Genomic DNA, 51555 nt, shown 5'->3' with positions numbered 1-51555 from the left:
TACGCAGGAGGTCGTGGGTTCGATCACTATCATCATCACAGTGGCTAGGAGATGTTGACTACCTCGCCTGGTACGCAGGAGGTCGTGGGTTCTATCTCTTAACTCCACGGTGGCTGGGAGATGTTGACTACCTCGCCTGGTACGCAGGAGGTCGTGGGTTCTATCTCTTAACTCCACGGTGGCTGGGAGATGTTGACTACCTCGCCTGGTACGCAGGAGGTCGTGGGTTCGATCACTATCATCACGGTGACTAGATGTTGACTACCTCGCCCGGTACGCAAGACGTCGTGGGTTAGTTCACTATCATCATCACCACGGTGACTAGGAGATGTTGACTACCTCGCCCGGTACGCAGGAGGTCGTGGATTCGATCACTATCATCATCACCACAGTGGCTAGGAGATGTTGACTACCTCGCCTGGTACACAGGAGGTCGTGGGTTAGTTCACTATCATCATCACCACAGTGGCTAGGAGATGTTGACTACCTCGCCTGGTACGCAGGAGGTCGTGGATTTGATCCCAACCCTGACCACGCCTGCTGCTGCTGCTGTATATCCGGAGTCTGCGTCTCTCTCCCCGCTTAAGATTTCTCTACCGGTCATCCGGTTTCCCCGCCCCCGCACATTTAAAATCGACCTCGCACGATTCAAGCGCTTGGAAGCTGCTATAAACTCCACACAGGATGACAACGGTGAAGACATCATCGGGCACTGATCAAGCCGATATCATTCCGTGTGACGATTGCCCAGTCACCGCTTGCCTGCACGATACAGGAACGGCTTGCATAGCAGCAGCACAGCGGGTACAATAACAACAAAATAGTTTTACACCATTGCAACCTCATTTGCCAGTAAAAAATATGATGTTTGGTTCTAAAACCCTTCTATCTGGCAACAAAACTGACACCTTTTTTTACAAGGAGTCATGTTTGCATAGACCACAATACCTGCAGTCGTAATGCAAACAAAAAACATAACTCTGATAATGTATGTGCACTGTCCTTGAAGTTGATTGGTCCACACCCGAGACAGCTTTCCTTAGAGCCTAGTCTCACATGGTGTTGGGCCAGACAATTATCAAAATAGTTTGAGTTTAGCAGCAGACCCTGCTGCCACTACCGCCAACATCACCGCCAACATCACCGCCAACATCACCATCACCACCGCTACCAACATCACCAGCTCCACACGTGTGTGCGTGCGTCACTAACGCGACAAAACATCAACCCGTACCCTCACGACATCGCTTGCTACCATCATCATATCCCCAACATCATCATCATCATCCCCAACATCATCATCATCGTCGTGAACATCATCATCGTCATCGCCGTTAACATCATCATCGTCGTGAACATCACCATCACCACAAACTGTACCGCCATCACGATAAACATCACCGACGCTGCCATCACTACCCCAACATCACCGCTGACATCACCACCGCATCATCACCACTGACATCACCACCACATCATCACCGCTGACATCACCACCACATCATCACCGCTGACATCACCACCACATCATCACCGCTGACATCACCACCACATCATCACCGCTGACATCACCACCACATCATCACCGCTGACATCACCACCACATCATCACCGCTGACATCACCACCACATCATCACCGCTGACATCACCACCACATCATCACCGCTGACATCACCACCGACATCGTCACCGTAACATCACCGTAGCATCGATATCGCGCCCGCATCAATGATTCTCGCGCCATCACTACCATCAACATCATCGCCACCATCACTACCATCACCATCATCATCGTCACCGCCATCACTACCATCATCATCATCACAACAACGCTCTAGCGCCCGCGTCACCGTCTCTTCTGCCATCACCACCATCGCTACCAACATCACCGCCGCCACCATCGCTATCAACATCATCATCACCACCGCCATCACCATCACCGCCGCCATCACTATCAACATCATCACCGCCACCATCGCTACCACATCATCATCACCGCCATCACCATCGCTACCAACATCACCGCCGCCACCATCACTACCAACATCATCATCACCCCCACCGCCATTGCTACCAACATCACCGCCGCCATCTCTACCAACATCATCACCGCCCCCGCCATCACCAAAACACCGCCATCGCTACCAACATCATCATCACCGCCGCCGCCATCACTACCAACATCACCGCCGCCGCCATCACCACCAACATCACCGCCGCCGCCATCACCATCGCTACCAAGATCATCATCATCACCGCCATCGCTACCAACATCATCATCACCGGCATCACCATCGCTACCAACATCATCATCGCCATCACCATCGCTACCAACATCATCATCATCGCCATCACCATCGCTACCAACATCATCATCATCGCCATCGCTACCAACATCATCATCATCGCCATCGGCATCACCATAACACCGCCATCGTTACCAACATCATCATCACTACCACCACCATCACCATCGCCGCCACCATCACCGCCGCCACCATCACTACCAACATCATCATCACCAACGCCGCCATCACCATAACACCGCCATCGCTACCAACATCACCGTCGCCATCTCTACCATCACCGCCGCCATCACCATAACACCGCCATCGCTACCAACATCACCGTCGCCATCTCTACCATCATCACCGCCGCCATCACCATAACACCGCCATCGCTACCAACATCATCAACATCACCACCGGCCATCACCATAATACCGCCATTGCTACCAACATCACCGCCTCCGCCATCTCTACCATCATCACACCGCCACGACCACCACCATAAGATCGTTCGAGTTCCCACATCACCGATTCTCCCGCCATCGCGACCAACATCATCACCACCCCCACTAACATCACATCACAACCACCATCAACATCGCGACCAACATCATCACCACCCCCACTAACATCACATCACAACCACCATCAACATCGCGACCAACATCATCACCACCCCCACTAACATCACATCACAACCACGATCAACATCGCGACCAACATCACCACCACCCCCACTAACATCACATCACAACCACCATCAACATCGCTACCAACATCACCACCACCCCCACTAACATCACATCACCACCACCATCGCTACCAACATCACCACCACCCCCACTAACATCACATCACAACCACCATCAACAGCGCTACCAACATCACCACCACCCCCACTAACATCACATCACAACCACCATCAACATCGCTACCAACATCACCACCAACCCTCACTAACATCACATCACAACCACCATCGCTACCAACATCACCACCAACCCCCACTAACATCACATCACAACCACCATCGCTACCAACATCACCACCAACCCCCACTAACATCACATCACAACCACCATCGCTGCCAACATCACCGCCACCATCACTAGCAACATCAACACCGGCACCGACACTATCAACCCGATAAATGTGTGGGAGCCAGAGGACATCCCTGTCGCACCCCAAGGTGTACACAGGGAATGGCTCCGACTTCCGGCCACGTAGTTTGACCCGGGCCCGCTCACCATCATGAAGGTCCTTAATGATCGTGAGCAGAGGGTCAGGGACTCCGAAAGCACGAAGAACAACCCAGAGCCCAGTCCTACAGATGGTATCATAGGCCTTGACCAGGTCAATACAGCAGAGATGTAGGTCTTGTTGGAATTCCCTACACCTCTGCTGTAGCAGACGGACAGAAAATATGGCATCTGTGCAGGACCGCCCTTTCCTGAAACCGCATTGGGGCTCCGCAAGCCTCTCCTCAGCGTGCCTGGCAAGGCGATGTTGAATAATCCTTGCCAGGACCTTTCCCGGCACACTGAGGAGTGAGATGCCCCTGTGGTTGTTACAGTCTGTGCGGTCCCCCTTCTTAAAGAGGGGGATCGTCACAGGAACAGGGCTTCAGGATCAGAGTCCTGGGGACCAGGGCCTCGCTGGGGAGGGGTGAGGGGTGGTGGTTCCAGAGGGTACGGGTACCCGTTGGCGAACCTGGTGCGGCCGGGTACGGGTAGGCCGCGAGTCACTGGTGAGTCACCGTGTGTCACTCATTTCCCAACGTCTTGTCTCTTCTCACAATTCAAGTTGCTAGAATCAACCCACCCGCGCCTGCAACGTGGCTTCATCCCAGAAGTCGCAATCGGATACCCGTACCCGTACCCTGCCCGATACCCGGCCGGGTACGGGTAGCCGGGTATCGGGTAGGGTACGGGTACCCGTTTGCGACCCTGGTGCGGCCGGGTACGGGTAAGGAATCAAAACCCGTTTGCAACCTCTGCCACCCACCCACCACCACCCCCACAACTATCCCCGCGTCGTTTCCTTTCCCAGAGTCCTTTTAGCTTCTTCCCAAGACGACGTCTTGTTCTTCTTATTATTCTTGGCCACGAGTTAAACAAACGCGAAGTTTGCAGCGACAAAAAAAACCTATCGGCCCACGGAGGCTTTTGCTACCGACATCATCATCATCACCGACATCACCGACATCATCATCATCATCACCGACATCACCATCACCGACATCATCACCATCACCATCATCATCACGCAGGATTTTTTTTTTGGGGGGGGGGGGGGAGGGTTAGATCGCGTAAATATAAATTGGCTTCCTTACCAATGCGCTAGTTGGCAACGCCTTACAAATTGTCTAATTGACAAACCTCACTAATTGGCTTGCGTCAATTAGTAAGGTTTGTCGCGTGAACAGAACGTGACGCTAAACCTCACTAGTTGGCTGTGTCGGTCTGTGGCGGGTTTAACTACACTATGCACTATACACTACACTACTATATGCTAGACACTACACTATGCTACACTATACGCTACTACACTATACACTACTATACACTACACTATACACTACTATACACTACACTATACACTACACTATACACTACACTATACACTACTATACACTACTATACACTACACTATACACTACACTACTATACACTACTACACTCCGCTACACTACTATACACTCCACTATACACACTACACTCCACTATACACACTACACTATACTATACACACTACACTATACACACTACACTATACTATACACACTACACTACACTATACACACTACACTACTATACACTACACTATACACTACACTATACTATACACACTACACTACTATACACTACACTACACTACTATACACTACACTATACTATACACACTACACTACTATACACTACACTATACACACTACACTACTATACACTACACTATACACTACACTACACACTACTATATACACTACACTATACACTACTGCTGTACTAGTAACGAATTGCCACGTTCTGTTCACGGGACACTGAACCTCACCAATTGGCTGTGTCGGGTGGTGGCGGGTTTAACAACACTATACACTACTATACACTACGCTATACACTACGCTACTATACACACTACACTACTATACACACTACACTACTATACACTACGCTATACACTACACTACTATACACACTACACTACTATACACTACACTATACACTACTGCTGTACTAGTAACGAATTGGCACGCTCTGTTCACGCGACACTGAACCTCACCAATTGGCTGTCGGGCGGTAGCGACTTTCACGACACGTCTGCGTATTTACGCGATCTGACCCCAAAAAATGACCCGCATTACAGCGCTTTGCCTTCCGACCCAAATCACTAATCAAGAATGCGGCGACATCGATGAGGAGGGGTGGGGTGGGGTGGATGGGCCGAATGGAAAATACAAAGCGGAAGCCATGGCAAACGTGGAACTCATTATTACACACACACACAGGGACTCTCCCCGTCCATGCGAACTCAGAGATCCCAACAAACCTGGTCCATAACATCTGTTGGTTTTTTAGGGCTAGTGGCATCTACATCTACAGAACCAGTGGCATCTACATCTGCAGAACGTGAAGAACCAGTGGCATCTACATCTGCAGAACCAGTGGCATCTACATCTGCAGAACGTGAAGAACCAGTGGCATCTACATCTGCAGAACCAGTGGCATCTACATCTGCAGAACGTGAAGAACCAGTGGCATCTACATCTGCAGAACCAGTGGCATCTACATCTACAGAACGTGAAGAACCAGTGGCATCTACATCTGCAGAACGTGAAGAACCAGTGGCATCTACATCTGCAGAACGTGAAGAACCAGTGGCATCTACATCTGCAGAACCAGTGGCATCTACATCTGCAGAACGTGAAGAACCAGTGGCATCTACATCTGCAGAACCAGTGGCATCTACATCTGCAGAACGTGAAGAACCAGTGGCATCTACGTCTGCAGAACGTGAAGAACCAGTGGCATCTACATCTGCAGAACCAGTGGCATCTACATCTGCAGAATGTGAAGAACCAGTGGCATCTACATCTACACGGAGGCATCGTCAACAAAGGTCGCGGCACTTAACCGCGCAGACGATTTTGTTCAATTTGTTCAAGCGTCTTGAGCCTGAGTCTCAAGATGATCAAAGTCTTGAGACCGAGTCTCAGGATGATCAACACCTTGAGACCGAGACTCAGGATGATCAACATCACCATCATCATTGTCATCATCACCATCGTCACCATCGTCACCATCATCATCATCACCATCAACGCCCCTCCGTATCGCCCTCTCACTGCAGGTGAAGAGGCGTCACAAGATCCACGGCCACCGTCACCTCACCGCCCCCGTCACCGCCCCCCCCCGCCCCCCAATTACCCCATAACCCTCTCCCGGGTCTCAAGACCCCCCCACTCCACCCCCCCCCCACCCGCCCCCCCACGAACATGGCAGAGGGAGAGGGGGGGGGGAGGGAGCGGAAAGTCCACATTGCCGTGACAGGGCCAGGTCCAGCAAAAGGACGACCGTGGGGAGTTTTGCGTTGACCGCGGGACGGCGGCGAGTTGATGGTGGTGACCGTGACGATGGTGACCGTGACGATGGTGACCGTGACGATGGTGACCGTGACGATGGTGACGACGATGAAGGTGATGATGACGACGATGAAGGTGATGATGACGACAGTGACGGTGACGGTAACGATGACGACGGTAACGATGACGACGGTAACGATGACGACGGTGAGGATGACGATGACGACGGTGAGGATGGTGAGGATGGTGAGGATGGTGAGGATGGTGGTAACGATGACGAGGATGACGGTGACGATGAAGGCGACAATGAAGGCGATGGCGAAGATGGTGGTGGTGCCACTATTGATGGTGGTGATGATGACGCTGCTATTGATGATGACGATGATGGTAACAATGACGATGATGACGATGATAATGGTAACAATGACGATGATGATGGTAACAATGACGATGATGATGGTAACAATGACGATGGTGATGGTAACAATGACGATGATGATGGTAACAATGACGATGGTGATGACGGTGGTGGTGCCGTTAATTGATGGTGCTGCCAGTGACGTTACCGATGGGCGCGATGTTTCTGACGACGACCATCACCCCCCCCCCCCCCTTCATCATCAACATCACAACAACCACCACCGCCGCCAACTCCTAGGCCAACGCAAATCTACTTGGCCCCGTCACGGAAACGTGGACAAACCACCACAGCATCAACGACAACGCCCGCCCGCACGCACGCTCCGCTCCGCACTTACCACCGTGCATACCGTAGGGCAGTCTCTCTCCACTGCTGCGTCAAACGGGGAGGAAGGGGGGGTAAGAGGGCAGGGTGAGGAGCACGTTCAAGGTTTATGCATCGCGCCGATTCAACACCACGGCGGCTGCCTAAGCCACCCACCAACCGACCACCCTCCCACACCTCGAACTAAACCACTAAGCCCTCACTGAAATCTCCAGGTTGAAAGATCTCCCAGACTCACACAGAGACATCCACAGACTCAGAGACACCCACAGACTCACACAGAGACACCCACAGGCTCACACAGAGACACCCACAGGCTCACACAGAGACACCCACAGGCTCACACAGAGACACCCACAGGCTCAGAGACACCCACAGGCTCACACAGAGACACCCACAGACTCACACAGAGACACCCACAGACTCACACAGAGACACCCACAGACTCACACAGAGACACCCACAGACTCACACAGAGACACCCACAGACTCACACAGAGACACCCACAGACTCACACAGAGACACCCACAGACTCACACAGAGACACCCACAGACTCACACAGAGACACCCACAGACTCACACAGAGACACCCACAGACTCACACAGAGACACCCACAGACTCACACAGAGACGCACAGACTCACACACAGACACCCACAGACTCACACAGAGACACCCACAGACTCACACAGAGACACCCACAGACTCACACAGAGACACCCACAGACTCACACAGACACCCACAGACTCAGAGACACCCACAGACTCACACAGAGACACCCACAGACTCACACAGAGACACCCACAGACTCACACAGAGACACCCACAGACTCAGAGACACCCACAGACTCACACAGAGACACCCACAGACTCACACAGAGACGCACAGAGACACCCACAGACTCACACAGAGACACCCACAGACTCACACAGAGACACACCCACAGACTCACACAGAGACACCCACAGACTCACACAGAGACACCCACAGACTCACACAGAGACACCCACAGACTCACACAGAGACACACCCACAGACTCACACAGAGACACCCGACAACTCAGAGACACCCACAGACTCACACAGACACCCACAGACTCACACAGAGACACCCAGACTCACCCAGACTCACCCAGAGACACCCACAGAGACACCCACAGACTCACCCAGACTCACGCAGACACCCACAGACTCACACAGAGACACCCACAGACTCACAGAGAGACATAGGCTCACATGGACAACAGAGACACCCACAGACTCACACAGACACCCATATAGACCACCCACAGACTCACACAGAGGAAGCCAGACTCACAGACACCCATATAGACCCACACACTCAGAGACACCCACAGACTCACACAGACACCCATATAGACCACCCACAGACTCACACAGAGGAAGCCAGACTCACACAGACACCCATATAGACCCACACACTCAGAGACACCCACAGACTCGCAGAGACACCCAGACTCGCACAGACTCACACTGAGGAAGCCAGACTCACACAGACACCCATATAGACCCACAGACTCACACTGAGGAAGCCAGACTCACACAGACACCCATACAGACCCACACAGACCCAGATAGGCTCACAAAGACACCCAGACTCACACAGAGACACGCAGACTCAGACACCCATAGAGACCCACAGACTCACAGAGAAACCCACAGACTCAGACACCCACAGACTCACACAGACACCCATATAGACACACACAGACCCACAGAGAGGCTCACAAAGACACCCAGACTCACACAGACACCCATATAGACCCACAGACTCGCACAGAGACACCCACAGACTCACACAGACACCCATATAGACCCACAGACTCACACAGACACCCATATAAAACCACATAGACCCAGAGAGGCTCACAAAGACACCCAGACTTACACACACCCATATAGACCCACAGACTCGCACAGAGACACCCAGACTCACACAGACACCCATATAGACCCACAGACTTGCACAGAGACAGACACCCAGACTCACGCAGACACCCATATAGAACCACACAGACCCACAGAGAGGCTCACAAAGACACCCAGACTCACACAGACACCCATATAGACCCACATACTCGCACAGAGACACCCACAGACTCACACAGACACCCATATAGACCCACAGACACCCATATAGACCCACAGACTCGCACAGAGACACCCACAGACTCACACAGACACCCATAAAGACCCACATACTCAGAGACACCCACAGACTCACACAGAGACATCCAGACTTGCAGACACCCATATAGACCCACACATTCACAGACACCCAGACTCACACAGACACCCATATAGACCCACAGACTCGCACAGAGACAGACACCCACAGACTCACACAGACACCCATATAGACCCACAGACACCCATATAGACCTACAGACTCACACAGACACCCACAGACTCACACAAACACCCATATAGACCCACAGACTCGCACAAAGACACCCACAGACTCACACAGACACCCATATAGACCCACAGACTCGCACAGAGACAGACACCCACAGACTCACACAGACACCCATATAGACCCACAGACTCGCACAGAGACACCCACAGACTCACACAGACACCCATATAGACCCACAGACTCGCACAGAGACAGACAGCCACAGACTCACACAGACACCCATATAGACCCACAGACACCCATATAGACCCACAGACTCACACAGACACCCATAAAGACCCACATACTCAGAGACACCCACAGACTCACACAGACACCCATATAGACCCACAGACTCGCACAGAGACAGACATCCAGACTCACACAGACACCCATATAGACCCACAGACTCGCACAGAGACACCCACAGACTCACACAGACACCCATATAGACCCACAGACTCAGAGACACCCACAGACTCACACAGAGACACCCAGACTTGCAGACACCCATATAGACCCACACATTCACAGACACCCAGACTCACACAGACACCCATATAGACCCACAGACACCCATATAGACCCACAGACTCACACAGAGACACCCACAGACTCACACAAACACCCATATAGACCCACAGACTCGCACAGAGACAGACACCCAGACTCACACAGACACCCATATAGACCCACAGACTCGCACAGAGACACCCACAGACTCACACAGACACCCATAAAGACCCACAGACTCACACAAAGACACAGACACACACACACCACTCGCACACTCGCACATCTGAACCCCGGCTAATGTGGGAGCCGCAAGCCCCCACCACAATAACCCTGCCCTAGCCTGCCCCCCCCCCCCTCAACGCTACGATGCCATTAAAGTTTTAAAGTTTCCGTCACAATTGTGAATGTAATTGTGCCACTAGAGACACAGGCAGAGAGACAGAGAGACAGAGAGACAGAGAGACAGAGAGGCACACAGAGATATCAATCCTTTCGGAGGCCTGTTTGGAAAAAGATCAACATTGGTGGGGTTACAACACACAAGAGACAAACCACACATTGCCCTCTGAATGCCCTTCGATGGCAATGCCCCCCCCCCCTCCCACTCCTCATGCCCTTTGATTTGTTAAGCCATTTCAATGCCCTTCATAGCTACATTCAATGCCATCAAATCAATGCCCTCTAGGGTTTATGTACCATTTAGAATGCCCTTTGCATCAATATCCGTTCGCAATGCCCTTTGTAGATCAATTTTAATCAATGCCCTCTTGGGTTTCTGTACCATTTAAAACATCATTTGCATCAATACCCATTGACCATGCCCTTTGGTTTGATTACATTTCAATGCCCTTTGTAGATGAATTTTAATCAATGCCCTTTTGGGTTTCTGTACCATTTAGAACGCGGTTTGTATCAATATCTATTGACCATGCCCTTCGGTTTGATATCATTTCAATGCCTTTTGTACATCAATGTGAATCAATGCCCTCTAGGATTTGTACCATTTAGAATGCCCTTTGCATCATCATCGATGTCCATGCCCTTTGGTTTCATACCATTTCAATGCCCCTTTGTAGCAACATTTTAAACAATGCTCAGAGGGCGCTGTACAATTTAGAATGCCCTTTTGCATAAATATCCGTTCACAATGACCTTTGGTTTGATTTCATATCAATGACCTTTGCAGATCAATTTTAATCAATGCCCTCTTGGGTTTCTGTAACATTTAGAACGTCATTTGCATCAACATCCATTGACCATGCCCTTTGGTTTCATACCATTTCAATGCCCCTTTGTAGCTACATTTTAATCAATGCCCTCTAGGATTTCTACAATTTAGAATGCCCTTCGCATCAATATTCGTTCACCATGCCCTTTGGTTTCATACCATTTCAATGCCCTTTGTAGATACATTTTAATCAATGCCCTCCGAGGGCGCTGTACAATTTAGAATGCCCTTTGCATCAATATCCATTCACAATGCCCTTTGGTTTGATTACATTTCAATGCCCTTTGTAGATGAATTTTAATCAATGTCCTCTTGGGTTTCTGTACCATTTAGGATGCCCTTTGCATCAATACCCATTGACCATGCCCTTTGGTTTCATACCATTTCAATGCCCTTTGTAGCTACATTTCAAACAATACCCTCCGAGGGCGCTGTACAATTTAGAATGCCCTTTGCATCAATATCCGTTCACAATGCCCTTTGCAGATCAATTTTAATCAATGCCCTCTTGGGTTTCTGTACCGTTTAGAACGCGGTTTGCATCAATATCCATTGACCATGCCCTTTGGTTTCATACCATTTCAATGCCCCTTTGTGGCTACATTTTAATCAATGCCCTCCAGGATTCGTACCATTTAGAATGCCCTTTGCATTATCATCGATGTCCATGCTACCTTGTGGTTTGATACCATTTCAATGCCCCTTTGTAGCAACATTACAAACAATGCCCTCTGGGGGTTTCTGTACCATTTTGAATGCCCTTCGCATCAATATCCATTGACCATGCCCCTTTATTTGTATTCATTTCAATCCCCCTCCCTTCGTAGCTCCAACAATTTCAGAATGCCCTCCTCCACCCACCCTTTGGGCTCAATGTCATTCAGCAATGCCCCTTGCGATAAGAATGCCCAACTCATGCCCTTTCGAAAGGCCAAACGTCCTCAACATGGCCAACATTCTTGGCGTCAATGCCCTTCCAACCGATGCGGATTTGGTTCAATCCGAATGCCCTTTGTCTCAACACCACAATGCCCTTTTCATTCGTCCCAAACACACACAGACCCTCAAACACCCCCTCGTCAACCCAATGCCCCCTCCCCCCTTCACACTAACAAATATTTCCAGCAATGCCCTTTGCAGATACAATTCTCTCGGATTTCAATCCGAATGCCCTTTGTCTCCCAACACCAAAATGCCCTTTTCATTCGTCCAGAGCCCAGAGACACAAACCCATACCACCACCCTCCCCCCCTCAACCCAATGCCCTCTCTCTTTACACTAAAAACAATTCCAGCAATGCCCTTTGGAGATTCTCAGATTGTTCAATCCAAATGCCCTCTGCCATAACACAATGCCCTTTCCGTTCATCGCGCGCACGCCACAGAGCGAGACATAGACCCTCACCACCCCCTCCTCAACCCAATGCCCTCTCTTTCCACTAGGAAAAAAACATTTCCAGCAATGCCCTTTGTCTCAACACCACAATGCCCTTCTCATTCATCCAGAACCCAGAGAGAGACAGAAACCCATACCACCACCCCCTCCTCAACCCAATGCCCCCTCCATCCCTCCTCACACTAGAACAAATTCCAGCAATGCCCTTTGGAGATTAAGATTGTTCAATCCGAATGCCCTCTTCCATAACACAACAATGCCCTTTCCGTTCGTCACACGCACGCCACAGAGCGAGACATAGACCCTCAACCACCCCCTCCTCAACCCAATGCCCTCTCCTCACACTAAAAACCATCTCCAGCAATGCCCTTTGAAGATTCTCAGATTGAGTTCAATCCGAATGCCCTCTGCCATAACACCACAATGCCCTTTCCGTTCGTCACACGCACGCCACAGAGCGAGACATAGACCCTCACCACCCCCTCCTCAACCCAATGCCCTCTCTCCTTTCACTAGAAAAAACTATTCCATCAATGCCCTTTGGAGATTCTCAGATTGAGTTCAAACCGAATGCCCTCTGCCATAACACAACAATGCCCTTTTCGTTTGTCACGAGCACACATACATAGACCCTCACCACCCCCTCCTCGACCCAATGCCCCCTTCTCCTCCTCACACTAGAAAAAAACGATTCCAGCAATGCGCTCTGGAGATAAAATTATCTCGGATTGAGTTCAACCCGAATGCCCTTTGTCTCAACATCACAATGCCCTTCTCCATTCGTCACGAGCACACAGACCCCCACACCACCACCCCTCCTCTTCAACCCAATGCCCCCACTTCCTGCCTTCACTAGACATGTTTCTCTCATGCAATGCCCTTCAAATTATTTCTCTCTGGCATTTCGTTCAATCCGAATGCCCTTTGTCTCAAACACCCCCTCGTCAACCCAATGCCCCCTCCCCCCTTCACACTAAAAACTATTTCCAGCAATGCCCTTTGCAGATACAATTCTCTCGGATTTATTTCAATCCGAATGCCCTTTGTCTCAACACCAAAATGCCCTTTTCATTCGTCCAGAGCGAGACAGAAACCCACACCACCACCACCCCCTCCTCAACCCAATGCCCTTTCTTTACACTAAAAACCATCTCCAGCAATGCCCTCTCTCATCTCTCATCCCCCTCGGATTGTTCAATCCCAATGCCCTTTTCCTCAACACCAACAATGCCCCCCCCCTCCCTTTGGACTCCGCATTCAACGCATGCCCCTCCACCGCTGGAACATTTGACGCACGTAGCCCTCTGCGTATTATTCACGCGGCAAATGCCCTTCGCCCGGAGCCGGCGCTCTTCACCGAATGCCCTTCGTAGAGTACGCAACCCAAGGATGATGCAGTCGGTCCCCCCCCCCTCAACCCAACCTTCAGAATTGCCCTCGCAGCGAAAACCATCATAGACGCAATGCCCTTTGGGCAGCTCCAGTTTAACCTCCTGCCCATGCCCTCGGTATCAAGGACACCTAAGAGCAATGCCCTGTGGTTAAATGCCCTTCGTGAGGTACGCGGTGACGCGGGGCATTTACTGACCAATGCCCTTCACACCAATATTCGCAATGCCCTTTGGCAGTACAAGTTTAACCTTCTGTAAATGCTCTCGGTATCAAGGATACCTTCAAACAATGCCCTGTGGGCAAATGCCCTTCAGGAGGTAGGTTGCGACGCGGGGCATTCACTGCCCTTCACACAAATGCTCGCAATGCCCTTTTTGACAGCTTCCGCATGGACCACACCCACCGCCCACCACCCATCGCGGAATGCCCTTTGAGAACGCAAGACGGGTCAATGCCCCCCGTGAGAAAGTCGCGATGTCAGGCAAAACATTCCCTTCAAATGCCCTTTGCGCCACGGTTTTATTTTCTTGCAAATGCCCTCCCCGCCCACCTCTAGACACCAAAACATTCCCTTCAAATGCCCTTTGCGCCACGGTTTTGTTTTCTTGAAAATGCCCTCCCCGCCCTCCCACCTCTAGACACCAAAACATTCCCTTCAAATGCCCTTTGCGCCACGGTTTTATTTTCTTGCAAATGCCCTCCCCGCCCACCTCTAGACACCAAAACATTCCCTTCAAATGCCCTTTGCGCCACGGTTTTGTTTTCTTGAAAATGCCCTCCCCGCCCTCCCACCTCTAGACACCAAAACATTCCCTTCAAATGCCCTTTGCCCGCGTTTTTATATTCTCAACAATGCCCTCCTCATGATACCAAAACATTCCCGTCAAATGCCCTTTGCGCCACGGTTTTGTTTTCTTGAAAATGCCCTCCCCGCCCTCCCACCTCTAGACACCAAAACATTCACGTCAAATGCCCTTTGCGCCACGGCTTTGTCTTGACAATGCCCTTCTCAGCCCACCCTCCCACCTCTTGGCACCAAAACATTCCCTTCAAATGCCCTTTGGGCCACGGTTTTGTTTTCTTGAAAATGCCCTCCCCGCACCCCCCACCCTCCCACCTCTAGACACCAAAACATTCCCTTTAAATGCCCTTTGGGCCACGGTTTTGTTTTCTTCAAAATGCCCTCCCCTCACCCCCCACCCTCCCACCTCTAGACACCAAAACATTCCCTTTAAATGCCCTTTGGGCCACGGTTTTGTTTTCTTGAAAATGCCCTTATCACCCCCCACCCTCCCACCTCTTGGCACCAAAACATTCCCGTCAAATGCCCTTTGGGCCACGGTTTTGTTTTCTTCAAAATGCCCTCCCCTCACCCCCCACCCTCCCACCTCTTGGCACCAAAACATTCCCGTCAAATGCCCTTTGGGCCACGGTTTTGTTTTCTTCAAAATGCCCTCCCCTCACCCCCCACCCTCCCACCTCTTGGCACCAAAACATTCCCGTCAAATGCCCTTTGTGCCACGGTTTTGTTTTCTTGAAAATGCCCTTCTCACCCCCCGCCCACCCACCTCTCGACACCAAAACATTCCCTTCAAATGCCCTTTGGGCCACGGATTTGTTTTCTTTAAAATGCCCTTCTCACCCCCCGCCCACCCACCTCAACACCAAAACATTCACGTCAAATGCCCTTTGGGCCAAGGTTTTGTTTTCTTCAAAATGCCCTTCTCACCCCCCGCCCACCCACCTCAACACCAAAACATTCCCTTCAAATGCCCTTTGGGCCACGGATTTGTTTTCTTTAAAATGCCCTTCTCACCCCCCCGCCCACCCACCTCAACACCAAAACATTCACGTCAAATGCCCTTTGGGCCAAGGTTTTGTTTTCTTCAAAATGCCCTTCTCACCCCCCGCCCACCCACCTCAACACCAAAACATTCCCTTCAAATGCCCTTTGGGCCACGGATTTGTTTTCTTTAAAATGCCCTTCTCACCCCCCGCCCACCCACCTCAACACCAAAACATTCACGTCAAATGCCCTTTGGGCCAAGGTTTTGTTTTCTTCAAAATGCCCTTCTCACCCCCCGCCCACCCACCTCAACACCAAAACATTCCCTTCAAATGCCCTTTGGGCCACGGATTTGTTTTCTTTAAAATGCCCTTCTCACCCCCCGCCCACCCACCTCAACACCAAAACATTCACGTCAAATGCCCTTTGGGCCAAGGTTTTGTTTTCTTCAAAATGCCCTTCTCACCCCCTACCCTCCCACCTCTTGGCACCAAAACATTCCCTGCAAATGCCCTTTGCGCCACGGTTTTGTTTTCTTTAAAATGCCCTTCTCACCCCCCGCCCTCCCACCTCTAGACACCAAAACATTCACGTCAAATGCCCTTTGCGCCACGGTTTTTTCTTCTCGACAATGCCCTTCTCGCCCCACCCTCCCACCTCTAGACACCAAAACATTCCCTGCAAATGCCCTTTGCGCGACGGTTTTGTTTTCTTCAAAATGCCCTCCCCCTACCCTCCCACCTCTAGACACCAAAACATTCACGTCAAATGCCCTTTGGGCCGCGGTTTTGTCTTCTCGAAAATGCCCTCCCCTCACCCCCCGCCCTCCAACCTCTAGACACCAAAACATTCCCTTCAAATGCCCTTTGCGCCACGGCTTTGTCTTCTCAAAAATTCCCTCCCCTCACCCCCCGCCCTCCCACCTCTAGACACCAAAACATTCACGTCAAATGCCCTTTGCGCGCGTTTTTATATTCTTGACAATGCCCTCCTCACCCTCCCACCTCTAGACACCAAAACATTCCCGTCAAATGCCCTTTGCGCCACGGTTTTGTTTTCTTCAAAATGCCCTCCCCCTACCCTCCCACCTCTTGGCACCAAAACATTCCCGTCAAATGCCCTTTGCGCCACGGTTTTGTTTTCTTCAAAATGCCCTCCCCCTACCCTCCCACCTCTAGACACCAAAACATTCACGTCAAATGCCCTTTGCGCCACGGTTTTGTTTTCTTCAAAATGCCCTCCCCCTACCCTCCCACCTCTTGGCACCAAAACATTCTCGTCAAATGCCCTTTGTGCCACGGTTTTGTTTTCTTTAAAATGCCCTTCTCACCCCCCGCCCTCCCACCTCTAGACACCAAAACATTCACGTCAAATGCCCTTTGCGCCACGGTTTTTTCTTCTCGACAATGCCCTTCTCACCCCACCCTCCCACCTCTAGACACCAAAACATTCACGTCAAATGCCCTTTGGGTCCAACATGTTTTTCGAGTGCCCTTTGCTGGGAGTCGTAACCCCTAACCTCGACGTCAAATTCCCTCGCACCAACCCACCCCCCCCACCCCCCTCATGAACTAAATGCCCTTCATTGGAGTGATAAACTCTACGCGAAATGCCCTTCGCGGTTAGCTCTGCCAACTGGATTGGGTCCCCCGAGACAGCGAAAGCCCACACAACGCGTCAACTCAACGCTTGCCACGCGCGCGCTGTGTCCGTCACGTGTACATGCGTGTACATGCGTGTGCACGTACGTGGGTGTGTGCGTCTGTATGAACACGTGTGTGTACGAGCACACGTGTGTGCGTGCGTGTCAGCGTGGAGAGCGGTGGTGCAGTGGTTAGCGCTACGAACCCGGCGACCCCGAGTTCGATTCCCGCTCACGGCCAACACCGGTGACGATTATCTAAACCGGTCCTGGGCCTCCCCTAGGTCGACTCAAATGAGTAGCTGTCCTGTGACCCCCTGCTGCACCTAGCCTGGCACGGCAGTACAACCCATGGCACCTGCAGGGTCTGTCCCGTGACCTCCTCATGCACCTAGTCTGGCACAGCAGTCAATCCATGGAACCTGCAGGGTCTGTCACGTGACCTCCTCATGCACCTAGCCTGGCACAGCAGTACAACCCATGACACCTGCAGGGTCTGTCCCGTGACCTCCTCATGCACCTAGCCTGGCACGGCAGTACAACCCATGACACCTGCAGGGTCTGTCCTGTGACCTCCTCATGCACCTAGCCTGGCACAGCAGTACAATCCACGTGTGTGTGTATGTGTGTGTACACGTAGTGTACATGTGTGTGTGTGTGTACACGTGTGTACACGTAGTGTACATGTGTGTGTGTATGTGTGTGTGTATGTGTGTGTACACGTAATGTACATGTGTGTGTACACGTGTGTACACGTAGTGTACATGTGTGTGTGTGTATGTGTGTGTGTATGTGTGTGTACACGTAGTGTACGTGTGTATGTGTGTGTGTGTACACGTAGTGTGTGTGTATGTGTGTGTGTATGTGTGTGTACGTGTGTGTGTGTACACGTGTGTACACGTAGTGTACGTGTGTATGGCTACACGTACACGTGTGTGCGTGTGTGTGTACGTCTACACACGCGTGTACGTCTGTGCATGTGCGTCTGTACGCGTGCGCACATACGTGTAAGTGCGCAGATACGTGCACGAACATATGTGCGAGTGTACGTCCACATGCGTGTGTGCGTCCACACACGTGTTATGTCCCCACACGTGTGTACGTTGTACGAGCGCGTGTGCGTGCGTGTGTGCGTGCGTGTGCGTGCGCGCGTGCGTGTGCGCGTACTCACCCCATGCCCCCGCGTCCACCCCCACGACCCATGCCCCCTCCTCCCCTGCCGCCCCGGGGGTCAAACATTGACCCTCCGCCCCTCCCCCCGCGGGGGTCAAACCCCCCGCGCCCCCCCCGGAATGGGGGGCAGCCCCCACCCGCGCCCCCCCCCCCAGAGCCCGGACCCTCCTGGCTGTAGCGGTCAAAGCCGCCTCCACCTGGCAGGAGACAGAGACAGCCCCAGGGTGAGTGGCCTTGGCCGGGGGAGATGTTGACTACCTCGCCTGGTCCGCAGGAGGTCGTGGGTTCGATCCCGGACCCTGTGAGATGTTGACTACCTCGCCTGGTACGCAGGAGGTCGTGGGTTCGATCCCGGACCCTGTGAGATGTTGACTACCTCGCCTGGTCCGCAGGAGGTCGTGGGTTCGATCCCGGACCCTGTGAGATGTCGACTACCTCGCCTGGTACGCAGGAGGTCGTGGGTTCGATCCCGGACCCTGTGAGATGTTGACTACCTCGCCTGGTACGCAAGAGGTCGTGGGTTCGATCCCGGACCCTGTGAGATGTTGACTACCTCGCCTGGTACGCAGGAGGTCGTGGGTTCGATCCCGGACCCTGTGAGATGTTGACTACCTCGCCTGGTACGCAGGAGGTCGTGGGTTCGATCCCGGACCCTGTGAGATGTTGACTACCTCGCCTGGTACGCAGGAGGTCGTGGGTTCGATCCCGGACCCTGTGAGATGTTGACTACCTCGCCTGGTACGCAGGAGGTCGTGGGTTCGATCCCGGACCCTGACGATGCCTGCTGCTGCTGCTAATTTGAAGTCTGCGTCTCTCTCATCATCATCATCACCACGGTGGCTAGGAGATGTTAACTACCTCGCCTGGTACGCAGGAGGTCGTGGGTTCGATCCCGGACCCTGACGATGCCTGCTGCTGCTGCTAATTTGAAGTCTGCGTCTCTCTCATCATCATCATCACCACGGTGGCTAGGAGATGTTAACTACCTCGCCTGGTCCGCAGGAGGTCGTGGGTTCGATCCTGGACTTTGACTACGCCTGGCTGCTTTATATGTGGAGTCTGTGTCTCTCTCTCCACGTGGTGAGATGTTAATTCGCTCTCCCGGTCTCTCTCATCACCACGGTGGCTAGGAGATGTTGACTACCTCGCGTGGTATACAGGAGGTCGTGGATTCTATCACAACCCTGACAATGCCTGCTGGTGATGGCTGTGAGCGGGAATCAAACTCGCGCGCCGCGCGCGCACACACGTACAAAGGAAGCGCGTGCATACCACTCACCACTCACCATACACACACACACCACACACACATGCCACTCACCACACGCCACACACACTCACCACACACGCCACACACACACACACTCACCACACACACACCACTCACCACACGCCACACACACACCACTCACCACACGCCACACACACACACACTCACCACACACGCCACTCACCACACACACACAACACATCACACACACACCACTCACACACACCACTCACACACCACTCACCACACACACACACACCACTCACCATACACAAACACACCACTCACCATACACAAACACACCACTCACCACACACACACACCACTCACCACACACACACACCACACTCCACTCGCACACACCACACACACAACTCACCACACACACAACTCACCACACACACAACTCACCACACACACAACTCACCACTCACACAACTCACCACACACACCACACACAACTCACCACTCACACACCACTCACCACACACACACACCACACCACACACACCCTCACCACACACACATCTCACCACACTCACCACAATCAACACAACTCACCACACACACACACCACTCACCACACTCACCACAATCAACACAACTCACCACACACACACACCACACACACACACCACTCACCACACACACACACCACTCACCACACACACACACCACTCACCACACACACACCACTCACCACACACACAGCACACCACTCACCACACACACAGCACACACCTCACCACACACACACAACACACCACACCACTCACCACACACTCACACCACACCACACCACACACGCCACTCACCACACACAACACAACACACACCACTCACCACACACACAACACACCACACACACAACACACCACACACAACTCACCACACTCACCACACACACACCACTCACCACACCCTCACTACACACACATCTCACAACACTCACCACACACAACTCACCACACTCACCACACACACACACACACACCACTCACCACACCCTCACTACACACACACACACATCTCACAACACTCACCACACACAACTCACCACACTCACCACACACACACCACTCACCACACCCTCACTACACACACACACCCTCACCACACACTCACCACACACAACTCACCACACTCACCACACACACCACTCACCACACCCTCACTACACACACACACACACATCTCACAACACTCACCACACACAACTCACCACACTCACCACACACACACACACCACTCACCACACACACACCACTCACCACACCCTCACTACACACACATCTCACAACACTCACCACACACAACTCACCACACTCACCACACACACACACAACACACACACCACTCACCACACCCTCACTACACACACACATCTCACAACACTCACCACACACAACTCACCACACTCACCACACACACACACACACACCCCCTCACCACACCCTCACCACACACACTCACCACACCCTCACCACTCACCATAGTGCGGCGGCTGCGAGTACGGCGTCTGTCCCCCGCCACCGTAGGAGCCCCCCCCCCTGCCCCCCACCGTAGCCCCCACCCTGCGACCCCCCCTGGTAGCCCCCCCCTCCCCCCCCGCCACCACCCCCCCCCTCCGTGCTGCTGCTGCTGCTGGTGGTGACCCCCGGACGGGGGCGGGTGCCCGTAGCCCCCGCCCCCTCCGCCCCCCGAAGAGGGAGGGGGGGGCCCCCCGGGGGGTCCCTGCGAGGAGGGAGGGGGGGCTCCCGTGGAGGAGCCCCCCGCCCCGCCCCCCGCGGCCCCTCCCCCCGAGGGGGGGGCGGAGGAGGGGGGGGGCGGAGGAGGAGGAGCCGAGGCCGGAGCTGCTCGAGCCGCCGTACACAGAGTAGGAGGCCTGCAGGCCTGGGGGGCACGGGGGGGGGGGGGGGGTCAGAACGACGTGTCAGTGGGGGGGGTGGGTGGGGTGGGTGGGGGGGGGTGGTGTGGGGTGGGTGGGTGGGTTCACTGTGGCCGTGTGGGTGGGAGTGGGTGGGGTGGTTTGGGGTGGGTGGGGTGGGTGGGTTCACGATGGCCGTGTGGGTGGGGGTGGGTGGGGTGGTTTGGGGTGGTTTGGGGTGGGGGGTGGGTGGGTTCACAATGGCCGTGTGGGTGGGGGTGGGTGGGTTCACGATGGCCGTGTGGGTGGGGTGGGGTGGGTGGGTTCACGATGGCCGTGTGGGTGGGGGTGGGTGGGGTGGTTTGGGGTGGTTTGGGGTGGGTGGGGTGGGAGGTGGGTGGGTTCACAATGGCCGTGTGGGTGGGGGTGGGTGGGTTCACGATGGCCGTGTGGGTGGGGTGGGGTGGGTGGGTTCACGATGGCCGTGTGGGTGGGGGTGGGTGGGTTCACGATGGCCGTGTGGGTGGGGTGGGTGGGGTGGGTGAGGTGGGTGGGTTCACGGTGGCCGTGTGGGTGGGGTGGGTGGGTTCACGATGGCCGTGTGGGTGGGGTGGGGTGGGTGGGTTCACGATGGCCGTGTGGGTGGGGTGGGTGGGGTGGGTGGGGTGGGCGGGTTCACGATGGCCGTGTGGGTGAGGTGGGTGGGTTCACAATGGCCATGTGGGTGGGGTGTGAGTAGGGTGGGGGTGGGTGGGGGTGGGTGGGGTGGGGGTGGGTGGGGGTGTGAGTGGGGTGGGGGTGGGTGGGGGTGGGGGTGTGAGTGGGGTGGGGGTGGGGGTGGGGTGGGGGTGGGGTGGGGGTGGGGGTGGGGTGGGGGTGGGTGCTCTCACCAGAGGTCAGTGCGTGGTGACCCGAGCCCTCGTAGGCCGAAGTCCCGGACGCAGCGGCGCCCGACCCGGACACCGACCCCGAGGTCACCTGGGAGGCCCCGCCCCCCATCCCCGTAGCGACGCCCACATAGCTACGCGCACACACAACAGGCAAAGGTCCCCCGCGTAGCCTCCTAAGTTGCGGGGCAAGTGCTGTCTCCCTCCCCCCCACTGCTAGCGAAGGGGCACCGGTTCAATCCGTCGCCCGGCAAATCTCTCCGCCGATTAACCGCCCGTGCCAGGCTAGGTGCACGCGCTCACCTGGGGGGCACGGTGGGTGGGGGGGGCGGTCGCCCCGGGTGGGAGGGGCCACTTGGCTGTAGCCCCCGTAGGCCCCGGGCTGCCCGTACGTCATTGCCCCGTAGGCAGACACCTGCTGCTGCTGTTGCTGCTGCTGCTGCTGCGGCTGCTGTTGCTGCTGTCCGTACGCATCCTGGACCCTAAGGCGGCAGTGGAGAGCGACGTTTTTGCAGGTGGTTTTTTTTGGGGTCAGATCGCGTGATAATTCACGCAGATCGCGTGATAATTCACGTGATAATTCACGAGATCTCACCCCACTCACTCATCCACTCGCTCACTCACTGCCTCGCCCAATAAGAAGCCGCTCACTCGGCCCGACTACACCCTCGTGATTTGGTCACCTCCCTACTCATCGACTGGCTTAGCCACGCACACACTCACACACGCACCCACCCACCCACACACACTCACACACTCACCCACCCACGCACACACGCACTCACGCACTCACACACGCACACACGCACCCACTCACCCACCCACACACCCCACGCACACACTCACGCACCCACGCACACACTCACGCACACACGCACTCACCCACGCACACACTCACCCACCCCCTCAACAAATCCACCCACCCACTCCCACAACAAACCCACCCACCCCCCTCACCCACCCACCCGCCCGCTCCCTCACCCACCCGCCCGCTCCCTCACCCACCCGCCCGCTCCCTCACCCACCCGCCCGCTCCCTCACCCACCCGCCCGCTCCCTCACCCACCCGCCCGCTCCCTCACCCACCCGCCCGCTCCCTCACCCACCCGCCCGCTCCCTCACCCACCCGCCCGCTCCCTCACCCACCCGCCCGCTCCCTCACCCACCCGCCCGCCCGCTCCCTCACACCACCCGCCCGCCCGCTCCCTCACCCACCCGCCCGCCCGCTCCCTCACCCCACCCGCCCGCCCGCTCCCTCACCCACCCGCCCGCCCGCTCCCTCACCCACCCGCCCGCCCCGCTCCCTCACCCACCCGCCCGCCCGCTCCCTCACCCACCCGCCCGCCCCGCTCCCTCACCCACCCGCCCGCCCGCTCCCTCACCCACCCCACCCGCCCGCTCCCTCACCCACCCGCCCGCCCGCTCCCTCACCCACCCACCCGCCCGCTCCCTCACCCACCCACCCGCCCGCTCCCTCACCCACCCGCCCGCTCCCTCACCCACCCGCCCGCCCGCTCCCTCACCCACCCACCCGCCCGCTCCCTCACCCACCCACCCGCCCGCTCCCTCACCCACCCGCCCGCCCGCTCCCTCACCCACCCGCCCGCTCCCTCACCCACCCACCCGCCCGCTCCCTCACCCACCCACCCGCCCGCTCCCTCACCCACCCACCCGCCCGCTCCCTCACCCACCCACTCCCCCACCCACCTACCCACCCACCCCCTCACCCACCCCCCACTCACCGTGGCACGGACGACGACGCAGCCGGGGGGACGCTACCGGCGCTGGGTGGTGGTTGTCCGTAGGCCGGGTAGCCGCGGGCCCCGTACCCCGCCTGAGTGCCGTACTGTGACGCTTGCCCGGCAGCTGCGGCCGCCGCGGCCGCCGCGTCGTAGGCCGAGGCTCCGTAGGCCCCAGCGGCGGTGGCCTGGGAGTAGACCTGCGTGGAGGCCGGAGCGGCAGCCTGCCCGTAGCCTGGCGGGGAAAACGAGACGGCGTCGCTCCCAATCGTCCTTCTCACGAGAGCGGCGACGGGCGGGACAATCGGCGGTGCATGCGAGCGGATCGGCGGTTGCCGGTGAGTGTATCGGCGGTGTTGGTGAGTGTATCAGCGGTGTTGGTGAGCGCACAGCGGTGTTGGTGAGTGTATCAGCGGTGTTGGTGAGAGTATCAGCGGTGTTGGTGAGAGTATCAGCGGTGTTGGTGAGTGTATCAGCGGTGTTGGTGAGTGTATCAGCGGTGCTGGTGAGAGTATCAGCGGTGCTGGTGAGAGTATCAGCGGTGCTGGTGAGAGTATCAGCGGTGTTGGTGAGAGTATCAGCGGTGCTGGTGAGTGTATCAGCGGTGCTGGTGAGTGTATCAGCGGTGTTGGTGAGTGTATCAGCGGTGCTGGTGAGTGTATCAGCGGTGTTGGTGAGTGTATCAGCGGTGCTGGTGAGTGTATCAGCGGTGCTGGTGAGTGTATCAGCGGTGTTGGTGAGAGTATCAGCGGTGTTGGTGAGTGTATCAGCGGTGTTGGTGAGAGTATCAGCGGTGTTGGTGAGTGTATCAGCGGTGTTGGTGAGAGTATCAGCGGTGTTGGTGAGTGTAACAGCGGTGTTGGTGAGTGTATCAGCGGTGTTGGTGAGTGTATCAGCGGTGTTGGTGAGTGTATCAGCGGTGTTGGTGAGAGTATCAGCGGTGTTGGTGAGTGTATCAGCGGTGTTGGTGGGTGTATCAGCGGTGTTGGTGAGTGTATCAGCGGTGTTGGTGAGTGTATCAGCGGTGTTGGTGAGAGTATCAGCGGTGTTGGTGAGTGTATCAGCGGTGTTGGTGAGAGTATCAGCGGTGTTGGTGAGAGTATCAGCGGTGCTGGTGAGTGTATCAGCGGTGTTGGTGAGTGTATCAGCGGTGTTGGTGAGAGTATCAGCGGTGTTGGTGAGTGTATCAGCGGTGTTGGTGGGTGTATCAGCGGTGTTGGTGAGTGTATCAGCGGTGCTGGTGAGTGTATCAGCGGTGTTGGTGAGAGTATCAGCGGTGTTGGTGAGTGTATCAGCGGTGTTGGTGAGAGTATCAGCGGTGCTGGTGAGTGTATCAGCGGTGCTGGTGAGTGTATCAGCGGTGTTGGTGAGTGTATCAGCGGTGTTGGTGAGAGTATCAGCGGTGCTGGTGAGTGTATCAGCGGTGTTGGTGAGTGTATCAGCGGTGCTGGTGAGAGTATCAGCGGTGCTGGTGAGTGTATCAGCGGTGCTGGTGAGTGTAACAGCGGTGTTGGTGAGTGTATCAGCGGTGTTGGTGAGAGTATCAGCGGTGTTGGTGAGTGTAACAGCGGTGCTGGTGAGTGTATCAGCGGTGTTGGTGAGTGTAACAGCGGTGTTGGTGAGTGTAACAGCGGTGCTGGTGAGTGTAACAGCGGTGTTGGTGAGTGTAACAGCGGTGCTGGTGAGTGTATCAGCGGTGTTGGTGAGTGTATCAGCGGTGTTGGTGAGTGTAACAGCGGTGCTGGTGAGTGTAACAGCGGTGTTGGTGAGTGTAACAGCGGTGTTGGTGAGTGTAACAGCGGTGCTGGTGAGTGTATCAGCGGTGTTGGTGAGTGTATCAGCGGTGCTGGTGAGAGTATCAGCGGTGTTGGTGAGTGTATCAGCGGTGTTGGTGAGTGTATCAGCGGTGTTGGTGAGTGCACAGCGGTGCTGGTGAGTGTATCAGCGGTGTTGGTGAGTGTAACAGCGGTGTTGGTGAGAGTATCAGCGGTGTTGGTGAGAGTATCAGCGGTGTTGGTGAGAGTATCAGCGGTGTTGGTGAGTGTAACAGCGGTGTTGGTGAGAGTATCAGCGGTGTTGGTGAGTGTATCAGCGGTGTTGGTGAGAGTATCAGCGGTGTTGGTGAGTGTAACAGCGGTGCTGGTGAGTGTATCAGCGGTGTTGGTGAGAGTATCAGCGGTGTTGGTGAGTGTAACAGCGGTGTTGGTGAGAGTATCAGCGGTGTTGGTGAGTGTATCAGCGGTGTTGGTGAGTGTAACAGCGGTGTTGGTGAGTGTATCAGCGGTGTTGGTGAGTGTAACAGCGGTGCTGGTGAGTGTATCAGCGGTGTTGGTGAGAGTATCAGCGGTGTTGGTGAGTGTAACAGCGGTGTTGGTGAGAGTATCAGCGGTGTTGGTGAGTGTATCAGCGGTGTTGGTGAGTGTAACAGCGGTGTTGGTGAGTGTATCAGCGGTGTTGGTGAGTGTATCAGCGGTGTTGGTGAGTGTATCAGCGGTGTTGGTGAGTGTATCAGCGGTGTTGGTGAGTGTATCAGCGGTGTTGGTGAGTGTATCAGCGGTGTTGGTGAGTGTATCAGCGGTGTTGGTGAGTGTATCAGCGGTGTTGGTGAGTGTATCAGCGGTGTTGGTGAGTGTATCAGCGGTGTTGGTGAGTGTAACAGCGGTGTTGGTGAGTGTATCAGCGGTGTTGGTGAGTGTATCAGCGGTGTTGGTGAGTGTATCAGCGGTGTTGGTGAGTGTATCAGCGGTGTTGGTGAGTGTATCAGCGGTGTTGGTGAGTGTAACAGCGGTGTTGGTGAGTGTATCAGCGGTGTTGGTGAGTGTATCAGCGGTGTTGGTGAGTGTATCAGCGGTGTTGGTGAGTGTATCAGCGGTGTTGGTGAGTGTATCAGCGGTGTTGGTGAGTGTATCAGCGGTGTTGGTGAGTGTATCAGCGGTGTTGGTGAGTGTATCAGCGGTGTTGGTGAGTGTATCAGCGGTGTTGGTGAGAGTATCAGCGGTGTTGGTGAGTGTATCAGCGGTGTTGGTGAGTGTATCAGCGGTGTTGGTGAGAGTATCAGCGGTGTTGGTGAGAGTATCAGCGGTGTTGGTGAGTGTATCAGCGGTGTTGGTGAGAGTATCAGCGGTGTTGGTGAGTGTATCAGCGGTGTTGGTGAGTGTAACAGCGGTGTTGGTGAGAGTATCAGCGGTGCTGGTGAGTGTATCAGCGGTGTTGGTGAGAGTATCAGCGGTGCTGGTGAGTGTATCAGCGGTGTTGGTGAGAGTATCAGCGGTGCTGGTGAGTGTATCAGCGGTGTTGGTGAGAGTATCAGCGGTGCTGGTGAGTGTATCAGCGGTGTTGGTGAGAGTATCAGCGGTGTTGGTGAGTGTATCAGCGGTGTTGGTGAGTGTATCAGCGGTGTTGGTGAGAGTATCAGCGGTGCTGGTGAGTGTATCAGCGGTGTTGGTGAGAGTATCAGCGGTGTTGGTGAGTGTATCAGCGGTGTTGGTGAGTGTATCAGCGGTGTTGATGAGAGTATCAGCGGTGCTGGTGAGTGTAACAGCGGTGTTGGTGAGTGTATCAGCGGTGTTGGTGAGTGTATCAGCGGTGTTGGTGAGTGTATCAGCGGTGTTGGTGAGTGTATCAGCGGTGTTGGTGAGTGTATCAGCGGTGTTGGTGAGAGTATCAGCGGTGCTGGTGAGTGTAACAGCGGTGTTGGTGAGTGTATCAGCGGTGTTGGTGAGTGTATCAGCGGTGTTGGTGAGTGTATCAGCGGTGTTGGTGAGAGTATCAGCGGTGCTGGTGAGTGTAACAGCGGTGTTGGTGAGTGTATCAGCGGTGTTGGTGGGTGTAACAGCGGTGTTGGTGAGAGTATCAGCGGTGTTGGTGAGAGTATCAGCGGTGTTGATGAGAGTATCAGCGGTGTTGATGAGAGTATCAGCGGTGTTGGTGAGAGTATCAGCGGTGTTGGTGAGAGTATCAGCGGTGTTGGTGAGTGTATCAGCGGTGTTGGTGAGAGTATCAGCGGTGTTGGTGAGTGTATCAGCGGTGTTGGTGAGAGTATCAGCGGTGTTGGTGAGTGTATCAGCGGTGTTGGTGAGTGTATCAGCGGTGTTGGTGAGAGTATCAGCGGTGTTGGTGAGAGTATCAGCGGTGTTGGTGAGTGTATCAGCGGTGTTGGTGAGAGTATCAGCGGTGTTGGTGAGTGTATCAGCGGTGTTGGTGAGAGTATCAGCGGTGTTGGTGAGAGTATCAGCGGTGTTGGTGGGTGTATCAGCGGTGTTGGTGAGTGTATCAGCGGTGCTGGTGGGTGTATCAGCGGTGTTGGTGAGTGTACAGCGGTGTTGGTGAGTGTACAGCGGTGTTGGTGAGAGTATCAGCGGTGTTGGTGGGTGTAACAGCGGTGTTGGTGAGTGTATCAGCGGTGCTGGTGGGTGTATCAGCGGTGTTGGTGAGTGTATCAGCGGTGTTGGTGAGTGTATCAGCGGTGTTGGTGAGTGTATCAGCGGTGCTGGTGAGTGTATCAGCGGTGTTGGTGAGCGCACAGCGGTGCTGGTGAGTGTATCAGCGGTGTTGGTGGGTGTATCAGCGGTGTTGGTGAGTGTATCAGCGGTGTTGGTGAGCGCACAGCGGTGCTGGTGAGTGTATCAGCGGTGTTGGTGAGAGTATCAGCGGTGTTGGTGAGAGTATCAGCGGTGTTGGTGAGTGTATCAGCGGTGTTGGTGAGAGTATCAGCGGTGTTGGTGAGTGTATCAGCGGTGTTGGTGAGTGTATCAGCGGTGTTGGTGAGTGTATCAGCGGTGCTGGTGAGTGTATCAGCGGTGTTGGTGAGAGTATCAGCGGTGTTGGTGAGTGTATCAGCGGTGCTGGTGAGTGTATCAGCGGTGCTGGTGAGTGTATCAGCGGTGTTGGTGAGAGTATCAGCGGTGTTGGTGAGAGTATCAGCGGTGTTGGTGAGTGTATCAGCGGTGCTGGTGAGAGTATCAGCGGTGCTGGTGAGAGTATCAGCGGTGTTGGTGAGAGTATCAGCGGTGTTGGTGAGAGTATCAGCGGTGTTGGTGAGTGTATCAGCGGTGTTGGTGAGAGTATCAGCGGTGCTGGTGAGTGTATCAGCGGTGTTGGTGAGAGTATCAGCGGTGTTGGTGAGAGTATCAGCGGTGTTGGTGAGAGTATCAGCGGTGTTGGTGAGAGTATCAGCGGTGTTGGTGAGAGTATCAGCGGTGCTGGTGAGTGTATCAGCGGTGTTGGTGAGAGTATCAGCGGTGTTGGTGAGTGTATCAGCGGTGTTGGTGAGTGTAACAGCGGTGTTGGTGAGTGTATCAGCGGTGTTGGTGAGTGTATCAGCGGTGTTGGTGAGTGTATCAGCGGTGTTGGTGAGTGTATCAGCGGTGTTGGTGAGTGTATCAGCGGTGTTGGTGAGTGTATCAGCGGTGTTGGTGAGTGTATCAGCGGTGTTGGTGAGTGTATCAGCGGTGTTGGTGAGTGTATCAGCGGTGTTGGTGAGTGTATCAGCGGTGTTGGTGAGTGTATCAGCGGTGTTGGTGAGTGTATCAGCGGTGTTGGTGAGTGTATCAGCGGTGTTGGTGAGAGTATCAGCGGTGTTGGTGAGTGTATCAGCGGTGCTGGTGAGAGTATCAGCGGTGTTGGTGAGCGCACAGCGGTGTTGGTGAGTGTATCAGCGGTGTTGGTGAGAGTATCAGCGGTGTTGGTGAGTGTATCAGCGGTGTTGGTGAGTGTATCAGCGGTGTTGGTGAGAGTATCAGCGGTGTTGGTGAGAGTATCAGCGGTGCTGGTGAGTGTATCAGCGGTGTTGGTGAGTGTATCAGCGGTGTTGGTGAGTGTATCAGCGGTGTTGGTGAGTGTATCAGCGGTGTTGGTGAGAGTATCAGCGGTGTTGGTGAGTGTATCAGCGGTGTTGGTGAGTGTATCGGCGGTGTTGGTGAGTGTATCAGCGGTGTTGGTGAGTGTATCAGCGGTGCTGGTGAGTGTATCAGCGGTGCTGGTGAGTGTATCAGCGGTGTTGGTGAGTGTATCAGCGGTGCTGGTGAGTGTATCAGCGGTGCCGGTGAGTGTAACAGCGGTGCTGGTGAGCGCACAGAGGTGTTGGTGAGTGTATCAGCGGTGTTGGTGAGTGTATCAGCGGTGCTGGTGAGTGTATCAGCGGTGTTGGTGAGTGTATCAGCGGTGCTGGTGAGTGTATCAGCGGTGCCGGTGAGTGTAACAGCGGTGCTGGTGAGCGCACAGAGGTGTTGGTGAGTGTATCAGCGGTGCTGGTGAGCGCACAGAGGTGTTGGTGAGTGTATCAGCGGTGTTGGTGAGTGTATCAGCGGTGTTGGTGAGTGTATCAGCGGTGTTGGTGAGTGTATCAGCGGTGTTGATGAGAGTAACAGCGGTGTTGATGAGAGTATCAGCGGTGTTGGTGAGTGTAACAGCGGTGTTGGTGAGTGTATCAGCGGTGTTGGTGAGTGTAACAGCGGTGTTGGTGAGTGTATCAGCGGTGTTGATGAGAGTAACAGCGGTGTTGGTGAGTGTAACAGCGGTGTTGGTGAGTGTAACAGCGGTGTTGGTGAGTGTATCAGCGGTGTTGGTGAGTGTATCAGCGGTGTTGGTGAGTGTATCAGCGGTGTTGGTGAGTGTATCAGCGGTGTTGGTGAGAGTATCAGCGGTGTTGGTGAGTGTATCAGCGGTGTTGGTGAGTGTATCAGCGGTGTTGGTGAGTGTATCAGCGGTGTTGGTGAGTGTATCAGCGGTGTTGGTGAGTGTATCAGCGGTGTTGGTGAGAGTAACAGCGGTGTTGGTGAGTGTAACAGCGGTGCTGGTGAGTGTATCAGCGGTGTTGGTGAGAGTATCAGCGGTGTTGGTGAGTGTATCAGCGGTGTTGGTGAGTGTATCAGCGGTGTTGGTGAGTGTATCAGCGGTGTTGGTGAGTGTATCAGCGGTGTTGGTGAGAGTATCAGCGGTGTTGGTGAGTGTAACAGCGGTGCTGGTGAGTGTATCAGCGGTGTTGGTGAGAGTAACAGCGGTGTTGGTGAGTGTATCAGCGGTGTTGGTGAGAGTATCAGCGGTGTTGGTGAGAGTATCAGCGGTGTTGATGAGTGTATCAGCGGTGTTGATGAGAGTATCAGCTGTGTTGATGAGTGTATCAGCGGTGTTGGTGAGTGTATCAGCGGTGTTGGTGAGTGTAACAGCGGTGTTGATGAGTGTATCAGCGGTGTTGGTGAGAGTATCAGCGGTGTTGGTGAGAGTATCAGCGGTGTTGGTGAGTGTATCAGCGGTGTTGGTGAGTGTATCAGCGGTGTTGATGAGTGTAACAGCGGTGTTGATGAGTGTATCAGCGGTGTTGGTGAGAGTATCAGCGGTGTTGGTGAGTGTATCAGCGGTGTTGGTGAGTGTATCAGCGGTGTTGATGAGTGTATCAGCGGTGTTGGTGAGAGTATCAGCGGTGCTGGTGAGTGTATCAGCTGTGTTGATGAGTGTATCAGCTGTGTTGGTGAGTGTATCAGCGGTGTTGGTGAGAGTATCAGCGGTGCTGGTGAGTGTATCAGCGGTGTTGGTGAGAGTATCAGCGGTGCTGGTGAGTGTATCAGCGGTGTTGGTGAGAGTATCAGCGGTGCTGGTGAGTGTATCAGCGGTGTTGGTGAGAGTATCAGCGGTGTTGGTGAGTGTATCAGCGGTGTTGGTGAGTGTATCAGCGGTGTTGGTGAGAGTATCAGCGGTGCTGGTGAGTGTATCAGCGGTGTTGGTGAGAGTATCAGCGGTGTTGGTGAGTGTATCAGCGGTGTTGGTGAGTGTATCAGCGGTGTTGATGAGAGTATCAGCGGTGCTGGTGAGTGTAACAGCGGTGTTGGTGAGTGTATCAGCGGTGTTGGTGAGTGTATCAGCGGTGTTGGTGAGTGTATCAGCGGTGTTGGTGAGTGTATCAGCGGTGTTGGTGAGTGTATCAGCGGTGTTGGTGAGAGTATCAGCGGTGCTGGTGAGTGTAACAGCGGTGTTGGTGAGTGTATCAGCGGTGTTGGTGAGTGTATCAGCGGTGTTGGTGAGTGTATCAGCGGTGTTGGTGAGAGTATCAGCGGTGCTGGTGAGTGTAACAGCGGTGTTGGTGGGTGTAACAGCGGTGTTGGTGAGAGTATCAGCGGTGTTGGTGAGAGTATCAGCGGTGTTGGTGAGTGTAACAGCGGTGTTGGTGGGTGTAACAGCGGTGTTGGTGAGAGTATCAGCGGTGTTGGTGAGTGTATCAGCGGTGTTGGTGGGTGTAACAGCGGTGTTGGTGAGAGTATCAGCGGTGTTGGTGAGAGTATCAGCGGTGTTGATGAGAGTATCAGCGGTGTTGATGAGAGTATCAGCGGTGTTGGTGAGAGTATCAGCGGTGTTGGTGAGAGTATCAGCGGTGTTGGTGAGTGTATCAGCGGTGTTGGTGAGAGTATCAGCGGTGTTGGTGAGTGTATCAGCGGTGTTGGTGAGAGTATCAGCGGTGTTGGTGAGTGTATCAGCGGTGTTGGTGAGAGTATCAGCGGTGTTGGTGAGTGTATCAGCGGTGTTGGTGAGAGTATCAGCGGTGTTGGTGAGAGTATCAGCGGTGTTGGTGGGTGTATCAGCGGTGTTGGTGAGTGTATCAGCGGTGCTGGTGGGTGTATCAGCGGTGTTGGTGAGTGTACAGCGGTGTTGGTGAGTGTACAGCGGTGTTGGTGAGAGTATCAGCGGTGTTGGTGGGTGTAACAGCGGTGTTGGTGAGTGTATCAGCGGTGCTGGTGGGTGTATCAGCGGTGTTGGTGAGTGTATCAGCGGTGTTGGTGAGTGTATCAGCGGTGTTGGTGAGTGTATCAGCGGTGCTGGTGAGTGTATCAGCGGTGTTGGTGAGCGCACAGCGGTGCTGGTGAGTGTATCAGCGGTGTTGGTGGGTGTATCAGCGGTGTTGGTGAGTGTATCAGCGGTGTTGGTGAGCGCACAGCGGTGCTGGTGAGTGTATCAGCGGTGTTGGTGAGAGTATCAGCGGTGTTGGTGAGAGTATCAGCGGTGTTGGTGAGTGTATCAGCGGTGTTGGTGAGAGTATCAGCGGTGTTGGTGAGTGTATCAGCGGTGTTGGTGAGTGTATCAGCGGTGTTGGTGAGTGTATCAGCGGTGCTGGTGAGTGTATCAGCGGTGTTGGTGAGAGTATCAGCGGTGTTGGTGAGTGTATCAGCGGTGCTGGTGAGTGTATCAGCGGTGCTGGTGAGTGTATCAGCGGTGTTGGTGAGAGTATCAGCGGTGTTGGTGAGAGTATCAGCGGTGTTGGTGAGTGTATCAGCGGTGCTGGTGAGAGTATCAGCGGTGCTGGTGAGAGTATCAGCGGTGTTGGTGAGAGTATCAGCGGTGTTGGTGAGAGTATCAGCGGTGTTGGTGAGTGTATCAGCGGTGTTGGTGAGAGTATCAGCGGTGCTGGTGAGTGTATCAGCGGTGTTGGTGAGAGTATCAGCGGTGTTGGTGAGAGTATCAGCGGTGTTGGTGAGAGTATCAGCGGTGTTGGTGAGAGTATCAGCGGTGTTGGTGAGAGTATCAGCGGTGCTGGTGAGTGTATCAGCGGTGTTGGTGAGAGTATCAGCGGTGTTGGTGAGTGTATCAGCGGTGTTGGTGAGTGTAACAGCGGTGTTGGTGAGTGTATCAGCGGTGTTGGTGAGTGTATCAGCGGTGTTGGTGAGTGTATCAGCGGTGTTGGTGAGTGTATCAGCGGTGTTGGTGAGTGTATCAGCGGTGTTGGTGAGTGTATCAGCGGTGTTGGTGAGTGTATCAGCGGTGTTGGTGAGTGTATCAGCGGTGTTGGTGAGTGTATCAGCGGTGTTGGTGAGTGTATCAGCGGTGTTGGTGAGTGTATCAGCGGTGTTGGTGAGTGTATCAGCGGTGTTGGTGAGTGTATCAGCGGTGTTGGTGAGAGTATCAGCGGTGTTGGTGAGTGTATCAGCGGTGCTGGTGAGAGTATCAGCGGTGTTGGTGAGCGCACAGCGGTGTTGGTGAGTGTATCAGCGGTGTTGGTGAGAGTATCAGCGGTGTTGGTGAGTGTATCAGCGGTGTTGGTGAGTGTATCAGCGGTGTTGGTGAGAGTATCAGCGGTGTTGGTGAGAGTATCAGCGGTGCTGGTGAGTGTATCAGCGGTGTTGGTGAGTGTATCAGCGGTGTTGGTGAGTGTATCAGCGGTGTTGGTGAGTGTATCAGCGGTGTTGGTGAGAGTATCAGCGGTGTTGGTGAGTGTATCAGCGGTGTTGGTGAGTGTATCGGCGGTGTTGGTGAGTGTATCAGCGGTGTTGGTGAGTGTATCAGCGGTGCTGGTGAGTGTATCAGCGGTGCTGGTGAGTGTATCAGCGGTGTTGGTGAGTGTATCAGCGGTGCTGGTGAGTGTATCAGCGGTGCCGGTGAGTGTAACAGCGGTGCTGGTGAGCGCACAGAGGTGTTGGTGAGTGTATCAGCGGTGTTGGTGAGTGTATCAGCGGTGCTGGTGAGTGTATCAGCGGTGTTGGTGAGTGTATCAGCGGTGCTGGTGAGTGTATCAGCGGTGCCGGTGAGTGTAACAGCGGTGCTGGTGAGCGCACAGAGGTGTTGGTGAGTGTATCAGCGGTGCTGGTGAGCGCACAGAGGTGTTGGTGAGTGTATCAGCGGTGTTGGTGAGTGTATCAGCGGTGTTGGTGAGTGTATCAGCGGTGTTGGTGAGTGTATCAGCGGTGTTGATGAGAGTAACAGCGGTGTTGATGAGAGTATCAGCGGTGTTGGTGAGTGTAACAGCGGTGTTGGTGAGTGTATCAGCGGTGTTGGTGAGTGTAACAGCGGTGTTGGTGAGTGTATCAGCGGTGTTGATGAGAGTAACAGCGGTGTTGGTGAGTGTAACAGCGGTGTTGGTGAGTGTAACAGCGGTGTTGGTGAGTGTATCAGCGGTGTTGGTGAGTGTATCAGCGGTGTTGGTGAGTGTATCAGCGGTGTTGGTGAGTGTATCAGCGGTGTTGGTGAGAGTATCAGCGGTGTTGGTGAGTGTATCAGCGGTGTTGGTGAGTGTATCAGCGGTGTTGGTGAGTGTATCAGCGGTGTGAGTGTATCAGCGGTGTTGGTGAGAGTAACAGCGGTGTTGGTGAGTGTAACAGCGGTGCTGGTGAGTGTATCAGCGGTGTTGGTGAGAGTATCAGCGGTGTTGGTGAGTGTATCAGCGGTGTTGGTGAGTGTATCAGCGGTGTTGGTGAGTGTATCAGCGGGGTTGTGAGTGTATCAGCGGTGTTGGTGAGAGTATCAGCGGTGTTGGTGAGTGTAACAGCGGTGCTGGTGAGGTATCAGCGGTGTTGGTGAGAGTATCAGCGGTGTTGGTGAGTGTATCAGCGGTGTGGTGAGTGTATCAGCGGTGTTGGTGAGTGCACAGCGGTGTTGGTGAGTGTATCAAGCGGTGTTGGTGAGTGTATCAGCGGTGTTGGTGAGTGTATCAGCGGTGTTGGTGAGTGCACAGCGGTGTTGGTGAGTGTATCAGCGGTGTTGGTGAGAGTATCAGCGGTCGTTGGTGAGTGCACAGCGGTGTTGGTGAGAGTATCAGCGGTGTTGGTGAGTGTATCAGCGGTGTTGGTGAGTGTATCAGCGGTGTTGGTGAGTGTAACAGCGGTGTTGGTGAGTGTTATCAGCGGTGTTGGTGAGTGTATCAGCGGTGTTGGTGAGTGTATCAGCGGTGTTGGTGAGAGTATCAGCGGTGTTGGTGAGTGCACAGCGGTGTTGGTGAGAGTATCAGCGGTGTTGGTGAGTGTATCAGCGGTGTTGGTGAGTGTATCAGCGGTGTTGGTGAGTGTAACAGCGGTGTTGGTGAGTGTATCAGCGGTGTTGGTGAGTGTATCAGCGGTGTTGGTGAGTGTATCAGCGGTGTTGGTGAGAGTATCAGCGGTGTTGGTGAGTGTATCAGCGGTGTTGGTGAGTGTAACAGCGGTGTTGATGAGAGTAACAGCGTGTTGGTGAGTGTAACAGCGGTGTTGGTGAGTGTAACAGCGGTGCTGGTGAGTGTTATCAGCGGTGTTGGTGAGAGTATCAGCGGTGTTGGTGAGAGTAACAGCGGTGTTGGTGAGTGTAACAGCGGTGTTGGTGAGTGTAACAGCGGTGCTGGTGAGTGTATCAGCGGTGTTGGTGAGAGTAAACAGCGGTGTTGGTGAGTGTATCAGCGGTGTTGATGAGAGTAACAGCGGTGTTGATGAGAGTAACAGCGGTGTTGGTGAGTGATCCAGCGGTGTTTGGTGAGTGTATCAGCGGTGGTTGGTGAGTGTATCAGCGGTGTTGGTGAGAGTAACAGCGGTGTTGGTGAGTGTATCAGCGGTGTTGGTGAGTGTAACAGCGGTGTTGGTGAGTGTAACAGCGGTGTTGGTGAGTGTATCAGCGGTGTTGGTGAGTGTATCAGCGGTGGTTGGTGAGAGTATCAGCGGTGTTGGTGAGTGTATCAGCGGTGTTGGTGAGTGTAACAGCGGTGTTGGTGAGTGTATCAGCGGTGTTGGTGAGTGTATCAGCGGTGTTGGTGAGTGTAACAGCGGTGTTGGTGAGTGTATCAGCGGTGTTGGTGAGTGTAACAGCGGTGTTGGTGAGTGTATCAGCGGTGTTGGTGAGTGTATCAGTGGTGTTGGTGAGAGTATCAGCGGTGTTGGTGAGTGTATCAGCGGTGTTGGTGAGTGTAACAGCGGTGTTGGTGAGTGTATCAGCGGTGTTGGTGAGTGTAACAGCGGTGTTGGTGAGTGTATCAGCGGTGTTGGTGAGTGTAACAGCGGTGTTGGTGAGTGTATCAGCGGTGTTGGTGAGAGTATCAGCGGTGTTGGTGAGTGTATCAGCGGTGTTGGTGAGTGTAACAGCGGTGTTGGTGAGTGTAACAGCGGTGTTGGTGAGTGTATCAGCGGTGTTGGTGAGTGTAACAGCGGTGTTGGTGAGTGTATCAGCGGTGTTGGTGAGTGTATCAGCGGTGTTGGTGAGTGTATCAGCGGTGTTGGTGAGTGTAACAGCGGTGTTGGTGAGTGTATCAGCGGTGTTGGTGAGTGTATCAGCGGTGTTGGTGAGTGTATCAGCGGTGTTGGTGAGTGTAACAGCGGTGTTGGTGAGTGTATCAGCGGTGTTGGTGAGTGTATCAGCGGTGTTGGTGAGTGTAACAGCGGTGTTGGTGAGTGTATCAGCGGTGTTGGTGAGTGTAACAGCGGTGTTGGTGAGTGTATCAGCGGTGTTGGTGAGTGTAACAGCGGTGTTGGTGAGAGTATCAGCGGTGTTGGTGAGTGTATCAGCGGTGTTGGTGAGAGTATCAGCGGTGTTGGTGAGTGTAACAGCGGTGTTGGTGAGTGTATCAGCGGTGTTGGTGAGTGTAACAGCGGTGTTGGTGAGAGTATCAGCGGTGTTGGTGAGAGTATCAGCGGTGTTGGTGAGCGCACAGCGGTGTTGGTGAGTGTATCAGCGGTGCTGGTGAGCGCACAGCGGTGCTGGTGAGTGTATCAGCGGTGTTGGTGAGCGCACAGCGGTGTTGGTGAGTGTATCAGCGGTGCTGGTGAGCGCACAGCGGTGTTGGTGAGAGTATCAGCGGTGTTGGTGAGTGTATCAGCGGTGTTGGTGAGCGCACAGCGGTGTTGGTGAGTGTATCAGCGGTGTTGGTGAGAGTATCAGCGGTGTTGGTGAGAGTATCAGCGGTGTTGGTGAGTGTATCAGCGGTGTTGGTGAGCGCACAGCGGTGTTGGTGAGTGTATCAGCGGTGTTGGTGAGCGTCTCCTCACCAGACTGGGCCTGTCCGTACGAGGCGTACGCCGCCTGCGAGTAGGTGGCGGCGGCCGTGGGCTGGGCTTGTGCCTGAGCGTAGGCCGAGTCGGCCACAGGCGGAGCCTGCGTGTAGGCCCCGTAGCCCTGCTGGGCGTACGCCTGCCAACCACGCGCACACAAACACAAAGGCGTCCCAAGTGGATCCTCTTGAGCAAACGCGGAGGGGAATCCAAGTGTACAGCAGCAGGCATCGTCGGGGTCGGGATCGAACCCACGACCTCCTGCGTACCGGGCGAGGTAGTCAACATCTCACCACAGGGGAGAGACAGAGAGACGCAGACTCCAAGTGTACGGCAGCAGGCATCGTCGGGGTCGAACCCACGACCTCCTGCGTACCCGGCGAGGTAGTCAACATCTCACGAGAGGGGAGAGAGAGAGATGGAGAGAGAGACGCAGACTCCAAGTATACAGCAGCAGGCATCGTCGGGGTCGAACCCACGACCTCCTGCGTACCGGGCGAGGTAGTCAACATCTCCAGGCAATGCGACTCACCATGCTGGCTTGCTGGTATCCGTGGGCAGTCTGCCCAGAGTAGGCTGCATACCTGCACACGGCCAGAGGAGGGAGAGGGGGGAGAGGGGGGGGGGGTCAAGGACCATCACGACGACGATGACTGACCTACAACATGGACGGGGGTCACTTCCGTGAGGTGTTGTGGTGGCTAGGAGATGTTGAGTACCTCGCCCGGTACGCGGGAGGTCGTAGGTTCGATCCTGAACCCAACCATGCCTGCTGCTGCTGCTGTAAATTTGGAATCTGCGTCTCTCTCTCTCTCTCCCCATGGTGAGATGTTGAGTACCTCGCCCGGTACGCGGGAGGTCGTGGGTTCGATCCTGAACCCAACCATGCCTGCTGCTGCTGCTGTAAATTTGGAGTCTGCGTCTCTCTCTCTCTCTCTCCCCATGGTGAGATGTTGAGTACCTCGCCCGGTACGCGGGAGGTCGTAGGTTCGATCCTGAACCCAACCATGCCTGCTGCTGCTGCTGTAAATTTGGAGTCTGCGTCTCTCTCCCCATGGTGAGATGATGACTACCTCGCCCGGTACTCAGGAGGCCGTGGGTTCGATCCTGAACCCGACAATGCCTGCTGCTGCTGCTGCTGTAAATTTGGAATCTGCGTCTCTCTCTCTCTCTCCCCATGGTGAGATGTTGACTACCTCGCCCGGTACGCAGGAGGCCGTGGGTTCGATCCTGAACCCGACAATGCCTGCTGCTGCTGCTGCTGCTGTAAATTTGGAGTCTGTGTCTCTCTCTCTCTCTCTCCCACCAAGGTGAGAAGTTGACATTTTGCACACAGACTCGTTGTGCGTGACAATTTATTTTCGTGAAAAATTTTTTTCCAAAATGTTACACTTTTTAGGACAAAAATATTATATTTAATTACCAATTGCTGAATGGTGCAATGCAATCATCTGACCTATAGGTGGCAGCCATCTCAAGCCAGAGGACGAGAGGACTCTAGCCGCCCGTTTCATGATGACGCAAATGTTGACTAACCACATGGCATGAAATCCCTGCTTGCTTGCTTACTCAAGAAAAACAGAAATGAATAATAAAATGAAACCGATGCCACGCATCTAAAGGATTTATAGTGAAAAACTTTGTTTTTACGGATTAATTTTTTTAATTTGAGTAGCACGACGTTTCGCTGATAATTACAATACGCTACCGCTACACGACCGGTATATTGCCCCCCCCCATCCCCCCCCCGCGGTTCAATTCCCCGGCATTAGACTGTTCGTGTCGGATCCAATTCCGCACGCACGCAGCGCGGGGAGGCGGGAAGGGGGGGGACAAAAACACAGAAAACGGAGCGGATCGGCATGCCCGACTACTCACGCGGCAGGAGTTTGCTGGGCCGTGCCCTGGGCTGCGTACGAGCTGTAGTCTGGCGGCACACACAACAAAAGCACACGCCGGGGCAACGCTGTCCGTCAACAACCAGATCCGTCAACAACCAGATCCGCCAACAACCAGATCCGTCAACAACCAGATCATCCACCACCAAGTGGCGGCGACGTCACCACGGCGACCGTGCCAGGGCTAGGTGCACGTTGAGGCCGGGCCAAGCGTCGATCCCCCATCCCCCCCCCCCCAGCTGGCAGGTCACGTGACAGACCCTGCAGGTGCCATGGGTTGTACTGCTGTGCCAGGCTAGGTGCATGAGGTCACGGGACAGATCCTATAGGTGCCATGGGTTGTACTGCTGTGCCAGGCTAGGTGCATGAGGTCACGGGACAGATCCTATAGGTGTCATGCGGTTGTACTGCTGTGCCAGGCTAGGTGCATGAGGTCACGGGACAGATCCTGTAGGTGTCATGCGGTTGTGCTGCTGTGCCAGGCTAGGTGCATGAGGTCACGGGACAGATCCTGTAGGTGTCATGCGGTTGTACTGCTGTGCCAGGCTAGGTGCAGGTCACGGGACAGACCCTGTAGGTGCAATGCGGTTGACTGCTGTGCCAGGCTAGGTGCATGAGGTCACGGGACAGATCCTGTAGGTGCCATGGGTTGTACTGCTGTGCCAGGCTAGGTGCAGGAGCTCACAGGACAGACCCTGCAGGTGCCACGGGTTGTACTGCTGTGCCAGGCTAGGTGCATGAGGAGGTCACGGGACAGACCCTGTAGGTGCCATGGGTTGTACTGCTGTGCCAGGCTAGGTGCATGAGGAGGTCACGGGACAGACCCTGTAGGTGCCATGGGTTGTACTGCTGTGCCAGACTAGGTGCATGAGGTCACGGGACAGACCCTGTAGGTGCCATGGGTTGTACTGCTGTGCCAGGCTAGGTGCATGAGTGTCCTAGAAATATAATATTTAATTGGCTCGGCCATTGGTATTATTTGGTCACCCGGGGTAACGCTATAAGGATCACATGTAGAATATATGTATATGGTCTAAATCTTCCACGTGTAAATCTTCTACATAGTTTAGATCTTCTACATACAGATGTTATCTCTATGCAGAGTTTATACATGGAGATATTCTACATCTTATAGATCTCTACATGTACAAGATCTACATGAGGAATATGTAGATCGGCTACATCTTATAGATCTTGTACACGTAGATATTCTAGATCTCGTATCAATATATGTACAATCAATATTCGCTTAAGCGAAATTCAACTTTTAGCTCATTAAAGTTAAACAAAAATTGGGGATTCTTAAAATGCATTTATATTACGACCATCACGTCGAGCGTCTGCTGCCGCTGCGTATTTGAGATAATTGATGAAGATCCGCTAATTATATAAAAGTAATTACCGTTCTTATAATTATCGCTTTAATATCCACGGCCTATACAAAACAGGCTTTCTCCTCACGTACAACACAGCGGTTAAGATTATCAAACACCACCACGTACAATTACCACACCCACCCGCGCGCGCACATTCCCAGCAACGCAATTAGTTTAGATTAGTTATTTTTGGGGCCTTTAAACGCCAACAGTTTTTTATTAGTGTTATTTTAAAACGGCTTAACCAACGGCAGCGCCTGGACTAGGCGAGCTAGGCCGAGGCGGAAGCGCGCCAAAAAACCCGACTGCGAACGGCGGTTAAAGATTCACCCAAACAAAATCCGCCGCCATCCGCCACCTCCGAGGGCGCAAAGTTCGCCGGTTAAGCGGCGGCCCCGGTAACGAGGGGGTCGATATTACAAACTCGTAGTTGTTTTGTCATTTCGATGAAGTTTTTAAAGAAAAGTTTCAGTTCGCAGAGAGACGCGAAATCTCGTCAAGAGCCTTACCCGTGGACGCCATTTTGGGATTCGTTTCGCTCCCTTTCCTCGTCGTTGCCGCTGCTGCTTCTGCGCATGCGCGAGGTGTTAATTATTTATTTGTCGAGAGAGACGCCGCGCGGTGACGTCACGGCGAACGTTGTTGTTGCGTGGGCGTGGTTGTTAAGTTGCGATGACGTCACGGCGATCATCGTTATTTTCAAGGGCGACGTCACGACGCCGTATTGTTGCGATGACGTCACGGCGATCGAAGTTATTTTTCAAGGACGACGTCACGACGCCGTTTCGTTGCGATGACGTCACGGCGATCGTCGTTTTTTTTCAAGGGCGACGTCACGACGCCGTATTGTTGCGATGACGTCACGGCGATCGAAGTTATTTTTCAAGGACGACGTCACGACGCCGTTTCGTTGCGATGACGTCACGGCGATCGTCGTTTTTTTTCAAGGGCGACGTCACGACGCCGTTTTGTTGCGATGACGTCACGGCGATCGAAGTTATTTTTCAAGGGTGACGTCACGACGCCGTTTCGTTGCGATGACGTCACGGCGATAGTCGTTTTTTCAAGGACGACGTCACGACGCCGTTTCGTTGCGATGACGTCACGGCGATCATCGTTTTTTTTCAAAGGCGACGTCACGACGCCGTTTTGTTGCGATGACGTCACGGCGATCGACGTTTTTTTCAAGGGTGACGTCACGACGCCGTTTTGTTGCGATGACGTCACGGCGATCATCGTTTTTTTTCAAGGGCGACGTCACGACGCCGTTTTGTTGCGATGACGTCACGGCGATCGACGTTTTTTTCAAGGGTGACGTCACGACGCCGTTTCGTTGCGATGACGTCACGGCGATCATCGTTTTTTTTCAAGGGCGACGTCACGACGCCGTTTTGTTGCGATGACGTCACGGCGATCGACGTTTTTTTCAAGGGTGACGTCACGACGCCGTTTTGTTGCGATGACGTCACGGCGATCGACGTTTTTTTCAAGGGCGACGTCACGACGCCGTTTTGTTGCGATGACGTCACGGCGATCGACGTTTTTTTCAAGGGTGACGTCACGACGCCGTTTTGTTGCGATGACGTCACGGCAATCGTCGTTTTTTTTCAAGGGCGACGTCACGACGCCGTTTTGTTGCGATGACGTCACGGCGATCGACGTTTTTTTCAAGTGTGACTTCACGACGCCAACATGCGCAAAATGGCGTCATCTGGTCCAACACCATGTGAGACTGGGCTCTAAGAAAAGCTGTCTCGGGTGTGGACCAATCAACTTCAAGGACCATGTGAGACTAGGCTCTAAGAAAAGCTGTCTCGGGTGTGGACCAATCAACTTCAAGGACCATGTGAGACTAGGCTCTAAGGAAAGCTGTCTCGGGTGTGGACCAATCAACTTCAAGGACCATGTGAGACTAGGCTCTAAGGAAAGCTGTCTCGGGTGTGGACCAATCAACTTCAAGGACCATGTGAGACTGGGCTCTAAGGAAAGCTGTCTCGGGTGTGGACCAATCAACTTCAAGGACCATGTGAGACTGGGCTCTAAGAAAAGCTGTCTCGGGTGTGGACCAATCAACTTCAAGGACCAGGTGAGACTAGGCTCTAAGGAAAGCTGTCTCGGGTGTGGACCAATCAACTTCAAGGACCATGTGAGACTTGGCTCTAAGAAAAGCTGTCTCGGGTGTGGACCAATCAACTTCAAGGACCATGTGAGACTTGGCTCTAAGGAAAGCTGTCTCGGGTGTGGACCAATCAACTTCAAGGACCATGTGAGACTTGGCTCTAAGAAAAGCTGTCTCGGGTGTGGACCAATCAACTTCAAGGACCATGTGAGACTGGGCTCTAAGGAAAGCTGTCTCGGGTGTGGACCAATCAACTTCAAGGACCATGTGAGACTAGGCTCTAAGAAAAGCTGTCTCGGGTGTGGACCAATCAACTTCAAGGACCATGTGAGACTGGGCTCTAAGGAAAGCTGTCTCGGGTGTGGACCAATCAACTTCAAGGACCATGTGAGACTGGGCTCTAAGAAAAGCTGTCTCGGGTGTGGACCAATCAACTTCAAGGACCATGTGAGACTAGGCTCTAAGGAAAGCTGTCTCGGGTGTGGACCAATCAACTTCAAGGACCATGTGAGACTGGGCTCTAAGAAAAGCTGTCTCGGGTGTGGACCAATCAGCTTCAAGGACCATGTGAGACTGGGCTCTAAGGAAAGCTGTCTCGGGTGTGGACCAATCAACTTCAAGGACCATGTGAGACTAGGCTCTAAGGAAAGCTGTCTCGGGTGTGGACCAATCAACTTCAAGGACCATGTGAGACTTGGCTCTAAGGAAAGCTGTCTCGGGTGTGGACCAATCAACTTCAAGGACCATGTGAGACTTGGCTCTAAGGAAAGCTGTCTCGGGTGTGGACCAATCAACTTCAAGGACCATGTGAGACTGGGCTCTAAGAAAAGCTGTCTCGGGTGTGGACCAATCAACTTCAAGGACCATGTGAGACTGGGCTCTAAGGAAAGCTGTCTCGGGTGTGGACCAATCAACTTCAAGGACCATGTGAGACTAGCCTCTAAAAAATGCTGTCTCGGGTGTGGACCAATCAACTTCAAGGACCATGTGAGACTAGGCTCTAAGGAAAGCTGTCTCGGGTGTGGACCAATCAACTTCAAGGACCATGTGAGACTTGGCTCTAAGGAAAGCTGTCTCGGGTGTGGACCAATCAACTTCAAGGACCATGTGAGACTGGGCTCTAAGGAAAGCTGTCTCGGGTGTGGACCAATCAACTTCAAGGACCATGTGAGACTGGGCTCTAAGGAAAGCTGTCTCGGGTGTGGACCAATCAACTTCAAGGACCATGTGAGACTAGGCTCTAAGGAAAGCTGTCTCGGGTGTGGACCAATCAACTTCAAGGACCATGTGAGACTGGGCTTTAAGGAAAGCTGTCTCGGGTGTGGACCAATCAACTTCAAGGACCATGTGAGACTGGGCTCTAAGGAAAGCTGTCTCGGGTGTGGACCAATCAATTTCAAGGACAGTGCTTACATTATCAGAGTTGTGTTTTTTTGTGTTTGCATTCCGACCGCAGGTGTTGTGGTCAATGCAAACATGACTCCTTGTAAAAAACAAGTTTTGTTACCAGATAAAAGGGTAAAAAAATAATCATCACTACTATACAATGCTATACACTACTATACACTACACTATACACTACACTACTATACACTACTATGCACTACACTATACACTACACTATACACTACTATACAATACACTACTATTTATTACACTATACACTACACTATACACTACTATACACTACACTATACACTACACTATACACTACTATACACTACACTATACACTACACTACTATACACTACACTATACACTACTATACACTACACTATACACTACACTACTATACACTACTATACACTACACTATAGACTACTATACACTACACTATACACTACTATACACTACACTATACACTACACTACTATACACTAGACTATACACTACTATACACTACACTATACACTAACACTATACACTACACTATACACTACTATACACTATACACTACACTATACACTACACTATACACTACACTATACACTACACTATACACTACTATACACTAACACTATACACTACACTATACACTACTATACACTAACACTATACACTACACTACTATACACTACACTATACACTACACTATACACTACACTATACACTACACTACACACTACACTATACACTACACTATACACTACACTATACACTACTGGCACAGACGGAGGTTGATCCGCGATGTTGGAGACCCGATTCACTTTTAGGGGAATCCGTGACCGGGTTTTGCTTGTAGCAATTCCAGGAATGAAATAAAAAATAAATAATAAAATTCCATTTTAAACCTCAAACGGGTTCATGGGAAAACATTTCAGAGGCGGGTAAATATTTGCCGGAGATAAATTATCTCCTGAAATGTATCAACACTACAAAGACAAATATCCCCCAGGTAGCCTCTAGCAGGCTGTAGGGGCAAGTGCTGTTAGTAGCGAGTAGCAGCACCTACACACACACACAGACAAAGATCCCCCAGGTAGCCTCTAGCAGGGCTGTACCTCCTGAATACCACAGTGACCCAGGCGGTACCAGTCCAGCTCCCGACAGAGGAGTGGCAGCCTCTCCTACGTGGCGAGCGTTCGAACATTCCACGTGGCCACACGAAGTGGCTTTTCGTTGTTTCTGGCGGAGCCCCGAGGGTGAAGATTCAATCTCCTGGCTCCGCCAAACGGGGTTGTGGCCAGGAGATGTCACGGACGCCTGTCCCCCCGGGGCCTCCGGCACAAGCTTATTAGTTAGATATCTTTGGCGTGGTTTTGTGGTAATTAAATTGAAGGCGGAGGGGTTGACCAGCCCCTCGCACCCGTCCAGAGACCCCCGTTTGGCCGCTGTGGTGGTGGCTACAGACGCCGCTAAGCGGAATGGCAAATCTGAGTTGGCCCTCCCCATACGGCACTGCTCACCACTACGAGGAGGTAGGGGGTAGGGGATATGCAAATTATTCTGTCAAGGCGCTCTTCCCCCTCCAACCCAGCAGCTTAAATATACGCTGCCAAGCCTGGCGGTGTTTCATTCAGACGCTGTCCCCCCGACAGACCTGTTCTTCACCTGAGCACGGCTGCTTGCGTTGTGGCCGAAACGTCGTGAGAATTGTGTTATAATGTTTAATTTTTATTATTTTATTATTTCCCTTCTACGTGATGACTTTACCGAAAGAACCAAGAAGAGGTCGGGGGTTGTTTTGCCGGACACCACCGCAACCACCACCAAGCACCATCACCACCACAACCCACCCACCCTCAACTCGCGTTAATCATTCTCCCCGCTGAGACTCTTTAAAGAAGACGCAGCGAGTCGACTGGAATGACCACACCGACCACACCGACCAGACGTAGACCTCAGCGGACACACACAGACCACACACTAGTGTATAGTAGTGTATGCTAGTGTATAGTGTATAGAAGTGTATAGTGTATAGAAGTGTATAGTAGTGTGTCGTGTATAGTGTAGTGCATAGTATAGTGTATTGTATAGTGTAGTGTATAGTGTAGTGTATAGTGTAGTGTATAGTAGTGTAGTGTATAGTGTAGTGTATAGTATAGTGTAGTGTATAGTGTAGTGTATAGTATAGTGTAGTGTATAGTGTAGTGTATAGTGTAGTGTATAGTAGTGTAGTGTATAGTGTAGTGTATAGTGTAGTAGTAACAGAACAACCCCGTTGTGCCAACAGCAATGACCACTCCCAGAGCATCTCGAGTCGACCGCCACCTCCACCACCTCCACCACCACCTCCACCACCACCACCTCCTCATCATCATCGTCGTCATCGTCTGTGTCGGCGGCCGATCTCTGCCCACGGCGACAGCCCAGGAGGCGCAGAGAGGCCACTGCAAGTCGGAGCTCGACCACTTCATTGTGGTGCCCACAGTTAAAGGTCACCCAGAGCCACTCCGACCTATTGAACTCACGAACTCACTCGCTCAGCCGCTCGCTCAGCCGCTCGCTCGCTCAGCCGCTCAGTCAGCCACTCACTCAGTCAGCCACTCGCTCGCTCAGCCACTCACTCAGCCACTCACTCAGTCAGCCACTCGCTCGCTCAGCCACTCACTCACTCGTGCGCTCACTCAGCCACTCGCTCACTCACTCAGCCACTCACTCACTCAGCCACTCACTCAGCCACTCACTCGCTCGTTTACTCACTCACTCACTCAGCCACTCACTCAGCCACTCACTCAGCCACTCACTCGCTCGTTTACTCACTCACTCACTCAGCCACTCACTCAGCCACTCACTCAGCCACTCAGCCACTCACTCACTCTCTCGTTCTCTCACTCACCGGCTCACTCGGTCACTCAGCCACCCACTCACTCACTCACTCTCTCACTCTCCCTCACTCTCTCACTCACTCACTCTCTCACTCACTCACTCAGACACTCACCCACTCACTCACCCACTCACTCACTCTCTCACCCACTCGCTCACTCACCCACTCACTCTCTCACTCACTCACCCACTCACTCACTCTCTCACTCGCTCAGTGCGCTCTGCCCTATTGAACTCTCTCACTCACCCTCCAGCCTCTACCTGGGGGGGGGTCCCCTTGGGTCTCAGGGTCACTGTCCCACCCCCTCCTCTCCGTTGTGTGTCCCACCACCACCAACACCACCATCACCACCACCGCCACCACCTCCACCGCCACCGCCATCGCCACCACCACCACCCCCGCCACCACCACCCCCACCCCTGTCCAGGTCTGGATGGAGCCAAGGGCGACAGAGGGGATGTGGGTCCACCTGGCAAAGCGGGACCACACGGTCCACCAGGTGACTCTCTCTCACTACACACAACTATTACTATACACTATACACTACACTATACACTACACTATACACTACACTATACACTACACTATACACTACACTATACACTACACTACACACTACACTACTATACACTATACACTACACTATACACTACTATACACTACTACACCCAACTATTACTATACACTATACACTACACTATACACTACAATATACACAACTATACACTACACTACTCACTACACCACTATACACTACTATACACTATACACCACTATACACTACTATACACTATACACTACACACTACATTACTATACACTACACTATACACTACACTATACACTACTATACACTATACACTACTATACACTATACACTACACTACTATACACGACACACAACTATACACTATACACTACTACACACTACACACTACTATACACTATACACTACTATACACTATACACTACACTATACACTACACTATACACTACTACACACTACACACTACACTATACACTACACTATACACTACTATACACTACACTACTATACACTATACACTACACTATACACTACACTATACACTACTATACACTACACTATACACTACACTATACACTACACTATACACTACTACACTATACACTACACTATACACTAGTGCTGTACTAGTATACTACACTATACACTACACTTTACACTACACTATACACTACACTATACACTAGTGCTGTACTAGTACACTACACTATACACTACAGTGTACACTACAGTGTAGTGTATAGTGTAGTGTATAGTGTGTAGTAGTGTATAGTGTAGTGTATAGTAGTGTATAGTAGTGTATATTGTATAGTAGTGTATAGTGTAGTGTATAGTAGTGTATAGTGTAGTGTATAGTGTAGTGTATAGTGTAGTGTGTAGTGTATAGTGTAGTGTATAGTGTATAGTAGTGTATAGTGTATAGTAGTGTATAGTAGTGTATAGTGTAGTCTATAGTAGTGTATAGTGTATAGTAGTGTATAGTGTAGTGTATAGTGTAGTGTATAGTGTAGTGTATAGAGTAGTATACTAGTACAGCACACCGGTTGTGTGTTGGAGAGCCAAGCCACAACATTTGCAATCTGAGTTCGACGTTTCGCCAGTAATCACAACCCGCTTCACCAGGCCACAGCCAGTATACACCACTCTACTCTCATGCTGTGGCGTGCCCCCCCGTGACCCCGTGACCCTCCGTGGCCCCGTGACCCCGTGACCTCGTGACCCTCCGTGACCCCCCCAGGACTGAAGGGCGATGTGGGAGCAAGCGGACACTCGGGAGCTAAAGGGGACAAAGGTAAATGGAGCGGGGGGGGAGGTATCAGCGACTTCGCGACGAATCGGCACTCACCACCGTACCACTCACCACGGCGCCGCTCACCACGGCGCCGCTCACCACCCGTTCACCGGCTTGGCCGTGCCCCTCTTGCCGCTGCTCCGTTGCCGCGGGGGGGTGGGGGGGGGGGGGGCGCGTGACGGCGGCCGGGAGGTTGTCGTCCCCCTCCCGGCCGCGTTACGACAGCCTCCCAGTGCATACTGCTGTGGTGGTACCTGCTATGATTACAGTAGTACATACTGTGTTGGTACCTGCTATGATTACAGCAGTGCACACTGACTGTGGTGATACCTGCTATGATTACAGCAATGCATACTGACTGGTGGTACCTTCTATGATTACAGCAGTACATACTGACTGTGGTGGTACCTGCTATGATTACAGCAGTACATACTGTGGTGGTGGTACCTGCTATGATGACAGCAGTGCACACTGACTGTGGTGGTACCTGCTATGATCACAACAGTGCATACTGTGGAGGAGATGCTGCCGCTCCTCTGTCGGGAGCTGGACCGGTACCTCCCGGACATCTTTAGATTACAGGAGGTCTGGTAGACCAGTCCTGGTGTGTGTGTGTAGAGGAGAGGCTGCCGCTCCTCTGTCGGGAGCTGTACCGGTACCTCCCGGTTGGCGCGTCTTTCTTTCCACGCGTGACAGTTCTCCCTCGTTTAACTTTCCCCCTTCTACCCCCCCCCCACCACCCTACCCACCACCGGCCCCCGTCAGGAGATGCGTGCGTCTGCGACGGGGCCGAGAAGCAGCTGGCAGCGCTTCAGAAGCAGGTCGACCGCCTCAAGTCGATCTTCGCCGTGGCGGCGAGCAAAGGTTTGCGGACGAGCGCCCCCTTCCCGATCCGGCGGCCTCCCTCGCCGAATCGAACTCCGTGATCCGGAGCCGAGCTCATAAGCGACGGTGATTGGCTCCGCGCGAAAAAGTGGTGGTGAAGTGATTCGGTCATCCCCCCCACCCTCCTCCCTCTCTCCGCCAAACCCCACCCCACCCCACCGAAAAGAATCCGGCAAGGTGCACCAGCTGGCGCGGGCGAAGCTGACGTACGCGGACGCCCGCCGGCACTGCCGGGGCCTCGGCGGGGAGCTAGCGGCGCCGCGCTCCGCGTCCGACAACGAGGCCTTGCGGCTGGTGGTGCCTGCGGGCGACTACGCCTACATCGGGGTCGACGACACGGGGAGCGAGGGCACCTTCACGTACGCCGGCGCCGGCGGCGGCGGCCCGCTCGGCTACAACAACTGGAACACCGGGGAGCCCAACAACGCGGGAGGCGACGAGGACTGCGCCATCATCGTCGCCGACGGGGGAAAGTGGAATGACATTCGCTGCTCCCGCCTGTGCCACTTTGTCTGCGAGCTGCCGCTCTGAGCCCCT

At 53.6% G+C, this 51555-nt stretch overlaps 2 protein-coding genes across 2 annotated transcripts; one reads left to right on the top strand and one right to left on the bottom strand.

Annotated features, from left to right (window-relative positions):
- Positions 1-22061: 22061 nt before the first annotated feature.
- LOC144741214 (uncharacterized) lies at positions 22062-42527 on the bottom strand. Its single transcript, XM_078623812.1, has 8 exons — positions 42420-42527; positions 40515-40563; positions 39169-39220; positions 38634-38775; positions 24934-25165; positions 23496-23674; positions 23196-23326; positions 22062-22331 (listed from the first exon to the last, which is right to left on the bottom strand). The coding sequence occupies exons 1-7, from the start codon at positions 42430-42432 to the stop codon at positions 23280-23282; spliced, it is 714 nt and encodes a 237-aa protein (XP_078479938.1). The 5' UTR covers positions 42433-42527; the 3' UTR covers positions 22062-22331; positions 23196-23279.
- Positions 42528-47318: 4791 nt separating this feature from the next.
- Positions 47319-51549, top strand: LOC144741215 (mannose-binding protein A-like). The gene is made up of 5 exons (XM_078623813.1): positions 47319-47906; positions 48724-48795; positions 50080-50133; positions 50899-50997; positions 51185-51549. Exons 1-5 carry the CDS (start codon positions 47705-47707, stop codon positions 51547-51549), a joined length of 792 nt encoding a protein of 263 aa, XP_078479939.1. The 5' UTR covers positions 47319-47704.
- The last annotated feature ends 6 nt before the right edge of the window (positions 51550-51555 follow it).

The sequence above is a fragment of the Lampetra planeri genome, unplaced genomic scaffold, assembly GCF_965212315.1.
Source record: "Lampetra planeri unplaced genomic scaffold, kcLamPlan1.2.h2 scaffold_472, whole genome shotgun sequence".
NCBI lineage: Eukaryota > Metazoa > Chordata > Hyperoartia > Petromyzontiformes > Petromyzontidae > Lampetra > Lampetra planeri.
This window is presented reverse-complemented; position numbering and strand designations above follow the sequence as displayed.

Excerpts from the sequence above, each read along its gene's own strand:
- LOC144741214 (XM_078623812.1), bottom strand. Across the intron at positions 38,776-39,168 it reads GATACCAGCAAGCCAGCATG|GCGTACGCCCAGCAGGGCTA; the intron begins GTGAGTCGCATT and ends CGTGGTTGGCAG. Across the intron at positions 23,327-23,495 it reads CCACCCACCGTGCCCCCCAG|CTATGTGGGCGTCGCTACGG; the intron begins GTGAGCGCGTGC and ends GTGTGCGCGTAG.
- LOC144741215 (XM_078623813.1), top strand. The coding sequence starts at position 47,705 with ATGACCACTCCCAGAGCATCTCGAGTCGACCGCCACCTCCACCACCTC. Across the intron at positions 47,907-48,723 it reads TGTGGTGCCCACAGTTAAAG|GTCTGGATGGAGCCAAGGGC; the intron begins GTCACCCAGAGC and ends ACCCCTGTCCAG. Across the intron at positions 48,796-50,079 it reads GGGACCACACGGTCCACCAG|GACTGAAGGGCGATGTGGGA; the intron begins GTGACTCTCTCT and ends TGACCCCCCCAG.